We start from the raw sequence: 72,089 nt of genomic DNA, 5'->3' as shown, positions 1-72,089 counted from the left end.
AATCAGCACACGGTACGCTCTAGAGTGAGAAGCATAACCGAGAAAGACACAGTCAGAAGAGCGAGACTCAAACTTATCAAGATTTCCATCTTTCAGCACAAAGCACCGGCAACCGAAAACTCTGAGATGATCAACACGGGGCTGGCGTCCAAACCGCAACTCATAAGAAGTCCTGTGCATGAAAGCACGCAAGAAAATGCGGTTGGACACGTAACAAGCGGTGTTAACTGCCTCAGCCCAGTATTTGCGAGGAGTCCTATGCTCATCGAGCATCATCCTCGCCATCTCAACCAGCGTCCGATTCTTCCGCTCTACAACTCCATTCTGCTGTGGAGTGTAGGGAGAAGAATACTGGTGTTCGAGCCCTTGATCACTGCAAAAGGCGTCAAAACGAGCGTTTTTGAATTCTGTGCCATTGTCACTGCGGATCGCTCTCATGGCCTGGGGTAACTCGTTTTTCAACCTCAAGATCAAGTCTCGAACAAACTCGAAAGCCTCATCCTTGGTTCTCATGAAAAAGACCCAAGAATAGCGAGAAAAGTCATCCACAATCACAAGAACGTACCACTTCCCACCAATAGACATCACCCTAGAAGGACCAACTGTGTCCATGTGTAGCAACTCTCCAGGGTGAGCGGTCATCACCTGATTAACAGGCGGATGAGAAGCGGCAATCATCTTCCCGTGGCGACACGGATGGCAAACAAGGTCCTTTTCAAACTTCAATTTGGGCAATCCTCGGATCAGGCCAAGTGAGCTCAGTCTCGACAACAAATCGAAGCTCAAATGTCCTAGTCTCCTATGCCACTTCCACAAATCAGAAGAAGGACCAGCCATCAAGCAATGAGAAGGGCCAAAAGGAGTTCCAAAGAAGTCAACCAAGAAAACTCGATCGCGAGGTGTAATCCGGCAAACCAAATCTCCCCTGGAATCCAAAACACGCGAACAGCCCTCCTTAAAGCGAACCTCAAACCCCTCATCAAGAAGTTGCGAGACAGAGAGCAAATTAAAACCAAGATTCGAAACCAAAGCAACCTCTCTCAGGGTAAAGCGATCAGAAACACAAACAGCGCCAAGTCCACATACCTTTCCTCTTCCATTGTCCCCGAACACAATGTACTCCTTTGAGCGCATCGGGGTGAGGCTGGAGAACCATTTGTCATTTCCGGTCATGTGGCGCGAACAACCGGAGTCCATGATCCACCTGTTCTCCAAGCCTCCGACTTGCACATCAGTAGTGAGACAAAGGGTGAGCAAATGTCTCAACACTGGGGTTAGCAAAGTGAGAAGCAAACCAGTGTCGAGCCATTTGCTCTACAGAAGGGTTAGCAAAACCAGACAAAGCGTATCCCCCGTCCCGTCTACCGCGTGACTGACGAACACCACCGCGAGGAAAGCGTGGAGTCTCAAAACCTCCTCCAAAGCCTCGGTCCTGTGGTCCATAGCCGTACTGAAAACGACCAGGAGCACGGCCGGCAAAGCGACCACCCGCTGGAGCATGGTAACCACCACCGTCTCCCTGACCTCCACCTACACGGCGCGCCCTAGCATCTCGCCTATCACCACGCCGAGAAGGACCATGCACCCGAGCAGAGTACATGTCCGCGTTCTGTCTCTCCTGCTCTCTCCTCACAGCCCGCTTCCTCCTGAAGTAAAACTCCTCCAGGTGACCTTCCCTGTCACAGAACTCGTAGTGGTACCTCACCTCACGCTTGGGAGGTGGAGGCCTAGTCTGCGGACGGGGAGGAGCAGCCCTCTTCTTCTGGGCAACCTGGGCTGTGGCAGCAGGGAGCGTGTCGAGGGAATTCCTCAGCTCATTGGGCTTTGGAACCCAAACCTGCTTCTGCGGAGGTGCTTTTGGTGGTTCTTTAAGCACACCATCCGAGGGGTCAACAAGCGAAGGCTGTGTACTCGTGCTAGCAGTGTTTCCAGCAGCCTTGCCAATCTTACCATACAACCTGTCAAAGTCTGACTTCGTGTATGTGTAACCGACCCCAAACCCATCACCACGCTTGAACTGCTTAATCATCATGCCCAACTGCGGCTCACTGCTAGAAACCCAACTCAGAATCGCCCTAAGATAGGTATTCTCATTCTCCAAGTTGGCTTTCTCTACCGCAAGACTATCCATATCAGCAATCAAAACAGGGCAAACAGAGCAGTCAATAGGTGGGCTAGACTCTATGACCTTAGTCTTTCCAAAAGACTTGATCAAAGCGTTCTTCTCCTCTAGCTCCGACCTAAGTGTGGGACAAAGCTTACAAGCACCAAGCAAAACTGTCCTAGACTTCATCTCCTCTAGCTCGCACACAACAGTAGCAAACTTAGACTGCAACGAAGCTAGATCAGACTTAAAGATAGGACACTCCTCGCATTCAAGCACATCGCTAACAATAGGAGCATCCTTAACCAGTTCTAGTTCATGCTTGGCCTTAGCGAGCTCATGAGACACGTCAGCAAGCGAAGTCTTAGCAACATCTAAGTTCGCGACGTTCTCATCATGCTTGGCATGGAGAGCAACAAGATCGTTCATGTGAGATATGCAGCCAGCGCACTCATCCTCACTAGACTTCTCCCTAGCACAAGCCAGCTCAGCCCTAAGCTTTCTACGCTCTCTAGCTGCTTCCTTAAGCAGCCTCTTCTGGTTGTCGAGAGCGGCATACAACTCCCTAACCTCTGTATCAAGCAGGTCGATCGTGGAGTTTACCTCTGAATCGCTCTCGGATCCAGGAGAAGAGCCGGAGTGCGTCGGTGTAGCATGTCCACCCGAAGACGCACGAGCACCATCGGCTTCGCCCGCCATGGTGCAGAAGCTCTTGCGTCGACCGGTCGCCAAGCAAAGGCCGATGAAGCCGGTGGCTTCCTTGTCCTGCTTCTTCTTCTTCTTGTCATCGTCGTCGGAGGTCGGTGAAGAAGAGCGGTCGGTGTCGGAGCTCTTGTCAAGGTCGCTGAGCTGCGCCAGGAAGGCCTTCTCCCGCTTCTTGGCCTTGTACTGGAAGCGCTTCTTGAGCGACTCCTTGTCGAAGCGTCCTCCCCGGTCACGACTGCGGTGCTTGTGGCGCCGACTCTCCTTGTTGGAGCCTCCCTCGTCGCGGTCACGGTGGCGGTAGTAGTCGAAGGAGTTGTTCTGGCCACCGCCGGACTTCTTGGGGCAATCGGCGACGAAGTGGTTCAGATCGCCGCAGTTGTAGCACCCGGAGTTCTTCTTCCTCTGCCTGTTGTGGTAGACGCGCTGCAACTTGCTGATGAGGAGACACAAGTCGTCGTCGCCCAGTGTCTCCAGCTGCTCATCTGAAACAGAAGGCAAAGAGGCAAGAGAAAAGCCAAGAGCAGAGTTAGCGTTAGAGCTCGATCCACCTGGGCCAGTCACAACAGCGACGCTCTTGGAAGGAGGGGCACCATTGAGCTTGGCTCGTGTCTGGTTATCCACCTCCGTGGCCTTGAGCTTACTGAAAAGCTCGTTTACCGTCAGAGTCTCATAGCCAACAGACTCAATGATGGTGTTCACCTTGAGATCCCACATAGAGCGATCAAGTGCGTAAAGCAACTTAAGGGCCTTCTCGTGCTCTGTGTACTCAAGGGCACCAGCAGATCTATTCGCATTGACCTTGTTCACAATCGACTGAAAACGACTGAACATCAGGTCAATGCTCTCACCCGGCTCCTGTGTGAAGTTCTCGTACTCACACCGGTGAGTCTCGAACAATCTGGCCTTCACCTGAGGTGTACCCTCGTGGTAGTTCTCAAGACACGTCCAAATCTTGTGGGCTTCCTGAAAACCCTGGACGCGTGAGAACTCCGCACGAGAAACGCCAGCGAACAAGGCATTGACGGCCTTGGCGTTAGCCTCGTGCTGGGTCACCTGAAGAGGCGTGGTCCGAACAGCCAGCACCTCGTAGAGCTGGTTCGTGGTAATCTCCCAGACATCGGCTCCCATGCTCTGCAGGAAGGCTCTCATGCGAACCTTTCAGTAGGCATAGTCCTCGCCGGAAAACACCGGGATCTTACCAAGACTCGCCATGGTCGCCGAGTGATTTTCGAACCGGTTAAGGTATTGAAAACCTCAACCAAGCTCTGATACCAATTGTGGGACCGAAGCCGGCGACCAGAGGGGGGGGTGAATGGGAGCCGATCAAAATTTCTTCCGAAATTCAAACCGTCGGCCTATATCCCGAAAATCACCCAAGCCCTCAAGCGTTCTGGCCAAAGTTTGGAATAGCTATGGAAAAGCTAAACCAACACAAAAGACCTCGAACGAGCGAGCGAAACCACGAAGCAAATCGGAAGCGAATCGGGAAAACTGCAGAACTGATCTGCCTGGACCGATCTGACCGGTGCGCTGGACCGGTCTGACCGGTGCGCTGGACCGGTCTGACCGGTCGTGCCTACCGGTCTGACCGGTAGCACCCAGAAAACCCCCGAGAAATTGGATTCAAACGGTGAATCCCGAGCAAACGACCACTAAAACCGATGAAACTTGGGGGATTGCTTCGCCCCTACCCCGTGAACATATCCCCAAAAGATCTCGTCCCAAAGATCAACGAATCGTGAGAATTATGGGGGAGATCAAAAGGGATTGGGGTTTTCTCAAACACTCAAGAACTCGAATTCGAACACGCCAGTGATTCCAGAGGGTTTAGGTCAGGGTTGGGAGCACGGGAATCACAGCAAAGAACTCGTAGCCTCCTTTCAATCAAGTGTGCCAAAAACGAAATCGAAAATCCATTGCACAAGGCACAAAACCAGGGGATTGAATCAAATCAAAAGCCCAGAGGGCACGAGGAGGATAGGGCCTCCTTTCCCAATCAAATCCCTTACAAGGTTTCAACAATCCATGGACAAAATCAACTCAAACAAGAGGAACAGAGGGAGGGAGACGCAGGGGCGGCGGCCTGGAGAAACAGAGAGTCCACGAACAGATTACAAAAGCCGCAATTAACCTAATACAAGTGAAGAGGTATTTATACCCGCGGGACCGGTCAGACCGGTACACTGGACCGGCCTGACCGGTGGGTTAGACCGGTCAGACCAGTGCCAGGGACCAGTCAGACCGGTTGGCCTGTAGCACCCCCTGTATATGATCTCATCCGACGGCCGAGGTTCTTTCTTCGAAACGAAGTCTTCTCCGCGATGCCGCCATCTTGATGAAGATCCAGTCCGCGGTTTTGGAGGGTCCGCGAAACCCGGGTAGATGGCCGGTTTTGAGAAAACCATCAAAACCTCACGTGCGGGAAGATTCCCGCCTCCACGCCGTGGCCCTAGACGCCGTTCCCGCCTCGGCCTTCTGACGGCCCTAGACGCCGCCCGACGCCCGTCACCTCCTCGCCCGCAGCGAAGCCCTAGACGCCGTCGACGCCCGTCGCCTCCGTCAGTCCCGAGACCGACGCCCGTGCCTCCACGACTTGGTGTCTTCAACCGCCGTCCGCCTCCTTGGTTTTGTGGCGCAAACCAAGAAACCCGCCTTCCGTCGCCGCTTGCGCCCTCGATCCAGGAGTGGACGCCACAGCTACCGCCCGGTCTGAGCTCCGGTCCCGGCTGCCCTTCACCGCCGTCCACCGCACGGTCCATTGGCCACAGCAGCTCCACGGCAGCTCCCCGTCGACACTCGACGCCCGTGTACTTGCAATCCAAAGACCAAGCGCACGATTACACCGCACGGTTGACAATTCACTCATCACAAGCAGGATAGAGTACTCAACATTCCTCACATCTCCTCCCGATCTCCAAAGAGAAATCCGTCGTAAATGCCACCCAGCGCAAAACCAGCTCAACCTTACATTTTCTTTTATGAGACGCATCATAGTGACCTGGATCAAGACTTCGTCAGTCAACTTCTGTGAGAAGATATATGAGCTGTTACTTAGTAGTATGTGGCTTAGGTCATCTTTGTTTATTGCACGTTTGTATCATATTCAGAGATGAAAATCTGAACGTCCATTGAATGGAATTGGGCGGGTTTAAGCTGGAAAACTACTGCGGGTGGTTTCAGACTTCAGTATTCAGAGCACGCAGCGGTCACTTTTATATTAGAACGCGCCTTGTGCCAGTGAAATGAACAACTTTTTTTTTATTTTTGCGGTCACTCATGGAAAACAGGGCCGCACAGTTTAAAACTCCGTTTCTGTGAAGATGATATGTGTGAGCAATACGCTCCCGGAGGGCAAGGCAATCAACCACTGCTCACGTTTCCTGTCAGTGCAAATAATTGTAGGAACTTTTTGGTGGTCAAAACACCGATAAGAAAAGAGAAACGGGAAAGAATAAGAACTCCGAAAGAAAGCTTGTGGAGACGGTGCAGCAGTGTTCAAGGACGCCGAGCAGCAGTCGGTTAAGAAGGAGACGGTGCAGCTCTGGCTCAAGCGGCTCAAGGACGCCGCACTTGACATCTCCGACATGATGGATGACTACCAAGATCTGATAAATATGCAAAAGCAAAGGCGTGTGATTAAGCTCTTGATGCACAGCAATTCTTAATTTAATCTCTTGTAGTTGTTTGATAGGGGTCCTGTAGCTATTTTTGCTACGCATGAGTACTTGTAACACACAACCTCACTATCTATAATACATACTCCCTCCGTTTTTAATAATTGTTGTTGTAGGACAAGATTTCTAGTTAAAAAATGAAGTAAAGTTCTTGTCCTAACGACATTAATTCGAAAAGGGAGGAGTACAAGATAAGAGCATTTTAATGTTCTAAATATTTGTAAGTATTTAAAAAAACTATTTGCAATATATTCCAGGGGTAAGGCTTACCTCATATAATCCATCCTCAGACTCAGACCCCACCATGTGCGGGAGCTTACTTACTAGGTCTGTCCTTCGAAAACAAGTTGCAGGTAGTTAATCCATCCTCAGGATTTTCAAATCTCGCAGACTTGGACTCCAATTCGGTTTAGGTTTTTATATCTCGCAGACTTAGAGCACAAGTCACCAAAAAATAAAACAGCAAAAGGAAGTCACACCCCTGCAAGGCGAGGAGCCGGATTTTGGCAGACCATTCAAGCGGACGTCGTGCGCTCGCGTATTTCACCACGCCACGCCCCACCCCGCCCCGCCCGGCCCGGCCCGGCCCGGCGAGGAGAGTGAGTGCGCGCGTGTGGAGCTCACTTTCTCTTTCACACACATAGCTTGGAGAGGTGAGTATAGCCTCCGTCGTCTGTGGCATCGGCTACTGCACTCCATCAACAGGACCGTCTTCGTTCAGTCATCTCCGTTCGTCTTCCCAAAAGTCAAGGCTCAGTACATAAACTGTTTTTCCATCCGGTTCTTAATCATGTTCTCAGAGTTAATGATACTGTTGTGCCTTGCTACTAGTATGATAGAGTTGTTCATGCTAGATCTAGTTATGTTCATGATTTGTTTATTTCAGAATTTAATCATGCAATTGCCTAATATTTCAATAATCCAAAAACCTTATTATAGGCAATCTGTTGATTTTACTATGGCTGGTTTTGCTGATACACTGAGGCCAGACAAGTTTACTGGTGTGCATTTTAAGAGATGGCAAGTCAAGGTTTGTCTCTGGCTTACTGTGTTGCATGCATGTGAAGCAAGGCTTGGTATTACAGAAGGTGAACATTCTCCTGAGGAGAGGAGGAAGTTCACGGATGCCAACAACATCTTTGTGGGATGTGTGATAAGTGTTCTCGCTGATCGTCTGGTTGATGTGTACATGCATATAACAGATGCAAAAGAGTTGTGGGATGTATTGGTTGCTAAGTATGATGCAACAGATGCTGGTAGTGAACTGTACACCATGGAGAGCTTTCATAACATCAGGATGGTGAACAACCGTTCTATTGTAGAACAGGCTCATGAGGTACAAGTTCTTGTCAAAGAACTTGAACTCCTGAAGTGTCATTTACCTGACAAGTTTGTGGCTGGGCGCATAATTGCAAAGTTGATTTCCTCTTGGAGGAATTTCGCCACTGCTCTGAAACACAAGAGATAGGAAATATCAGTTGAAAACCTGATGGCATCTCTTGATGTTGAGGAGAAAGCTCGGGCTAAGGATGCTTCTGAGAAAGGAGGCGAGGGTACCTCTAGCGCCAACATAGCAAGAACAAGAAGGTTGCCCACAAGCCTGTCAAGACTACTACCTTCAAGAATAAGAAGACAAACGTCAAAGGAGATTGCTACACATGCAGTGATGGGGGACATTTCGCAAGAGACTTCCCAAATCGTGCAGACTGCAAGGCAAAGGCTAATCCAAGGACAGGATCCAAGGATGTCAACATGATGACACTAGGAATCACTGAGGATGGGTACGGTAATCTATCTACTATTCTTTCAGTATTTCAATCCATGAGTTGGTGGTTTGATACGTGTGCTAATGTTCATGTGTGTTCTCGCATCTCTTTGTTTTCTTCTTATCAGGCCATCCAAGGTTCAAGCCTGCTGATGGAAAACGGGTCACATGCTTCTGTTCGTGGTGTTGGTATAATAGATCTGAAGTTTGCTTCGGGGAAGATCGTGCAGCTGAAGAACGTGCAGCATATCCCAATTATCAACAAGAATCTAGTGAGCGGCTCCCTTCTGTACAAGGATGGATTTAAGGTAGTGTTAGAGTCCAATAAATTAGTCGTGTCGAAACATGGACAGTTCATTGGTAAAGGCTATAATTGCGGAGGCTTGTTCCGCCTTTCCCTTGTAGATTTTTGTAATAAGTCAGTGAACCATATTTGTGGCGTTGTTAATGATGATGCAAGTATTTGGCACTCTCGTTTATGTCATGTTAACTTTGGCTTAATGTCTCATTTATCCAGCATGAGTTTAATTATGAATTTCACTATTGTCAAAGGTTCGAAGTGCTATAGTTGTGTGCAATCGAAACAACCTCGAAAGCCTCACAAGGCAGCTGAGGAGAGAAACTTGGCACCTCTCGAACTCATACATTCCGATCTGTGCGAGATGAATGGTGTGTTGACAAAGGGTGAAAAGAGATATTTCATGACTTTGATTGATGATGCGTCTAGATTTTGCAATATTTATTTGCTGCAAACTAAGGATGAAGCGCTTGACTTTAAAATATATAAGACCGACTAGAGAGAAAGATCAAACGTTTAAGGTCAGATCATGGTGGTGAATATTTTCCCAAAAACTTTGATGAATTCTGTGAGGAACATGATATTATTCATGAGAAGACACCTCCCTACTCACCCGAGTCAAACGAGGTTGCTGAGAGAAAGAACCGCACATTGACTGACTTAGTTAATGCCTTGTTAGACACTACGAGTCATGTACTGAATAGAGTTCCAAACAGAAATAAAGATCAGACTCCATATGAGATATGGATTGGGAGAAAACCATCGCTTTCTTACTTGCGCACATGGGGATGCTTGGCGAAAGTCAATGTCCCAATCAATAAGAAGCGCAAGTTGGGAGCTAAAACAATGGATTGTGTCTTTCTAGTATATGCTCATAGGAGTATATCTTATAGATTTTTAGTAGTCAAATCTGTGATACTTTATGTGCATGTTGATAGTTTTATGGAATCTCGTGATACAATATTTTTTGAGAATATTTTTCCTATGAAAGATATGCATAGTATGTCTAGATTTTCTTCTGAGATAACTTCTGAACCTGTTGCTCCCATTATTACTGAGACTTCTGAACAACCAGTTGAGCGTGAGGAAATCCTTGAAAAGGATGACAGTGAAGCTCCTCGAAGGAGCAAGAGACAAAGAGTTGCAAAATCCATTGGTGATGACTTCAGTGTGTACCTTGTGGATGACAATCTCTAGATGCTGATGATTGGAAAGAAGTTGTCCAAAGTGAGATGGACTCGATTCTATCCAATGGTTACATGGTTACTCATTGAATGACCCTATGGTTGTAAATCTGTGGGTTGTAAATGGGTGTTCAAGAGCTAGATTCACTACTAAGGTTAGGCTTGTGGTCAAAGGTTACACACAAAAGGAAGGCGAAGACTTCTTTGACAGTACTCTCAAGTTGCTAGATTCACTACTAAGAATTGACCCTTAGAGCACCACTTTTTTTCGCAACACCACACATTTGGTTGCAATATTTGGTTTTATAGCAACCAATGTTATAATGGGTTGCGATAACTGGATCTTATGGCCACCAAAAATATGGGTTGCGTCTGTTGAAACATTCGTTGCAAGAGGTTAGTGTTAATGCCACGGTGAAAAAGGTGGTTGCCTTTATGGGTACCTATTGCCACAACTAGTTCTCCATTGCGATAGTATCGATTTAGTGTTACGATAGATGTGTGTTTGTTGCCACGAATATTTAATTGGATGCGAATAGGCATGCCTGTGGCCACCATAAAATAACGTTGTCTAAAACTTAACCTTTGTTGCGATAGCTTATGTGCCTGTTGCATCCAGAAAACAATTCGTTGCGATAGATGTGTGTTTGTTGCCACGAATATTTAGTTGGTTGCGAATAGGCATGCATGTGGCCACGATAAAATTTTGGTTGCGATAGCTTATGCTCGCACTATATTACATCCAAAAAAAAATTTTGTTGCAAGAACTTATGAATAAAACCATGATAAAATCTCGTTGTATGAAACTAAACCTTTGTTGTGATAGCTCGAACTATATTGCATCGAAAAAATATGGTTGCAAGAACCAATGATAAAGCCATGATAAAATCTCGTTGTATGAAACTAAACCTTTGTTGCGATAGCTCGCGCTATATTGCATCCAAAAAAATCATTGCAAAAAAATAATATTGACTTCAATATTATTGTTGCCTTTGACTATTTTGTAGCGTGTTACAGAATGCAACAACTTCCATTTTAGCCAAAAGGGCCTAGGGAAAGCGCGTCACATGGCAAATAACGTGGCAATAACAAATAGCCCATATAACATGCCATCTTTTTCATTGTTATTTCTTGGGACTGACTACACATCTCATAGAAGTTTTTTGGGTTGGTTATCTTCCACTTTTTCAACCAATCATAAAATGCCACATCACAAGGGGAAAAACACACAAAATAAATAAGGCACCTGTACATCACAATAATCTAGAAGATTATTATGGTAGGTATCTTCCACTTCCTCAAAAGTGATGTGGCCAAATCTCACCGAAATTAGACAGATATAATCACACTTGTGTGTTTATCTCAGTGTTCTACAATTAAAATGGATCAATCAGTGATTTACAAATCCATTACAATCTATACAACAGCTTTCCCTTGTATTCACTAGTATCTAATCAACTAGTTTAGACAGTCAATTTTACAACCGCTAATAACACAGCCAATGCCATAAAGGACTTCATCAGTCTGATGGTCTCTGAATCTTTTCCTCAATCCATAGTTGCTACCGTTTTAATCTTAGCTCACAGGTTCCATTTTTCTTCGTTAAACTAGTTGAGTGCCCATGCGTTGCTACGGTTTTAGAATTTTTTTCAAAATGCATTTTGGAGCGCTCAAAGCATAATACATTATAGAAATATCAGAATATTTTTTTTGACAGGCACAAGTACAAGATTGAGATACAAACTGTTAATCTATGAGCATCTTATTCAAATATTCATCAAGAAATCGTGGAAAGACAAGACCAATTAATCAGTTGCAACTAATGATCAATATTCTACTTCTTGCTTACTTTGCACTCATCAGTTACATACCCAGACTAAAGCTTGAGTGCTTGACTTTGCTGGTCGTTACAGATGTCAGATTTCTTCTGAAAATGCATGATTGCCTCATCATTTACACATTTGTGAGACTGACGATCTTGGCGCATGGAGATGCAGTACCACAGACCACAGCTTACCCTTGAGCCATGTGAGGACCCAAGGGCTGCAAGCACGTCCAGGACATGCGCCTGACTTGGGAAGCAGTGTTAGATAACTAAGCAATTTTCGGTATATTTTAATTCCAAATATTACTAACAATTTCATGGCATAAAAGAGTGATAATGTGTGAACAAAGAATGTGCTTGTGTTCATGTTATTCTCACTAATAAGCATGAACAAAATGTTAAACCAGAATAGGTTTAGAGTGTACCCCAATGCGGGACCAGTGCCGGAGGCACCGGTTGCGCCGTTACTAGCTGGAATAGACATTCTATTCGACTGGCCTTGCCTGAAGTAGCCGAACGACGTCGATGCAGGAAGAGGTTCGCAGTGCAGTCCCACGAACGGTCACCAGGAAGTAGACGAAGTAGTCGTTCGTTCACGCCGAGATGTAGACAAAGTAGTCATTCAGGGAGGGAGCAGTCGCGTCAAGACGCTCCCCAAAAACCTGATTGCCCGCGTCCCGTGCAGGACCTTCAGCGAGCAGAGGTTCCGGAGGCCTACTCTCGCTAGAACTGTGCGCGCAGCTCTAGCGATGGGAATGCAGAAAGCAGCAGAGGGAGAAGGTAGAGATCTCCTAAGCAGGAGTACCTAAAGCAAGAGTGCTTGTGTTATGAGGATGAGTGGAGGAGGACCTGGTTTATATAGGCGTGGAAGTGCGTCAGATTCAACGAACCTGGACGTCATAATGGGCTTTGATGAGGAGCAATTACTAGTGCAATTAAATCACAGGAATCTCATTAACCGCAAAGATTTTATTCGGTGTCATCATTCACCTGTTAATGCCAACGTTTTATTGTCATTGTTTTAATGCTTTCAATAGTTTTAATGCTTTCAACAGCAAAACGTTCTCTCATCTCAACATACATCACGTCGCACCGCACCGCACCGCACTTGCACGTCACGTCCGGCCGCGCCACGCACACGCACACGCACCGCCCGTCCGGCCGGCCGCACCGCGCCGCGCCGCGCCGCGCCGCGCCTCGCCACGCCACGCCCTCGCCCTCGCCCTCGGCCTCGCCCTCGGCCCGGCGTGCCGAGGCGAGCGAGCGCGCGTGTGGTTCACCGACCTCCTCTTACCGGCTTCACAAGTGGTGTACACGAGGTCCACCCTTTAAGTCGGTTGAGATCCTCCTCAAATCCCGCTACGGAATTAAGCAATTGATTCCCTAGCATTTAATAGTGGCTTTAAATTCTTTTATTGCATTGATTAGAATAAATGGGTCAAGCCCATAATTCCAACAATCCCCACCAAGAAATTCAAGCCATACTAGAAATGCTCTCAATCCCTCATTGATATACGAGTATTTGACAGAGACTGTTAAGTTGAACTTCCATCTAGGACAAAGGCTACATTTATTCACAACTGTACAATGGACTATGCCTTGAATTGCCAGTCTTGTGCAAACAAGTTTGACCAGAGCCCTCCACTGGTACTAGGCTGCATAAGCATCTCCAAGATTTGGAGCTTATAAGTCATACTCCAGGCCCTTCATGAGTTTTTAGAGAATACCCAGTTCTCATAGACCATGACCAGTAGTCAGACTCATATAGGTGTGTTCCTTTCAGATGTTCTGTAGGACAACATCTTTGTTTGAAGAAAACAACTCATTTGTTTTAAAGAAACCACTTGGAACACATTAAGGTATAGACCAACCTACCATACAGATTAGAAGAGAAATGCACCTTATACACGGAATGAGCCCTTTTCACAAAGGTTCTCTTCTCTCAGTCAGACTTTAGTTTGTTTCACCATCCTACTTCACGGGATCTCCGATCACATAGGATAGGTTTCCACTATAGAATGACTCACGTGGGTTTCAAGCCCAATTTCATAGATGCATTGTCTATCACATTCCGTGAAAGACCCTTTGTAAACTGATCTGCCAGATTTTTAGCCGTCTGAACATAGTCCAAGGCTATAACTCCGGAGTTTCTCAATTTTCTGACAAATTTCAACCGCCTTTTCACATGTCTTGATGAATTCATATTATCCTTTGAACTGTTCACCTTGACAATCACCGTTTGATTGTCACAGTTCATTAGAATTGCCGGTATCGGTTTTTCAACTATCGGCAAGTCCATAAGAAGCTCACGAAGCCAGTCAGCCTCAACAGTGGCGGTATCTAATACTGTGAGTTCTGCTTCCATAGTTGACCTCGTTAAGATAGTCTACTTGCAAGACTTTCAGGAAACAGCTCCACCACCAAGTGTAAACACATATCCACTTGTGGCCTTTATCTCATCAGCATCAGAAATCCAGTTTGAAACACTATACCCTTCTAGTACCCTTGGGTACCCGGTGTAATGAATTCCATAGTTCATTGTGCCCTTTAGATAGTGCATTACTCTTTCAAGAGCCTTACAATGATCATCTCCCAAGTTTGAAACAAACTGGCTCAATTTGCTTACAACAAACGAGATGTCAAGTCTTGTAGCACTAGCTAAATACATCAATGATCCAATGATCTGAATATAACTCAGCTGATCTCGCATTATCCTTTTGTTCTTCCTAAGAATTAAACTGGCATCATATGGTGTTGAGACAGGTTTATAGTCGTTATAACCAAAGCGAATTAACACCTTCTCCACATTGTGAGACTGTAAGAATCACCCCACCATTGCTCTCTTTTACCAGCTTTATATTAAGGATAACCTCAGCTTCTCCCAGATCCTTCATCTCAAAACTTTGAGATAAAAATTCTTTGACTTCCTTAATCAGATTAAGGCTTGTGCCAAAGATTAGTATGTCATCCACATACAAGTACAAAATCACTCCTTCAGCCCCACCATAGCGATAGTACACACATTTGTCAGCTTCGTTCACAACAAAGCCAGCAGATGTCAAAGTTCTGTCGAACTTTTCATGCCACTGCTTAGGCGCTTGCTTGAGACCATATAAAGATTTCAACAACTTACAAACCATTCCTTCTTGACCCTTTGATACAAACCCATCTGGCTGATCCATATAGATCTCCTCTTCTAACTCTCCATTGAGGAAAGCCGTCTTAACATCCATCTGATGAACGAGAAGACGATAAGAGACTGCCAGGGAAAGTAACACTCGAATTATGGTCAATCAGGGCAACTGGTGAGTAAGTGTCAAAGAAATCTTCTCCTTCTTTTTGGGTATAACCCTTGGCCACAAGCCTAGCCTTGTACTTTTCAATAGTACCATCTGGTCTAAGCTTTTTCTTGAAAACCCACTTGCATCCAACCAGTTTACATCCATAAGAACATTCAACGACCTCCCAGGTTCCATTAGACATAATAGAATCCATCTCACTCCTCACTGCTTCCTTCCAATAGTCAGCATCAGGAGATGAATATGCCTCTTCAATGGTTCTGGGTGTATCATCCATGAGGTATACAATGAAATCATCACCAAAAGACTTTACAGTCCTTTGTCTCTTGCTCTTTCTCGAAGCATCATTGTTGTCCTCCTCAGGATTTTCCACAAGTGTAGGTTCATTGTGTTCTATCGGCTCAGCAGAGCTATCATCCTCGATGAACTCTTGCCTAGATGAACTTGTTCCATCTCTCATGGGAAAAATGTTTTCAAAAAAATATAGCACCTCTGGACTCTATTATAGTACCAACATGCATGTCAGGTACTCCAGATTTCACTATTAAAAATCTATACCCAACGCTGTGAATAGCATAACCTAGAAAGACACAATCCACAGTTTTAGGTCCAAGCTTACGTTTCTTGGTTATTGGCACACTCATTTTTGCCAAACAACCCCATGTACGTGAGTATGAAAGTGTTGGCCTTTTCTTCTCTCATTCCTCGAATGGTGTTATCTCTTTATTCTTTGTAGGGACACGGTTTAGGACATGACATATAGTCAATATAGCCTCACCCCACCATTCCTTGAAAAGTCCCGCTGTATCTAACATGGTGTTAACCAAATCCGTTAGAGTGCGGTTTTTTCTTTCGGCAACCCCATTTGACTGAGGTGAATAGGGAGGCGTCCTCTCATGAATAATACCATGTTTCTTGCCGAATAAAGTGAATAAATTTGAGAAGTACTCGCCACCACGATCTAACCTAACTCTTTTGATCTCTCTCAAGTTGGTTTTCTACTTCAGCTTTATAGATTTTAAAGTAGTGTAAAGCTTCATCTTTTGACTTCAACTAATAGATGTAACAAAATCTAGTGCAGTCATCGATCAAAGTCATGAAATATCTTTTACCACCTTTTGTCAACACTCTATTCATTTCGCACAAATCGGAATGAATTAATTCTAAGGGTGCCAAGCTCCTCGCCTCAGCGGCCTTATGAGGCTTGCGAGTTTGTTTCGATTCAATACATACATGGCACTTAGAATTTTTGACAAAAGTAAACTTTGAAATTAAACTCAAATTAGCTAAGCGCATCATACAACCAAAATTAACGTGACAAAGCCTCGAATGCCAAACATTTGTTTCATCAAGGTTAATAATATTGTAAGCAACTTTATTACAAACATCTGTCAAAGAAAGACGGAACAAGCATCCGCTTTCATAACATTTTCCAACAAAAGTACCAAACTTAGACAAGATACATTTATTAGACTCAAAGACTAATTTAAAACCATCTCTACACAGTAGAGAGCCGCTGATTAGATTCTTCTTGATGGTGGGGACATGTTGCTCATGGTTCAGCTGCACGGTCTTCCCCGAAGTAAACTTTAGATTTACCGTACCAACACCAAGAACACGCGCATGCGATCCGTTCCCCATCAGCAAGGAGGAAGTCCCGCCGTCCTGGTAAGAAGAAAACAAAGAAGCATCAACACAAACATGAATATTAGCACCAGTGTCAACCCACCACTCGGGTGAACAAAAAACTGAAAGAACTATAGGTAATAAATTACCGTACCCCGATGTTTCTCCAAGCTCGCTAATTACCATGTTGGCGGAGTCGTTGCATTTGCGGTTCGGACACTTTGCAGCAAAGTGTTCCATACTAGCGCACACATAGCAAGCTCCCTTCTTCTTCTTCTTCTTCTTGAAGATGGTTGTCTGCTTAGTCTTTGGTTGGCTCTGCGGCGGCTTTTTCTTATTCTTGTGGGAGTTGTTCTTCTGAATAAGATTGGCACTAGAAGCACCAACAACTCATTTCCCACGTATTTCCTTTGCTCTCGCCTTCTCCTCAACATCAAGAGTCCCAATGAGTCCATCTATGGTGAACTCTTGTCTCTTGTGTTTTAGTGAAGTAGCAAAATCCCTCCACAAACTTATCGGGTAACACACATGGGGACTCTTTGCTGCAATTTTTGAGATCTTTTGCCAAAGTATGTTTCATGAGCCTGTTCCACTACAGAACGGTCTTCGACCATCCTATAGTCAAGGAACTGCTCCATCGCATACAACTCACTGCCGTCATCAGACACTCCATATTGAACCTCAAGAGCATCCCACGATTCTTTGCCAGTTGGCAGTAGGACATAAGAATCCACCAGGTTTTCAGCGAGAACACTAATGACGCAGCCTCGAAAGAGGGTATCAGCCTCATCGAACACACTCCCTTCCTCTGGAGTGAACTATTCAGGCTTACCCTCTTTTACATGCATCACTCTCAGCACTATCAACCATAGTATAAGCCGCTCTTGCCAACATTTGTAATTTGAACCATCAAAAGGTGGTGGTTTGATTGTTGCAGCAAAACTAGAAACCGAAAGCCTATTAACATGATCAAGTTTTTGGATTGTTAGATAACTAGGCAATTTTTAGTATATTTTAATTCCAAATATTACTAGCAATTTCATGGCATAAAAGTGTGAAATGTGTGAACAAAGAATGTGTTTGTGTTCATGTTATTCTCACTAATAAACATGAACAAAATGTTAAACCAGAATAGGTTTAGAGTGTACCCCAAGGCGGGACCAATGCCGGAGGCACCGATTGCGCCGTTACCAGCTGGAATAGACAAACTATTCGACTAGCCTTGCCTGAAGTAGCCGAACGACGTCGATGCAGGAAGAGGTTCGCAGTGCAGTCCCACGAACAGTCACCAAGAAATAGACGAAGTACTCATTCGTTCGCGCCGGGATGTAGATGAAGTAGTCGTTCAGGGAGCGAGCAGTCGCGTCAAGACACTCCCCAAAAACCTGATTGCCTGTGTCCCGTGCAGGACCTTCAGCGAGCAGAGGTTCCGAAGGCCTGCTCTCGCTAGAGTTTTGCGCGCAGCGCTAGCGATGGGTATGCAGAAAGCAGCAGAGAAAGAAGGGAGAGGTCTCCTAAGCAGTACCTGAAGCAAGAGTGCTTGTGTTGTGAGGATGAGTGGAGGACCTGGTTTATATAGGCGTTGAGGTGCGTCAGATTCAACGAACCTGGACGTCATAATGGGCTTTGATGAGCAGCAATTACTGATGCAATTGAATCACAGGAATCTCATTAACCGCAAAGGTTTTATTCTGTGTCATCATTCACCTGTTAATGCCAACGTTTTATTGTCTCTGTTTTAATACTTTCAACAGTTTTAATGCTTTCAACACGTCATACCGCACCTGCACGTCATGTCCGGCCGGCCGCGCCGCGCCGCGCCGCGCCGCGCCACGCCCACGCCCACGCCCTCGGCCTCGGCCCGTCGCGGCGAGCGAGCGCGTGTGGTTCACCGACCTCCTCTTACCGGCTTCACAAGTGATATACACGAGGTCCACCCTTTAAGTCGGTTGAGATCCTCCTCAAATCCCGGTACGGAATTAAGCAATTGATTTCCTAGCATTTAATAGTGGGCTTTAAATTCTTTTATTGCATTGATTAGAATAAATGGGCCAAGCCCATAATTCCAACAAGCAGTTTGAGATTGTCAGTGGAAAAAAGATCAGCACAATCTGGATAACTCGGCATCCGTAGATGACAATTCCATACATATAAATCAATAACTTGTACTCCCTCCGTCCCAAAAAACAAGTCATCCTAGAATTCAAAATTTGTCCCGAAAAGCAAGTCATCCTACCCTATTTAGAAAATGCATGTGCATGCAAGAATCAATTAGTGCCAAATATAGATAATATATAGAGACAAACATGGTCATTTTACCTTCTTGTTAAGTTGTCCTAGAATTCCTAGAATGACTTGTATTTTGGGACAGAGGGAGTATATGAGGAATAGAATGGGGACCACAGATATCAAATTGGTGCAAGGAGGCATGAGGAAATAGATTATACATTAGAGGTGCTACACCATAAGCTGGCAGCATAAAAAATGCCATGCCTAGCGAACTATGCATAATAACAGGCCTTACCTGCAGCACTTATACTTGGCTAACTTTGGTAAAAGGGAACAGTTATAAGGCTCTTTTTAGAATGATACAAAATAGCAAGTTCAGCTTTTAAATTCAATTTATTTTCCCATGCATGCATAATTTTATTATATTTTCTATGTTTGAGCGTAAAATGCAGCTAAAGTAGAAATAATACTTGTGCTTGCTCTAACTAATTTCCTGAATATTTTGGAGCATCGAAGTAGAAATTGAAAATCCAATCTTGCATTCCCAATTCAGTGATATTAACCACGTCAGAGCTGATGTAGCCCTACCCTGCATGTAAGGAATCACAAAACATGGTTACTAATCCAAAATTGTATGTTCATGCAGATTCTTTTTTTTCAAGACATCAATCTCAGCAACTATATACGTGTAAAATATAGTTCGTGTGATTTCAGCCATGAGATGAAAGAAGCGACAAAAAATTAAAACAGACAACAATATTTATTTCTGGGCATTTTGATAATTCCAGAGCTAGAAAAAAAATGAAATTTTGGCAACAAAACATTAAAGCACACCAATTCCGACTAAGCTATTGAAGAGGCTATGAATTAGGCTTTTGACTTGACGCAAGAAAGATCATGTGTTATTTCAATTTATGATTTATTTAGCAAATTTTACAGGAAACTATTTGTATCCTAATTCCTGGAACAACCAAACATAGAAGTACAACCAATAGATTAATCCACTATAGAAGGTTACAGGACCTGCAGGTAAAGAAAGCAAATTTGATTACCACAGAAGATATTCATTTCTTTTAGCTATTACCAAAGTCAGAGACTCAGCTTAACTGTCACCCTGCGCTGATATAACAAGCAAGTTTGAATTCCATTAACATAGTAACAACACTATGACTGATAATTGTCAGACTCAACCACTCAAGACAGTCAGACACATCACATGACACTACAATTTTAGAAGCAAGCAACAGGGTACTGCAAAGAAGCAAAGCAACAGGGTATTGCAATTCCTATTTCCATGTTGTGCCACACATAGAAAAGGTACTGAATTGAATAATTAGAATCTGAATGGGCACACCAAAAAAGCAGCAACCGTGCTAAACCAATGTGAAGGGCCCTGATCAATCAAGCTGCACCCAAAAAAATCGAAAAATTGTATGTCACTCATTAGCTAACCTGATACGAACACAATCTTGAATGAACAAGAGCCATCTCGGACGGCCAAAGCAAATATGAATAATTTAGTTCTGCACTCATTATCTTACCTCTTGGTGGGTTGGTTGGCTTCCGGTTCTTCTGCTTCTTTCCAGGAGCCATCTCGGACGTTGCGGTGGGGCGGACGGCCTAGTTCGGGGGCGAATCGGACGAGCGTCGACGTGCCGAGGACTCCTGCAACCGAGGGGGCGGTCCGCATCTGATGGGGGCGTGGAGCGGCGTCGGAGTGGAGGAGGGGCGAGCGGATGCCGGAAAGCAGGCGGAGCACGAGCGGTGCTGAGGGATTCCGCAGCCGAGGCCCGAGGTGGCCGCGGAGTAGCGTCGGAGGGAGGGTCGGCGTCAGAGGCCGGACGGCCATCGGAGCGAGTCCGGGCTTCTGTGGGAGGGAGGGGGTCACGGAGTTGTATGGAGTGGCGGCGTCATTATGTGGAAAATGGATTTGAACTAGAGTTTAACATGTTCGGCAGTGACAAATTATCAGACTACCCTTGGCCAAGTGAAGAGCTTCTAGAATATGTATGGACAAAAATATCATTTCACATCCAAAATTTGGTTGCAGCGGGAAGACGCCCGCCCAGGTTTTCGGTGCAGCGGGAGATGCACGCGCTCAGAGCGAATTTCATTTAGGCACTGTTTAGTTTCCTTCTCTCTTCCAAAATATTTCAAGATTTCCCGTCACATCAAATCTTTTACCGCATGCATAGAATATTAAATATAAATAAATAAAATAATTAATTGCACAGTTTGGTTGGTTTTTGCGAGACGAATCTTTTGAGCCTAGTTAAGTCATAGTAGAACAATAATTACCAAATACAAACGAAAAGTGCTACAATACCCTAACCCAAAATATTTCGTATCTAAACAAGGCCTTAGAGCTCCCACGACAACCTTACGTATAAGACCTTACTTATTTTAGTAAATTTAAATAATTTTTTTGTTTCTGGCTATACTACACTTGACCCCTTATACATGTTTATATATTTATATATGCCCTTATAGTCTTATTTAGATCATTCAAAAGTAGTATTCCATGGTAAAATAATGTCAAATGAAAAGGTTGTGAACTACTCACTCCGTTCCAAATTGTAATTTGTTTGACTTTTTCAACCATAAGTTTGACCACTCGTCTTATTCAAAAATTTGTGCAAAATGTCACTTCTTTTGTTGTGGCATTCTTCATTAACAAAAGGTCATTAAGAGTGACTTAAACTTGTTTATATTTGCACAAATTTTTTGAATAAGACGAATGGTCAAACTTAAAGTCAAAAAAGTCAAACGAACTACAATTTGGAACGGATGGAGTACATAGTTTTAGATCTCATCAAGATCTACATTTGTTATTTTGGTCAACTTTTCATTTGACAAAGTTTGAACGATTCGAATTTTGGATTTTCAAACCCTTGATGATCTCAAATAGAAAAGTAATGAATACAAGGTTGTTCAACTTATCAAGATCTACAATTGTTACATAGATTTTGTGACTAGTGTTTACTAACACCTTTTCAAATGGAAAAATGACCTATATAAAAATTGTAGATCTTGACGAGTTCTAACATCTTTGTATTCAAAACCTTTTCATTTGAGATCATTTATTGTTTCATTTGACCAAGTTTGACCAAGTCAAATTTTGAATTTAAAAGAAATGAGACCTTCACACCAGTATTTCAAACTCTAAATCTCAAGCTTGACCATATTTTAAATGAGACCTTCCCAAGTTTGACGATATTTTGGGTGTCAATGACTACCAAAAAAATCTCAAGCCATTTCGACAAAGTCGGAGTCCACGTGCCTCACAAAGGTATATGGAGTCTTTCATCGAACCATGTCTATACACCTAGGTTCTTATGGATCGTAAGTTCCAAGTATAGTGTTGGTCTCAAACTTTTACTCAAGTTTGCAAATGCCCTGTGTGAAGCAACCACCAAGCCATTGCAGGTGCCCTTAAGAGCTAGCTATATGGGTATTTGGAGGGTCTACTCACCGTGGGTTTTTCTCTAACAACTAGTTGGTAGGGGTTTGGGCTAATATCTAAGAGCAACTCCAGCAACGTCGGCGAATCTTTCTTCTCGTGTATCGGCACCAGTGGATCTCCCTCTTGCACAACTCCTCACTCCATCTGGTCCACGGCGCTGGTGCTCGAGCTCCTCCACGGAGGTGCGGTGGCACGGATCCGCCCTTCTCGTGTTCCTCGCGACGAAGCCGCTGGACCTCGAAGGTATGATGTGAGAAAAGGACATGACCGGTGGGCCCAATGTATAGTATGTTGGAAATAATTTGGGGGCGCTGTGTTTAGGGGTTACTGCTAGAGTTCACGTGAGAAAACAAGGCACCCAAAGTGAGAGGAGCACCCAAATAAAAAGTAGGGGCTACGTTTTTGGGGCTATTACTGGAGATACTCTAAGTGGGGTAAATAAGCATGTATTTAATATCCATAGTGTTACAAAACCTTGCTTGAACTTGTTATTTTTTGAAATTTAAAATTTTGCTTGTTTAAACTTTATCATATGAAATAATGACCTACATAAAGATTGTTGATCTCGTTGCATTACCATATCATCTATTGCCACCATATCTAATATGTTGCAAAATCACTTTAATGCAATGAACCACACTACGTGGTAATATGTCCATATGCCCACGTAGTTTTGGAGTGGCAATACTTTTCTATTACAATACATTCGTTCGTGGCAATCATGATATATTGCAGCCAAGTGTTTCGTCGCAATAGAACCCTAGGCAACCAGTCTAATCGTTGCATTATTTGTTCTTGCAACCACGTATTGGTTGCATTAGGCTTTTTTGTTCATTGCAATATTTGTTCTCGCAACCAAGTATTGGTTGCAGTAGCCTTTTTTGTTCATTGCAATAGCGCAATCTGTTGCAACGCCACATCTAAGTGGTTGCCTGAGGCTATTGCACCGTTCCAACTGCAACCATCTGTCGACCACCAAACTTAGATGCAATTGATTCCAGTTGCAACCAAAATAGCCATATTTCAACCAAATATAGGCGTTACGCAAGGCCTGCGTCCTCGTAGTGATTGACTACTATTCGAGCGCTCCTTTCCCTGGCTGCATCATATAGTCTTATCGTTCATCAGATGGACGTTAAGACAACTTTCCTGAAGAGTTGGATGAGGAGATTTATATGGATCAGCCTGATGGGTTTGTAGTGAAGGGTCAAGAGAGCAAGGTGTGCAAATTGTTGAAGTCTTTGTATGGTCTGAAACAAGCGCCTAAGCAATGGCATGAGAAGTTTGCCAGAACTTTAACTTCTGCGGGCTTTGTCATAAATGAGGATGATAGATGTGTGTACTATCACTATGGTGGGGGTGCAGAAGTCATATTATGCTTGTATGTGGATGACATACTGATTTTTGGTACGAACATTGATGTGATCAATGATGCCATGTCTTTTCAATCAAAGAGTTTTGATATAAAAGATCTGGGTGAAGCTGATGTTATTCTGAACATCAAGCTGATTAAGGATGAGAATGGGATTACTCTTTCGCAATCTCATTATGTGGAGAAGATATTGAGCCGCTTTAGCTATGTGAATAGCAAGCCTTCTCCGACTCCTTATGATCCCAGTGTGATATTTCGGAAGAACAAGAAAATTGCTAAAGATCAACTAAGATACTCTCAGATAATTGGTTCTGTACTTAGCTAGCACAACGAGACCTGATATATCATTTGCTGTGAGCAAATTGAGCAAATTGATCATTGACATGCACTTGAAAGGGCACATGTCGCGCTCTGATTCATCAAACGTTTGTACCTTGGATCATGGCCTGCCACTTAGCTTCAATTTTGGCTCAAATTCACCTGCAGACATTTTCAAACCAGCATCTGTGGAATTCATTAGTTTTTAATCCTATGCTACCTTATATTCCATCTCTATTCATGATTTTCATGCCAGGTTGACGGTCAAAACAGGTCAAATTAGGCCGACAAGAGAGAGAGATACACACACAGAGAGAGAGAGTAGACTAGTGGGACTTCATTAATTTATTGAATCTTGGAGCAAGTGGGAAGAACATGTGGCTGCCCGCGTCCACACTGGATCCATCCGATTTTTTAACTCCACCCGCTCTCTCCATTCAAACTTTGTAGGGGCGGGTGATGGGTGATCCGCCCCTAAAAATACTATTTTTACGGGCAGGTCATCCCATCATCCGCCCCTAAAAATGGTGTTCATTTTTAGGGGTGGGTGATGGCGTTACCCGCCTCTAAAAATATATTTTTAGAGGCATATCAACTGCAATAGTAACCTTGCTCCCTTTGTAGTTTTTGACCTTCACATAAAAAGAAAACGAGGTGTTCCTACAAATCATTTTTGTAGTAGTGTGATATGCTAACAGTCTTGGTGTCAAGGGCTAGGAGAAGTGACCAGATTAGAGGGATAATTCCGCACTTGGTTGAGGACGGTTTGTCAATTCTGCAATATGTAGATGACGCAATCCTCTTCCTTGAGGATGATCTTGCACAGGCTCAGAACTTGAAACTGATCCTTTGTGTTTTTTAGAAGATTTCTGGATTAAAGATAAATTTTCATAAAAGTGAGATTTTCTATTTGGGAGAGGCTAGCACCAAGACTTCAGTTTATACTCAGATGTTTGGCTGCAAGGAGGGATCTTTCTGTTATAAATATTTGGGTATACCAATGAGTCACCACAGAATTGCAAATAAGGATTGGGAGCCTGGAGGCAAGATTCCAAAAAAAAAACTGAGCAGCTGGAAGAGTAAGCTATTGTCAGCATGAGGAAGAGTGGTATTGATAAATTCCATCTCATCCAGTTTGCCAATGTTTATGCCATCCTTTTTTAGAATTCCTAAAGGAGTTCTTAAAAGGCTGGACTATTATAGATCCAGATTTTTTTTTGGCAGAATGAGGGACATAAAGAGAAATACAAACCGGCAAGGTGGAACATTTTGTGCTCACCTAAATGTGTTGGAGGAATGGGAATTACAGATTTAGATGTACAAAATGTATGTATTCTCAGTAAATGGCTATATAAACTCATTAACGAGGATGGGTTGGGGCAGCAATTGCTTAAGAAGAAGTATATGAAAAACAAAACATTATCACAGGTGGCTAAACAACCAGGAGATTCTCATTTCTGGTCAGGTTTAATGGAAGTAAAAGACCACTTCTTCCCTAGAGGAAAGTTTGTGGTAAACAATGGTAGACAGATAAGATTTTGGGAGGACTTGTGGGAAGGTGGAGTACCACTGATGAACCAATTTCCCGAGTTGTACAGAATTGCAAGGAAAAAACACCAAACAGTGGCAAGTGTGCTGAGTTCCTACCCATTGAACATCTCTTTCAGAAGAGCACTAGTGGGAAGGAAGGCTAGAAGGTGGTATGACCTAGTTGTTTAGGTGCTGGATGTGAATTTGGTGGACACAGAGGACAGATGGGAGATAATTTTTTATATGGAGCCCTTTTACAATGCTTGGAAATACTTTCCAATGCCTCCCAATACCTCCCAACGCCTACGCGAAATAGCTATTTTGTTTGATTTTATTTGTCCAAGGACAGTATGATCATTGCACATCCCGACCCCACGCAGTCACGTACCGCCGGTCACCCCACGCCAGCAGCACCGCCACCAGCCCTCACCCTCTGCCTCACACGCCGCCGTCGAGCGAGGACACCGGCGAGTGAGGATGCCGGCGAGTAAGGCTGTAGCCACGTGCCGGCCATCCTCGGTAAGCGCGCGAGTCAGGGAGAGCAGCAGCCAATGGCTGCGCGCCATCACACCGATAGTCGTTTTACACCCATACTGTGACCGAGCTTCGGTCGGTCGTGGCCACGCGCCGGCCGTCGAGGACGTTTCGTCCCCCTTCTCTGGCCATACGCAGTCGCCAACTCGTTCACGTCCTCATCCCGAACCCGAACACAGAGCTCTGGATTTCTCTCCCTCGCTCAGCTCTCTCTTCTTTCTTCGGCCGCCATTGCCAGAGCTTGACCAGCTCGCCGTCTCCGGCCAAATTCGCGAACTTCCCTCCATGGATTCCAAATCCACCGCACCCCAGGCTCCCTCACCTCCCTATCTCCCCCCCCAACCCCTCCAATCTTAGCCCCGACCATCACTTCGGCGGGAATCGAAGATTCCCCGGCCGCCATTACCAGAGCTGGAGCAGCTCGCCATCTCCGGCCAAATCCGCGAGCTTCCCTCCATGGATTCCAAATCCACTGCATCCCAGGCACCCTCACCTCCTTAGCTTCCTCCCAACCACTCCAATCTTAGCTCCGACCGTCACTTCACTGGGAATCGAAGATTTCCTGGCCCCCAGCCATTAGTGCGCCCGAGATCCACCCCGACGTCGAACTACCATTCTCCGGCCACCGTTTCCACTGTTCAGCGGCTCAAATCGACTGTAAGTGAACCGGTAATGCTCGTGCTTCCCTTGTTCTTCCATGTTCACGTTGTTTCCACGCGCGTTCCCGACCATGCTGCCATGGCCGCCGTAGGCCGCACGGAGCTGGTCATGCTCGGCTGGATTTCTTTGTGTGCGTCACCCATGATTCCGTGCACCTCGTCATCTAGATTGTGTAGTGCTAGCTCAGCTGCCATCCAGGCTTGCCGGCGGCGAGAGCGCGTGCCACGCCGCTGCACCATGACCACCACGCGCCGCCTCAAAAAGTTGAACGGTGAACGTCCGGCTAATAAGAATGATCATCTTTTCTTTTCTTTAAACCAAATATACATCTCATTATAATTGTGAATTTACTCTTTTACCCTTGATTAAAAAAATTACTATAGAAAAACAATTGTATGAATTTTTAATCCTCTTAACTTTGGAGGCACTACGAGGCGTTTGGAGACGTTTCGACACAAATGGGCCCACCTTCCATAGGCACCTCTAACGCCTCCCTGCGCTTCCTCGTTGATGCCTCTTAACGCCTCCCCCCATATTGGGCCCACGAATCATAGACATATGAAATGCCTCCCAATGCCTCCCCAAGCATTATAAAAAAGCTCTTTTTATATTAAGTCAATGTATAGAGATATTTTGCAAAAAGGCAAAATACTTGAAAAGGTTTTATGTGGAAACTAAGGGTACCACTAAAGGTTAAGATCTTTTTGTGGTACCTACAGAAGGGGGTAACTCCAACAAAAGATAATTTGCTAAAGAGGAATTGGAAGGGGGATAGTAATTGATGTTTCTGTAATTGCAATGAGACCATACAACACCACCTTTTTTTACTGTTATGTTGCAAATTCGTGTGGGATTCGGTAAGGATGGTTTTTGGGATACAACCTCCATACAGTGTGACTAACCTGCTAGGCTCTTAGCTCGACAGTTTCTCTATTAAGCTAAGAAAGCAACTGCTAGTGGGTGCGATGGCTCTTTGTTGGGCTATCCGGTTGTGCCGAAATAATGCAATTTTATGTCGAACATCTCCTAACTCATATTTGCAGGTCATCTTCAGGGGGACTTTCTGGGCAAAGAGATGGCCGCAGCTCTCTAAAGAGGAAGAGGAGAATTTTATAGCTAAAATCAGCAGCAATCTGGAAGGAGCAATGCTTGAACTTTTTGCCGGGAGTGGCTGGAACTTTCGAAGAAGAATCAAGGTTTAGCTTTCATTAGTGCTGGGTGGTCAGCCGAGCTTTTTATATGTTTGAGTTGGAACTCTGTTTAGTTTCAACTGTTGCTGGAGTTCGATCTGTTAGGCAGAGGCTCGCCAGGGTTGTTTCTCTTGTTAACTTTAAGCTTTATAAGCTTGGCAGTCTGCGTACTGCAGGTCTTGTTGGCTGTAGACATTCAACTGTGAATGTTCAAGGTCGGGATTTTCCCTAATTTTTAAAAAACTCCCACTTAGAATGGCCTAGACTACGACCTTTCCAACTTCAGATTAATTGTTACCTATGTCATCCTTACCAAATTTTTGGTTTGCCTATGCAATTTGGCAATTGTTTCGATCACTGCCCAACATCGTTGGCATGCCAAACTCATGCCAATGACTCCCGGTGAATTGCGGAAGACCAAACTGCTCGACAATGATTTGTCGGTGGAAGGCACCAGAGATACGTGGCCTGATATATATTAGAGGAGGCACGGTTCCTAATACAGATGGATTAATCATCTTTAACATACACCTAATATTTGCTAAACAGTCTAATTAATTTCAAATCAGATTGCATATATTTACTCCTCGCAATTAACTTTACAAAATGAGATCTAACTTAACCCTATTCTGACACAAAAAAGCGACACGTGGAGCCCTGCACATCATACTAACATATTGGCAAATTTCAGTTTGGTAACAAACTAACAATCCAAACACATGTTTCCACAATATTTGGCCTAGCCCACAGTTTAGTCATGACCAACATTTGATAGGGCAATTTGGAGCACAAACCAAACAACCCCTTAATCCCATTACCATGTCCTTTTTTTTGGTTCATTCTGTGAGTCTATTGCTTGCATGTTTGGCCGGTTACCCTCCGGGCTTGAGGCCCTCCTTTTACACATCTATTAGGTCATTCTTAATACAAGATTTCATTTCACGATTGCTTAGAGTGACACATCATCTAAGGTGGTTACTATGATGAATAACATCCCATCTTTCAAAGCCACATGGCACCGCCCTTCCGAGGGGCGTGCCCACGTACACAAAGCATCCTGCTTACACTTTCATCCTCATTTCATGTAAAATGATCAACCCAAGGGTGCTATGGTTGGAGGACAAGGCTTTATTAGTTGGTTCCACTCTTGCTCAACTAGCAATGTGGGACTAAACTAGTGCACAAACCGCACATATATGGGTCACTACTGGGCCATCTAAATTGGATCGGGTGTCACATACATCCCCGCAAGGAACCCGACATCCTTGTCAGTTCAATCCAACTCACCCATTACTGGGAAAATGTCCAGGAATGTTTCCTCAACCAGCAACTCTCGCTGCCGTGCCACCTGCCAACCCCTCCACCAGCCACCCTCGACCCTGTAATGCTCCTAGACTGTCAGCGAGATCTCCGGAACGTGGAAGAGAGGGGCGATGAGCCCCTGCCTCAACCTTGCTCGATTTGTTTTTCAGATTCTAAATAGTAGATGGTTTACAGACGCTAATGACCTGGCTTAGCCATTACAGACTTGGTCTCGGGCCCACACATCGAGTTCACGCACACGCTTACAAACTTGTGAAACGTAAACACGAAAAGGCGTCTTCACTCCCCGGTGACACTCTTCAGCTGGTTGCCGTCCATGACACACCCGCCCTCCCAAAACCCGAGCTCCTGCTCGCCCCCGCTGCTGCCGCCGGCCGGAGGGCCGACCCTACCCCACCGGCGATGCTAACCTCCTCCAGCACCAGCCTGATGCCACCTCGAGCCTCCACCGCCCGAAACCCCGGACCATAAGGCTGTCACCTCCACCGCCACCCCAGTCAGCGGCAACCTCACCGCCTGCCACTCCCCCACCTACCACCCCATCCTACCTCGAGTGCTGGCTTGATTATGTTTATTCTCTCAACTGCATCACTATTCTAGATGTTCACTTCACTTTGTTTCATTGTGTTGATGATAGGTTTTCTTTCTTAACAGCCTGCTAAGCATGCTGGTCAGTTCAAAGTCTGCCAATGTGGGAACTGGGGAGGGAGACACATTTGAAACTGGTGATAGTCTGCTAACTTCTTGACCTAATTGCCAGGTTTGTGAGATCTTCTTACATTTGTGCTGCAATAAAAAAAATAAAGAAGGAATGAAACAACCTTTTTCAATGTTGCACTTTATCCTACAATTATTGTGCTGCTCGACACGTTGCTAGGTATTTAGCTTTATCTGCTATTTATTATGCATTAGAAAAATTATACCAAGTATTTTAATAATACCAAATAGGCAGTCAATCAATATCGGTTACGCATTTCGGATGTCCAATACAAGTAGTTTCTCATGCACCGAATTTTTTGATGCATTGCATTTTTGCTGCCTGTGCCCTTGTACTGGGCCTTTGGTTTTTTATGCACTGAATTATGTTGCTTATGTCCCTATACTAGAGCAAGTTGTTCACATGGCACCGGAAAAAACTTGCAGATCCGTACATATATGACATAATGCAGTCCTGACAAATATTTTAATGATACTCAATAGGCATTTAAATAATATATGTTATAAGCTTATCCAACACCAATTGAGATGATTTGGACATGTTCAACAGAGACCTCCATGTGTAGTGGGATCCTAAGGCGTGATAGTAATGTGAGGAGAGGCAGAGGAAGGCTGAAGTTGACATGGTAAGAGGCACAGTAAAAGGAGATATGAAAGGATGTAATATAGACAAAGACTTAGCTCTGAACAGGAGTGCAACAAAAAAAGCTACATGCCAGAACCTTGATCACTGTTGAGTTTCAACTCTAGCCTACCCTAACTTGCTTGGGACTGACAGGCTATGTTGTTGTGGTTTTTGTTGTTGTATGTTATTTAAAAGCATTTCAGGTACCGGTGTCCATTACATGTAGTTTCTTATGCACTGAACTTTCGATGCTTATTCCCTTGCCAACTTAGTAATATGATGTCGGTGATAAGTATTACTTAATTTTATCACTTGCAACTCGGTAAAATCACTATTCTCACTTAAGCAAAGTACTGCTCTTAGATAGGTGAAGTATTAGTTTTAGTTAGGAAAACTATTGATCTTCAGTTTATTTAGGAGCAAAGTATTGTTCAAATATAACAACAGCTGCTTATTATGTTGTTTAGATTAACATAACCCCTTGATTGTTTTCAGAAGTAGCTAACATCATGAAGTTCTTAAGGATGGACGACTCCAATGTCATGCCTTGGTTGTGCTGAAAGGCAGCCTTTTATTGTCCTTACTCTCTTGTTTACTCAATCTGAACTTCAGTTTATTCTATATATGCTTATTATTATTTATTACTACAAGAAACTAGGCTATAAGAAAGGCTTGTACTGCTACACCATGTAAGATAAACTGTCTTGACTTAGTACAATATTATTGCCTACATTATATTACGAAATTGCAAGGGGTAACCAATAAATACTTACGTTTAAATGGAAAAATGCTAGTGGCATCAGACAAACAGCGTATCTCAAGGTTGTGCCACATGGACTGATACCATGTTGAACAAGATCTTTGGCATAAAAATTTACGGATATGTTTGGGTTTTGAGTTACATCTTATTTTTCATATGGGTGAACTTGACTTGATTTCTTATTTGCTTGCACATTTGTTCTAAGTTGTTTGTTAGTTGATTATAATGTGCCTATAACTTTTAACTAAGATGCTTACTACTAGATGAGATGTTTATTATATGGCAGAAGCTAGTTCTTGAGCTTATACAACCTTTGTTCCCTTAGTCTCCACTAAATGTTATTTTTGTAGATGATGGGAAAAGAAAACGTCCCGTCCTTGACCTCCAAGAGGCTACAGCCCAGTCATTACATTAGACTGCAGCACCTCCGTCTGCAAACACACTCATAATGTTTACAAAAGGAAATAGGAGACACCAACAAAGTTCACATGAGAATTTATTAAGAAGCAATTCTATTGCTAAAACTCCATCCATGATTGGCGAAAATTCGTATAACCGTTGTCTCCAGTGATTGGCATGCATCCTTTAACAAGTTGGTGTCTTCTTCACACTTTTGTAGCAGCGACCACATCCAAAGCCAATGTGTGGCCCTGAACAATACCTGCATATAAGTTTTCATCGGAGATTTGTCAAAAACAATATCATTTCTCTCAACCATAGAGCCCAGCAAAGCGCAGAAACTCCACATAATAATTGTGATTTAGATTTACAGTCAAAGTGAAGTAGCCAATCATTATAGAATTGAGCAACACTCGTCGGTGGTACAAAGCCAAACGTGAACTGTACCACTCTCCAAAGGAATTTTCCAAAATGACAATCAAAGAATAGGTGTTGGATAGTTTCATTATGTGAACAAAAGACACATTTCTTGCTACCATTCCAATTACGCCTATGTGAACAAAAGACACATTTCTTGCTACCATTCCAATTACGCCTAGCTAGATTGTCTTTAGTTAGCACAACTCCTCTATGCAAGTACCACATGAAAATCTTAATTTTAAGGGGGATCTTTGCCTTCCACAAAGTCCTATTCTGCCTTACATGACCATTGCAAATTAAAGCACTATACAATGAATGGACAGAGAAGATTCCACTTTGGTGTAAACCCCATTTAAAGACATCTTCCCTCTCATTCAATCTTACCTGAGCTATCCTAGCAACTAGGTTATACCAAGATACCAAATTATTCCCTACCAATCCCCGTCGGAAACAGATATTTAAAGGCATGGAGCTGAAAACCGTTGCGACAGAAATATGCTTCTTTCTTGCAATGTTATACAGAGAAGGAAACTATTGACTAAGAGTGAAATTGCCCAGCCATTTATCCTCCCAAAACCTAATGTTCTCACCATTGTTTAGCTGGAAGCTAGCAAAGTTAAGGAACTTGTCCTAACCTTCATTAAGCCCGACCAAAAATGTGAGTCACCTGGTCTTTTTTGAACTTGCCCAATTGGTTTATCCTTTATGTATTTCCTCTTTAGGAGTTTTTGCCAAAAACCATCCTCATTGATCAGTTTAAACAACCACTTGCTTAGCAAACATTGGTTTTGAATGTCTAAGTTTTTTATGCCCAAGCCCCCTTGGTCTTTCGGTTGACACAGAATGCTCCATTAAGCTAGTCTGTACTTCTTTTTGTGATTATCACTTTGCCAAAAGAAACGGGACCTGTAATACTCCAATTTCTCTAGGACTCCCCTTGGGACCTCAAAGAAAGGGAGCATAAATATCGCTAGGCTCGTTAAAACTGAGTTAATCAACACCAATCTGCCCCCACAGATAGGTGTTTCCCTTTCCAACTACTTAATTTCTTCTCAAACCGTTGCTCAATAACATTCCATTCCCCGTTGCTTAATTTCCTATGGTGCATTGGGATACCCAGGTATTTAAAAGGATAATTCCCTGATTGGCATCCAAACAACTGTGAGTATTGAGCTTCACATTGTTGTGCCTCTAAATGCTATATTGAACCTCTCTCTCTCTCTCTCTGCGCAAGAAATCGAATTTTCAAACTCGCAAATTTAAAATCTCGAGTTACTATTCACAGTACTATTCAAATTCAGCTGGCACTATTCAAATTCGTGGCACTATTCAAAATATCAGGTACTATTCAAATTCCGAATATGAATAGGAGAATCCCACTCACAAGGTGGATGAACCACTTCAGGGGGCTTCTCTTTATGCACTATTCTTAATAATAATTATGGAGTATTTAGCAACTCAGCGAGCAGAGTGTCACTTTCACGCTACTATTTGCAGCAGTATTCTGGCAAAATATATTGGCTAAGTATGCGCTTAACTCTTAATTAAGAAAATGAACAGTGCACGAGCACTCACCAGAGAGTGGCTCAGGCACCCAAGTTCTACACTATTCAACGATAGCGACTTGTGTGGGTGGTGGATACGAGTGCGTGATTATTATGTGCGCGATTAGTGAATATGCAGAGTATGGGTATGCGTGCTTCTCAGGATCTTGGCAGGTTGGTGAAACCAAAATTTCAGCCCGTGGAGTGTCTTATGCTTATGTAAATCCTACTCGGTACTCACCGCATGCATCGCTAGCTTGCTTCAGAACCAGGCCTACCCGGTCTTCTCCCGAACTAACCCCAGCCACGCGTACACAGGACTCAGGCTCTACCGTCTCCCCAGGCAGTTCCACCCGAAGGGAACACTTCTCTGCGGACACAGGCTCTCTCAGACGCCTCTCCATGGGCTAAACGAGAGCAACTCAACGCAGAGGTTTCTCCTCTAGGGTCCCTAGCGTAAAGACATCACCCCGTATGCACGAGCTCAAAGGAAAGCAGGGAAATTCACAGGAAAGCTTAATCCATTTCCACAGAGCAAACTAGATATGACATATATGGGTTTCTTTTCTATGTTGCTCGATAGATCTTTTGGCTGTATCTTCCCATTGATCATATGAAAATATTCAACTAAACTATTTAATATTGCAAGCATATAACCTCTATCATCTCTCTTATTATTATATTGGAACAAAAAATTATCTAAAACACATTCTTGTATTTCATCTAAGACAATATGGTCTTTAGGCTTAAATTTATAAGTATTTGGTGGAACTGAAAACAGATTGAGAATCTTTCCAGAGACGAGGTTATTAAAATTTGAATTTAAGGGAATTACAATACTCTGTCAAAATTGAAAAGCTACATTATTTGAATTTAGAGGTCAATACCGGAAAGACTGTTAGTACTAAAGAAAATATAAATATTAGGTGCAGAATAAATAGTTCTGAAGAGCATACTTGGCATACCTCTCACGGTCAGATAAATTTAATAGTTGATTTAATTCATAATTTTTACATAACTTGGGGTAAAAGACAAGACGATTTAGAATTAAAATTTGAAAGATTACAGAAAGAACATAAGCATCTAGAAGAGCAATATTTAGTAGCAAATAAAAAATTAGAATTAGCTTTGCAAGCATTGGAAGAAAGTAAAATATTTCTGGGAAAGATTAGTCAAAATAGTGATTATATTAAAAGGGATATATCTTATTTATTCAATAAACTAGAAAGTACTAATATTGCTGAGCATAGTAAAGAAATTGTGTTGTCATCATCTAGAATACTAGAGGTTACTAGATCATTAAATTCAGATAAATGGAAGTATCTGACAGCCTCACTAGAAGAGATCAGTGTCTCCAGGTAGTGCAAAAAGATACTAGGCCTTTAAGCCTAATGGATAAATTAAAAGGAGGATGTGATGATATTGAAACCTTAGAAGAAATGATAGATGTAGAAAGTGATCTTGAAAGATACCAGAAGGACACTTTAAGAAAAATAAGACCTCAACAATTATATCAAATGGGTTGGTTTGAGTATAAAAGTGGATTATATAGAATATCTAGAGAAGTTGAATTAAGTGTTTTAACAGAACCTGTTCAGTTAAGAATTGTTAGTAAGCAAATTGAGAAAAGATTGAAATATACTGGATATAAATACATACATCAAGGAATGTATATTATAGGAATTAAAGGAATGACAAGGAAGAAATTAGGAACAAAAGTTTTAATCACTCTATTAGATAAAAGATGGGAATCAGTACACAAAGCATCATTAGGATTCTTAGAAGGAGACATGAATGAAAATATGCTAATAACATATATAGCTCCAGATTTAATAATGCCAATAAAAGAATTTATAGATAAAATGGTATTTGCTTTTCAGACCAAAGGTTATGAAGACTTTAAAGGTACCAATTTATTAGTAAGCATAGAATTCATTGGAAGACTAACCAATAGGAGTGGAACTCGATATAAAGTAAATGTGAATAATGTAATAGAAAGTATGCAATCCAAAGGAATAAATTTTAGGAGTCCTCTTAAAATCAGCTCTAAAGAAAGAGCAGGAGAAGAATGGAATATTGCTGCTTTAATAGAACCAAAGATTTTAGAACACCCTGAAGATTACATAAGCTATGAAAATAGAAAGGGGCAAACTTGTATTAGGTTTGTAGATTATAAAGAAAAAAGTCTGGATGATTTAGAAGCATCTAGTTCTGAATCAAATATAGAAGAAAATAGAAGACATAGTGTATGTGAATTTATGGAAAAATTAGACATTGATAATGAAATAAAACATTATGAGCAAAAGCTAAGTAAAATTCCTGATGAATATAATACTTCTATGCTATGTGAATGGTCTGCTATAAGAGAAAAGGAAATTTACTTTAGACGAGAAATTTATAGGCTTAACAAAATTAAAAAGGAAAGAGAATTAAATAGTAGAAAGGCTTATACACCAATAAAACAAAATAAAAATGAGCTGAAACTACAAGATAATTTAGATAATAAAGAAGTAAAGTTGCAAAAGGAAAATGAAGTAAAGATAGAGGATACAGAAGAAGATATTATTAGTGAAGAGGAACCATGGGAAATTAATAATAAGTATTTATTAGAAAGTTATGAGGAAAAGGATGAAGATATAAATGAGTCATATAGCAAAGATTTAGAAATACATATGTCTTTACAAGACAAAGATAATGCTATAGAAGCAATGGACCTTGACTCTAGTTCATCTAAAAGAAGACGAGGTCCAGAAATAAAAACTGAAGAAGAAAAAGAAAGACCTTCTAGAATGTCAGGAACTTGGCCACCAGAAAAGGAAGAACCTACATATAGCTATATACCTAGACAATATAAATATATGGATTCAAAAGGAAGACAATTTGAAAAGACAGTTCAATTTCAAAATTATAGAAGTGATGGTGCTATATTAAACTTAGCAGCACATGACCTTATAGATTGGCCGAATATAATCAGTATATGGAAAGGATTGATAGTGTAAAAATACATACAAAATCAGCATAATATTGGAAATAGAGTAGAAGATATGCTTACATATTTAGAAACATTTTTAGGAGAATCAGCTAAGGTTTTATGGGAACAATGGATAGAAGCCTTTCCTAATTACTATGAAGAGTTAAAAGAGCCGGTAGTAATCCATATAATTTTGCAAATATTATTTCAAGCATTGTTATAGGAGAAGATCCTGAATTAGGATATACTATCCTTGCAGAATGAAAGATTAAAAGAAATAGAAAAGTTAACTTTAACAAACTGGAAAGGAATAAAAGAATTCTCTCAGCACTATTTGTATAATGCTACAACTGCTAAGCAAGGATATAATAAAGGAATCGTCGAAAGATACTTTAATAAGTTGCCAGACCCTTTAGGGTCCATGATATTCGAAGAATATAAAAAGGAATGCAAAGAATATAATATTTCTCAAGCTATAACATTTGTTTTTAAGCAGCTTAGAAAGATATGCACAAATATACAAGCCCAAAGGTCAATGAAACAATCAGATTATAATTTTTGCAACAAGATAGTTCAAATACCATTGACATATGGAGAAGAGAGATCTAGAAATAAAAGATATTCAAAGAATTACAAGAAGGGAAATGTAAAAACAAAGAAGAGATATTTTCTGAGGAGATCAGATAATAGAGCTCCTTTCCTTCATAAAAGAAATGTACGAAGATATAATCCTAGAAAGAATTATGATAGCACATGTAGATGTTTTATATGTAACTCACCAGATCATTTAAGTAAAACTTGCCCTAATAAAGATAAGAAAAGGTATTCTAGTAAGCAAGAAGAACAAGAAAAGGTGTTAATAATAGATAGTGTGAATGAGAATATCTTAGTCTGTGATGATGATATAATGGATGATGAGTCAATATATTCTATAATAGAGACAGATGAAGTAGAATATGATGAAGAAAACGAATCAAGTGAGGAAGAATTAGATTTAATTGATGAATTAGCTGGTCTAAAAATAGAAATGATGGATCAAGTAATTTGCAATCATAAATGTGATTGTAAAGAAGGTAAGTCTAGCATAAAATGTGTATATTGCATATATTATCAAGACCCAGGAGAAAGAGCAACATGTAGTCTTTGTTTAAGACAAGCCTGTATGGCATGTCTAGAACAGAAAAATAATGAGAAAGTAGAAAATAAGTTAGAATTAGTAGAAGAAGTTAATTTATAGAAAGATAAGAAGGAGAATAAATATTTAGGCAATACTCCACAAGAGTTTTTAGTTCTTAGAATAAGTTTTAAGACTGAGCAAGTCCTGTCATGTTTCACGCAGGATATTATAGATCTAATATGGAGCAAATATGCTGAAAGTCAATACAAAACCTTTCTTGATATACAAAATTATTTTATAAAATTATATCAAGGAAAAGAAAGGCAATTAGGAATAATTGCCAAAGCAAATATCTTTCCTTTACTCCATATTGATGATAAATTAATTGTCAAGCCTCGTCATAAATTTATAATATTCAAGACTGATATAAATTTAAAATACTTCAGAAGTATACAAAGAAATACTGGTAATGATATCTCTTTACAAACTATTATAGACCATGGTTTAGCTCATGATATATATGGAACACTTGGAGAAATATGTTGATCAGACCTTGGAATTGCTATTAAAGAAGCAGCTAAAAAATTAGCTTGTGTCCAAGGAAGATATAGAATTAGATTCTGCTCTAATCCACCAAAATTTACACAACCTATAAGACCAGCAAGCCATGATATTTATATTACAAAAGGATCATATAAATTTCCTACTACTTGGTCTTCTGATATATGGCATATTATGAAGAGTTATTCGCCAATAATGCAAATCATGACAAGTGGAGGATATTTACTGAAGCAAGAGAAATAGAAGGAAATACAAAATTTGATCCTGAATATTATATGATGTATCAAAATAAGATAATAAAAATATTCCTACGAGAATATTATGGCCAAAAATAGTATCATACAAAGAAAAGTGGGAAGACTGATAAAGCCTAATTATGGTACAGAATGTGAACTAAGAAAAGAATATCGAGAATTGTTGGCATGGTATGAAATATGGCAGCCAGAAGATGCTGATACTGAAGTGGAAGAAATATTACAAGAAGAATATCAGCAACATTAATATTAATGTTTCTAGAATATTGATAAGGTGTTATCAACAAATCCGCCGTGGCATAAACATGCCAGAGTGTTTGCTTGATGTCTGCGACATCAATCATTCGGGCGTGGAAGACTATACACACCGAATATATTCTCGAATATATCCAGAGAATATCACGTGAAGGAAGTGGACAAGGCAAAAGGAATAAATAGTAATTTCAACAGTGAGTCCTACTATAGGCAGGACAATTATTGAAGCCAGCACCGCCATCCAGAACAGTGAGTTCTACTTTAGCCAGGACAATTATTGAAGCCAGCGTTATCGTCCAGCTGTCCAGGCAACAATAAAGGAGGATAATTGAAGACGTCGGGTGTCCAGCGCTTCCTTAAGCCTGAAGGCTCCTCCCGTCTATAAAAGGAGAAGCCAGACGCATGCATTTAACACCACCAAGACGACGAGCCGGACGAAGAAGAGGAGAGAAGACACCGAGCCTAATACTCAGAGCACATCCACCACCACTCCACCTAATTAGTAGCCATCTCACTCCCATTGTAATATAGAAATAAGGGAGAAGCTGTAATCGCCCTTCGCCTGTAAGGTAATCCAAGGTTGTGTAATTGCTTGGGGTTTCCTGAAATGGAAAGCCGTATGTAAGTTTGCTCTGTGGAAATGGATTAAGCTTTCCTGTGAATTTCTGTAACATCCCAAAAATCTAACAAAGTTAAATCGTGCGCTAAGTTTCTCGTCATTGAGCTCGATCTCCCCTTAAAACCCTAACCCCAGCTTTTCGGGAACTTCCCTGTTCCGCCAGATCTTCCGATTTCCCCAAAGACCCGACACCCGTATCCAGAACCCTGTTTTTCCCCTCAACCCGTGCATCACGCCTGGCAGCGGCCCGCGGCCGCGACAGCCGCGCGTGCCCGACCGGCGTCTCTGTCGCCACCGGCGGGATCACCGCAAGTCTCTCCCTCTCTCCTTTTTCCCTTTCTCTCCCCTCCTTTTTCTTTTCTTTTCTTTTTCCCATTTTCTTTCTCTTTTCTTTTCTTTTCTCTCTCCTTTCCCCTCTCTCTCTCCTTCCTTTCTTCTCTGCCGCGCGCGCTTGGGCCGCGCCTTTCCCTTCGCCCTCTGCTCCGCCCGACCGTGCCCAATCGAGCACGTCTCCCCCGGACACGCCGCCCTTGGACCCTGCTCCGGTCGCGCAGCACGCCCGGCCCGGCCGGTCCTCCTCCCCGACGCGCGCCCCTGGCCGTGCTCCGCCTGCCCAGCCCGCATATCCCGACCCGCCATGCCGAGCCGCTCCAACGCCGCCGCGACGTCGCGCGCACGCGCGCGACTCGCCACCGGCCCGTGCGCCACCCCGCCGCACACGCTCCTCGCTTGCCCTGCACCACCCTGCCCCGCTCGCCTCTGCCCGCGAAGCGTCACTTCGCCGGCCGCAGCACTGACCTGCGCGCGCACGCCGTTGCCCCGGCGCACAGCGCCGGCGACCATAGTGCAGTGCCGCCTGCAGTGGTCGCCGCCTCACGTCACCTCGCCCCCCCTGGCGCCATTGACGAAGCACAGCGCCGCTCGTCGAGCCGTCGCTTCACCAGCTCGCCGTGCGTTAACGCCCGCACAGAACCAAGTCAGCCCCACCGCCATTAACCCGGTCGCCGGCCTCCGCAGCGTCCCGGCGAACCCCAACCGCCTTAGCTCGCCTATAAAAGGGCGCCCAGCATCGCCCCTTCGCCCCCACGACCACCACCGCCACCCCAGTCCTCCTCCTCTAGCTTGCAGCGCCGCCGCTTGCCTTTGCCACCGCCGGCCACCGCGGAGCCCCCTCCCCACTGCCCCTCGACCCGAATCGAGGTAGGTTTGGGCACCTCTGAGGCCCAATGGTGCTCCTCCCGCTCCTCTTGACCGCCGCCGCCCCTCTGGATTACCGATCCAGGGCCGCCACCACCCGCCGCCGCCGGCCGCTGTGGCCGAGCCACCCCAGGCCGCCACGGGCTGAGCCGCGGCCGGGAATCAACCCCGCGAGCCTCCCTGGCCCTTTTCCCCTTACCCCGGAGCCGCCTCGAGCCTTTGGCCGCCGGGTTTGGCAACACCGGCGAGCCGCCGGCCCCTCCCCTGTTTCCCAGCGCAAGGAGGAAGAAGGCAGGGCAATTTTGCCCAAAGGCCCCTGGCCTTCTTTCCTTTTATCTAAGAGTCCTTCCACCCTTTGTACCCTTTGCAAAAGAGACCCCCCCTCTTTATTATATTTCAAGGATAGACCTTTCCACTATAAAATTTAATTATATTTAGATCCCTGACTTTTTCCTAATATAACCCAGAAGTTTCTAAAATATAAACCAAGCCCCTGCCTACTTAATCTTAATTACAATTAGGTCCCTGAACCCCTGTTTAGGCCTTAAACCCTCCTTTGACCTATCATTTCATGCGCCAAATGACCCCGGATTAACCTAAAATTTTACCACGCCTCTCTTAACTCAGTTTTGGCCATACCATTCAGAAACCATCCAAAAAAAATAATACTCTATGCTCTGTATTTCATGTGTTCCCATTTCGAGCTCGACGACAAATCTTTATTTTCTGTGTTTTGATTGTGTGCCTGTTGTGTGCGTTGTAGACCACGGAGTGAACGAAGGAGAACCCGTTGACGAGCAGTGCTGTGAGCAGGTGAACGAGGACCCGTTCCGCGACCCCGAGCCCGAAGGACAGGACATCCCCGAAGGCTTTGAAGACGGCAAGTTCAATCCCATCCTTTGATGCATGTTTCTGTCCTAGTTTTTATGAACACAACCCAATGGCCTGTTTTATAAAGTTGCATATGTTTTACTTGCATGAAAACACGGTTGGATAGCCACCCCTTGATTTGTGATGACCATTCCTTGACCACCTAGATTAATGTCTGATTTTGCTTGGACGTTAATCGATATTAGAATGCTTAGGACTTTACTCATAATACGATTTATTTGATAAAGAACATGTGTGTGCGTGTGGGAAGGGATAAAATGTGGATTTTCGAAAGATGAGTATGGACGAGATGGACGGCACTTCTGTGTGAATTGCCGATTGGTGTGCTTATGCCTGTGTGGCAGGGCAAAGAAGGGAGATATCCATCTTGTCGTGTCTAAGGACCGAGTTGGTGTGTCATCTCACCTAACTCCACTAATGTGCAAACCACTCGACCGTTGAATGGGCAACGGCGTAGCATAAATCCCACTAGTTGGTGTGATAGCCATCAGGAGAGCTGAGAGCAACGGGTGACTAAGGAAAAGGGATAAGCCCCGAGTGACTTATGCCCGATTATACCTAAGTGAACGGTCAATGACCCCTTGGTGCATCCCGTGATGGCTAGTCAGGCTTAGCTATGGTGGGTAATGGCTATGTTGGGATCTACACCGACACGACGGTGTTCGAGTTGTGGTATCCTACTTGTGGGTAAAGTTGCACACCTCTGCAGAGTTAAGAATCTATTCGAATAGTCCGTGCCCACGGTATTGGGCGAGTTACGGTGTGGTCACATAACTAGTGTTTCATTGGGATGGGTTGGTGTGAGTTGTTTTGGATTTGGTTCCGGCAGTTGTGCCGTGTGCTACGACGGACGGGGAGTCCGGTAGCAGTTTTAAAACCTGAACTCTGTGTTACTGCAAAAACTGATTTCTAAAAGGTTTTCCGTAAAATAAACCCCTGCATAAAATGTCGTTTTTCTGCAAATTAAACCGTAACCTTATCCTTGATTTACCTATGCATATTATTCTGTTATAACCCCCCTCCGTGGGTGTGGTTGGACTTGCTGAGTACGTTTGTACTCACCCCATTCTTACTTTTTACAGAAGAAGACCCAGACTTCGTGCCAGACGACGCTGAGTAGGGTTATCGTTCTACACCCAACCTTGCCTGTGGAACCGGCCCTGTTGAGATGCCTCCGCTGTCGCAGTACTCTGAGCCCGTAGTAGACCCTATGTGGTTCGCGGTCTGGTGTTATGTCGTAGCCTGGTTAATTATTATTATCATCTGTATCGAGTGTCCTCCAAGGTTTGTACGGTTTTGAACCATCTGATGTAATAAATGTGGCATCAGCCTCCTGGGACTGGTGCTTTGTATCACATTTAAGTCTTCTCTTATGAGGGGACGCTTCAATTTCCCTGCTTTCCTTTGAGCTCGTGCATACGGGGTGATGTCTCTACGCTAGGGACCCTAGAGGAGAAACCTCTGCGTTGAGTTGCTCTCGTTTAGCCCATGGAGAGGCGTCTGAGAGAGCCTGTGTCCGCAGAGAAGTGTTCCCTTCGGGTGGAACTGCCTGGGGAGGCGGTAGAGCCTGAGTCCTGTGTACGCGTGGCTGGGGTTAGTTCGGGAGAAGACCGGGTAGGCCTGGTTCTGAAGGAAGCTAGCGATGCATGCGGTGAGTACCGAGTAGGATTTACACAAGCATAAGACACTCCACCGGCTGAATTTTTGGTTTCGCCAACCTGCCAAGATCCTGAGAAGCACGGATTACCCATACTCTGCATAATCACTAATCACGCGCAAATAATCACGCACTCGTCCACCATCCACAAGAGGTCGCTGTCGTTCAATAGTCGGTGCCTGAATATTAGCTGTGAAATATTACTCTGTTAATTACCCGCATAACAATCACGCACTCATATCCACTACCCACGCAAGTCGCTATCGTAGAATAGTGTAGAACTTGGGTGCCTAAGCCACTCTCTGGTGAGTGCTCGTGCGCTATTCATATTCCGAATTTGAATAGTACCTGATATTTTGAATAGTGCCACGAATTTGAATAGTAACTGCTGAATTTGAATAGTGTCGTGAATAGTAACTCATGATTTTGAATTTGAATTTCGAGTCCCCGGTTCCTTTGTTGGGTACGGGGGAAATAACTGGCATCTGCGCAAGAAATCGAATTTTCAAACTCGCAAATTTAAAATCTCGAGTTACTATTCATAGCACTATTCAAATTCAGCTGGTACTATTCAAATTCGTGGCACTATTCAAAATATCAGGTACTATTCAAATTCCGAATATGAATAGGAGAATCCCACTCACAAGGTGGATGAACCACTTCAGGGGGCTTCTCTTTATGCACTATTCTTAATAATAATTAGGGAGTATTTAGCAACTCAGCGAGCAGAGTGTCGCTTTCACGCTACTATTTGCAGCAGTATTCTGGCAAAATATATTGGCTAAGTATGCGCTTAACTCTTAATTAAGAAAATGAACAGTGCACGAGCACTCACCAGAGGGTGGCTCAGGCACCCAAACTTCCTACTATTCAAGGCACTAACTATTGAATGAAAGCGACTTGCGTGGGTAGTGGATATGAGTGCGTGATTGTTATGTGGGTAATTAGCAAAGTAATATTTCATAGCTAAAATTCAGGCACCGACTATTGGACGACAGCGACCTCTTGTGGATGGTGGACGAGTGCGTGATTATTTGTGCGTGATTAGTGATTATGCAGAGTATGGGTAATGCGTGCTTCTCAGGATCTTGGCAGGTTGGCGAAACCAAAAATTCAGCCGGTGGGGTGTCTTATGCTTGTGTAAATCCTACTCGGTACTTACCGCATGCATCGCTAGCTTCCTTCAGAACCAGGCCTACCCGGTCTTCTCCCGAACTAATCCCGGCCACGCGTACACAGGACTCAGACTCTACAGTCTCCCCAGGCAGTTCCACCCGAAGGGAACACTTCTCTGCGGACACAGGCTCTCTCAGACGCCTCTCCATGGGCTAAACAAGAGCAACTCAATGCAGAGGTTTATCCTCTAGGGTCCCTAGCGTAAAGGCATCACCCCGTATGCACGAGCTCAAAGGAAAGTAGGGAAATTCACAGGAAAGCTTAATCCATTTCCACAGAGCTAACTTACATACGGCTTTCCCTTTCGGGAAACCCCAAGAACTTACACAACCTTGGATTACCTTACAGGCGAAGGGCGATTACAGCTTCTCCCTTATTTCTATATTACAATGGGAGTGAGATGGCTACTAATTAGGTAGAGTGGTGGTGGATACGCTCTGAGTATTATGCTCGGTGTCTTCTTTCCTCTTCTTCGTCCGGCTCCGTCTCTGTCAAATGCGTTCGTCTGGCTTCTCCTTTTATAGACGGGAGGAGCCTTCAGGCTTAAGGAAGCGCTGGACACCCGGTGTCATCAATTATCCTCCTTTACTGTTGCCTAGACAGCTGGACGATAACGCTGGCTTCAATAATTGTCCTGGCTACAGTAGAACTCACTATTCTGGATGGCGGTGCTGGCTTCAATAATTGTCCTGCCTACAGTAGGACTCACTGTTGAAATTACTATTTATTCCTTTTGCCTTGTCCACTTCCTTCACGTGATATTCTCTGGATATATTCGAGAATATATTCGGTGTGTATAGTCTTCCACGCCCGAATGATTGATGTCGCAGACATCAAGCAAAAACTCTGGCATGTTATATATATAATTTAATGTCTAATCATGATCTAATTAGGCTCACTAGATTCGTCTTGTAATTTATAAGCAAACTATATAATTAGTTTTTTATTTCGTCTAGATTTAATACTCCATGCATGTAAGATTCCCATTCGATATGATAGTTTTGGAATTTTTAATTTTGCATCTAAACAAGGGCTTAAATAAAATTTGCAATTCTGAAGCAAGAGACAAGTTAGGTTTGTAGGCATCCTAATTCGCCAACAATTCTCCAATAAACTCTTGCCAATGCGCCATTTAACAGGCCACAAACTCTTCCTTTTGCAATGGAAGGGTGGTGTGTACAATTGTTGTGCGTGTGGACAGAGAAAGACCAAGAGGGCCAGCCCCCCTGAACTGAACTACAGTTGCGCGTCCCCAGCACCAGGCGCACAAACCATCTCCCCACACCACCCGTGGCGATGGCGGCTGCAGGTCCCAGCCTGCCTCGTCATCGCTCTTGCCTTGCTGGCGTTCTCTGCGTGCTCGCTGTCGCTGACCAGCGACCAGCGGGACGCCGACAGGGTGGTGCGCCTCTGTTTGCTCACGCTTTGTCTCAGCTCAGACGCTTTTGTTGCTCCTCGATTGGCTATCAGAGTTGTCAGACATGGAGCAGAGCTGAAGTTCAATGAATACGCCTGGAACTAAGGTTGTCTGGTTGCATGCGTGCTTCCTGAATTTCTTGTTCTTTTCATGCTCAAGGTTAGTCACATTTGTTTGAAGCGCAATGCTAAGTTTTTTTTTGTGCTTTTCAGGGGCTAACCTGCTATTCTTGGAGTCTCCTGTCGGGCTTGGCTTCTCCTACACTAACACATCATCTGACCTTGACAGTCTTAATGATGACATTGTTGGTAAATTGATCAAAAAGACGTTTTGCCTTACCCTCTATTCCTTCGAAAAGATGCCCCTAAAAAACCCCATTTCTTCTAAAGATTAAAGTTTGCCGTGCGATTGAGTTTCAGTTGTTATGTGGTTGCTAACTAACAGATTAGAATTTTTTGTAATCCTTTTCTCTTTTGTTTTTTAGCTGAAGATGCTTATAGCTTCCTAGTGAACTGGCTTGAGCAATCTCCGCAGTACAAGGACAGAGAGTTTTACATCTGAGAGAGCTATGCAGGTACTTTTTTACTAGAAGCAATGAAAGGTATTAAGCAATGAAACTACTTCACCAATGTAGACGGTGTGCCAGAACAGAAAATCTGGTTCCAAGCATGTGAGTGTAGCTTTACATGCCTCCGTTTCAAAAAAAAAAAAAAACTCGACCGGTGGGGGAAAGACCGTCCCCACGGTATTTTCACGAAAGATAGACGACATTTCTCACACAGGTCGAGAAAACCCCTAAAAGCCCACCCCATCCGTACACAGTGCTCGCATCCCGTGAGAATGGGCGATCCACGCTCATGGGTGAACCAGCGACCAGGGGCGAACCCAACTGTGCTTTGGATATGGGGTGGGCGAGGAGGTTTTTTTTTTCAAATGCAAGGGATCGAACCTTGGTCGGTTGGCGGGACCAGCTCCTGCTCAACCACTGCGCTATCGCCCAGCTTGCATGCCTCCGTTTCCACATTCCAAATGGACGGCAACAACCCAGACTTTTGCGAACCTTCTATTCTTGATTGGATTTCTCAATATGCCAAGTATCCCAGGTGTGTTTAGTTGGTAAAATGAAAATTTTTGGGTGTCACATCGAATGTTTGACCAGATGTCGAGATGGATTTTCGGACACTAATTAAAAAAATAGTTTCAGAACACACCTGGAAACCGCGAGATGAATCTTTTGAGGCCTTTGACTGCATTATTAGCACATGCGGGTTACTGTAGCACTTATGACTAATTATGCACTAAGTAGGCTCAAAATATTCATCTCGTCGTGTACATCCAAACTGTGCAATTAGTTTTTTTAGTTACATTTAATGCCCCGTGCATGTGTTCATTGGGGAGACCAAAATTTTTGGTAACCATCTTATCTGAAACCAGAACTTCCACTGAAAACACTACTACAATTCTAGATTTTACGAGGCACTTAAAAAAGACCTCTGAGGCGTACACAAAAAATAAACGCCTCTATTAATGTCTAGCATTAACTGAGGCGGACTTATCTTATTAACTGAGACATTTACGAAAACCGCCTCCGTAAATCCATTAACAGAGACGGTCATATTTAAACTGTCCGCCTCTGTTAATAGGAGCATTTTTAGAGGCGTTCATATGTAACATGACCGCCTTAGTCAATGGGTCGAGCCCGTTCAAGCACACATGAGCCCGGTTGCCCATAGAAAAATAAAACCCTAATCCACCCCACTCTCTCTGCCTCTCTCCTCTCACATGCGAAGGCGGCGGCCCCGAGACTCCTCCCCACTCTCCTCTCTCCTCCCTAGCTCCTCCCCCACCGGCGGCGCGTGGCCCCGAGTCCGCGGCGGCCGGCCGGCGGCCGCGCGGCCTTGGCGGCGCGGTGCGGCACCGAGCGCCTCCGGCACCAAGGCGGAGGAGCGGACTGGCGGCGTGGGCGCAGCGTCGTCGCGGGACCCGGCGGGTGCGGCAGACCGGCGGCTCACCTCCTGCAGCCACGGAGCTTGCGGATCCAGCGAGCTCGGCGGTGGTCGTGGCGGTGGAGGCGCACACCTCGTCTCCGGCGGCGGGTTCGGCGGGCGGCCACGTACGGCCGCAGGTTCGGCGCTGCGGCTGCGCCCGGAGCCGATCGACCCGCGGCGGCCGACGGCCCCGAGCGGGACGGACCTTGGCGAGCGGCGCACGTGCCCGAGCCGCGCGGCCCCGACCGGCCATGGCGGAGGAGCGGACGAGCGGCACGGCGGACCGACGAACAGGGCTCGCGGGGCGACGGCGGGTGCGGAGGCCTCGGCCGGCGGTCGCGCGGCAGGCCTCGGAGCGGCGAGCGGCGGCTGGGGCGGCGGGAAGCTGTCGGGCTCAGATGGGCTTTGGCGGGCTCGATAGGCTTTGGCGGGTTTTTCATTTTTTTATTTGATTAACAGAGGCGTGCACACAAACGCCTATGAAAATCCTGATTTTCAATGACCCTAGCTCAGAGGGGTTTCTGAAAATTATATATGCACGCCTCAGAAAAAATGTTTTGTAGTAGTGAAAATCACAGGCTACTTTCTAGAGCGGGTTGACATATTGGCTTTCCACTGGGTTGGCGATTAAGACAGCACATTGTTCACCGTCCCTGAGTGAATAATAGATCATACAAACTGGAGAAAATGTCATAATGGACAATGGGCTGTCATAATCTTCCTGCTGAATGCATTGAGTAGGAAAAATACACTTTGTAGGAATCTAGGCATCATTTTCAGCTTTCCCTTTCACGATGCGCAATATGGTGACTCTCATCCAAAAAGCCCGACTTAAGAAGATATATTTTTGCTTGGTTTTTTTTTTAATTTGAGAACTCATATGGTACTTATATGAGTTATTTTGTCTACTTTTCTTGAAAATACATTTAATTGTATATGCATATAGTTTAGTTTTTTTAGTGGTTCATTGGATCTCCAAACCTACATCCGTAAAAGGAATGGTCAAAGAGCTAGTGTGGTAGGTTCATGGATCACATACTCACATTGGCTTAGTTGACAGCAACTTGTGTAGAGAAATGCCTTCAAAACTTTGCCTTCTGTACATCACTGAAGAAGATATCTGAACTTCCCTATGCTGCAGGTCATTATGTGCCATAACTTGCTGAGCTTGTTTATGAGAGGAACAACAAGAAGGGAAAATCATATATCAACCTCAAGGGTTTCATTGTAAGGATTTCAATTAGTTTTTCTGATGAACGAATTTTCCTATTAACTAAGTTGTTTCATGACCAAAATGATACAGAAGTTGAATATGTTGTTTTCTGGTTTCCTGAATGTTTATACTGCATAATATTTTAGAAATATGATGGGAATTAAAACATTTAGTGGAACAGAAATGCACGTGCACACACACTTTAAATTCCTTTTTAGGACACTACATAAGGTTCCTACTGAATGCAGACACATATTTTCAGAAATTAAAATTGGCACATGATTGAACCATAAAAGTCTAGAAGCAGGATCTAGAATCAGGTGTTGGGCTTAAGAAATCATTTCATGGAGCAATATAACATTCAGAATGGACTTTATGCAGGTTGGCAACCCTACCACTAACGATTACTATGACTCAAAAGGTCTAGCTGTGCATTGCTTGGAGCCAGAGAACGGGCCTCTGGTCCAGTGGTAGGACTCGAAGCTGCGATCCTACCGATCGGGAGTTCGACTCCCGGTTCTCACAAAACAATCCCCTTGAGTTCGACTCCCGGTTCTCAAAAAAAAAAAATCCTCTCGCTGTGTCTCCCTTCGGGGATGCCCTGGCCTGTGGTAACGGTGCGGCCCAGCCCTGATAGTGATCGCCGGCCGTAGGTTACGGTTACCGTGTAGGGTTTCGGGGGTTTTCTTGACCTGGTGTCGAGAGTTCTTCTCTAAATGATGACACTGTTGGGGCGGTCATTCCCCAGCCGGCCGAGTTTTTTTTTATGCTTGGAGCCATGCCCATTGTACCGTATGAAGTATACAGCCGCATCAAAAAATACTGTGACTTCAAGAACTCGAACTGGTCTGATAATTGCAATGCTGTCATGGACATCGTCTATAGTCAGTACCAAGAGATCGACATATACAACATATACTCCCCCAAGTGCCTTTTAAATCAGACTTCAGCATCTTCTGAAGCTCAAGCACTCTTTCGAGCATGATCAGGTAAGAAACTGACATTAATTCAGGCACTTCCATGTCAGAGATCTTCTGAAAGTGATGCTCATGATCTGTGGAATGCCAGGATCAGTTCAGGAGAAGGATACGAATATTCTCTCGCTATGATCCTTGCTACTCATCCTATGCTGAGGGCTACTTCAACAAGAAAGAACTGCAGAGAGGATTCCATGCAAATCTCAGTTGGTTGCTTCCAGGGAAATGGCATGTCTGCAAGTAGGTACCCTTAAAGCTGTGCGGGATTCTTCCACGCAAAAAATAACATGGGCTCGTTTCTCATGCAGTGACTCTATCCTGAATTCCTACAATTTCTTGGTATTTTCGGTCCTACCAATATACTCGAAACTCATTAAAGCAGGTCTCAGAGTTTGGCTTTACAGGTGTGAATGTGTAATTCCCTTTGGGCTCTCATACAGCAGAATTGTGTGCCTCCTCTGAAAGTCTGCAATCGTATAGCAAGTGCTTATGTACATGCTTAACATCCATCCATCACACTCGACCCTCGAAGTCTAAATCTTTGTATTTATCATGCAGTGGTGACGCAGATGGTAGGGTTCCTGTGATTGGCTCCCGGTACTGTGTGGAAGCACTCGACCTGCCGATCAAGACCCAGTGGCAACCCTGGTACCTCGACAAACAGGTATGAACAGAAAGGGAGACAGCTAGTTCCTTGCATCTTGCTCGGCTTTCCTTGCATCTTGTTCAGCCTCCCTTGTGTCTTGTTCAGCCTTCCTTGCGGTTAGTTCCCTGAACCTCTGATATCACCCAAAATTGTAGCTGAGTGAATAAGGGAGACAGCTAGCGACGAATTGCAAAGAGAGTAAATGGTAAATACAGAAAGTAAACACTAATTGGAAATTGAATGACTCTTTGGGAAGATGGGCAAGATGGGCACCATTTGGGAATGATGCATTAGCCTTGTCAGCTGCCATGGCATTCTCCTTAAATACTTTATACCTCCTAGCCTTCTCTTCCTCACTCGGGTAGGTCTTGTCACACTCCTTCATCCAGTCCTCAAACCTTACCTTCATCACTTCGTCGTCGATGTTCACACCCTCCTCATGCTTCTGGATCTTCAGTTTATCCTGCTTTACACCTTCATCCTCATCAGACACAGTATATCTTCTTTTAAGCATCTTATCCAGGACCTCTGGATCAGTTACTTCAGGATGTCTTCTTCGAAGTTAATGTAATCAATGTACTCGAGCCAGGCGAAGTTGCCGTCTTTGTCCATGAACGTTGCCCTGATTGTTTCATCAAGGATGATGTCCCCCTTCCTGTCGGTCACCTCTCGAGCAAGGAACAGATATGTGGTGTTTCATGACTAGTCACAGGGAATAGATCGAACAACTATAATAGGAATCTAAAGGCGTGTCAACTCATACCTAATTCATCTTCCTGGAAGTACAGAATTCCGACCAACGCAGCGAACCCCAACCCACCGGCGGCTAATGCACCAAGAGCCCCAACGCCAGCGTCGAGATCTCTCTGTATCGGGAGGATCGGAGAAACATGAGCCGGTGCGAGTGAAGAAATTTTCGATCTGAGATTAGGGAGATACGGCGACTCACCAGGGTATGGAGAGAACGTGGTGGCCTTCCCGACGCCGACCCTAGGATCTGCGCCGGCGCCTGCGCGCAGCGGATCCCGCGCGGAGATGATCTCCGGATGAGGAGGGAACCAAGAGCCCGGAGGGACATGATCTCGAAAGTCGCCGCCGCCGCCCCGCCCCTAGTCCTTCGGCTTCGCCGCGATTGTAGGGTTTGACGGACGAGACATCCTATGTAGTCCCGTCAAATTGCAAGCGGGACGGGACGGGTTACGGATGCCCGTCGCGTGTCCGCATGAGCCGCAAGCTTCCTTGCGAGCGTTGCGGCAGCCCGCGTCCTCCCGCGCTGAGCCGCTGCACTAGCTAGTTCGCAAGGTGCACGCTGCTGCGCCGTCTATCGCAATGCCTCTCCGCATGAAACTCGGATTGAAATCAAGTGACATTACAAGGTGATATTCCCCGTGACATTGAGTCACTGATGTGTAGGACTCATTACGCGAGTCCCATATATCTTTGACTCAATATCACGTCCATGGAACTCGGGCCTTCTACCTTCATATTGTCAAGCCTCAAGCAGTGAAGCTGTATTATGCGTGCGAGCTTATTGGCTTCTCAGGTTAGATTGTTTGCTGTTCTTGCATATAGCTACGGTCCGGCGATTATATATGGTGGCCGGAGTCCACCTCTTCGATTTCCATGCATGTTTCTGTCATGATACAATGTGCACCAAGGTGGAGAGAACATCTCTTTTCCTCCTAACTCAAGATGCAAGTGGGATGGCTTTGGATCAACCAGTGCTCAACCCACTCAACCCAATGAAAATCTTCAGCGTAATGGGTTGACCCAAAAAATTAAACACCGGGTTACCCGAAACCCATTGGATTACCCAAAACTTTGCGTATCCTGCATTCCCCTGTTTTTCAGGCATCGCCCTCTCCCTCCCCAGCTCCTGCCAACAGCAATAGGCAATAGCAGAGAAGAAGCTCGAGGCTGAGTTCGCAAATGTGGAGACTAAGATCCACCGGTTCCCGCACGGCCTTCGGGGGATCGGCGGCGGCGGCGAGCGATGGCAGCCACTACAGCGCACCGGACGTGGTGGCCATCCGTGTGCCATGCCTGCAGGTGGAGGAGATCAAGCTCGCGACGGCGTACTACAGCTCCGTGCGCTCTACGGTAGAGGTGTAAGAGAGGGTGCGAAGGCAAAGACGACACCGCGCCGGTGCTGCGGATCCGGATGACGCTGTCCATGGGGCCCAGCATCCAGAAGGACATCAAATCCCCTGGCTGGTGCTCGAGACCCTCGCGGAGTTCATGTGAGCCGGTTCGTCCACGATATGGGACTCCGCCGAGGGGTCGTGGCCACCGCCGCCGCCGAGCTTGAGGGCACGGGCGTAGCCGCGGCCGAAAATGGATCTCGTGCGAACAGGGGGAGCAGTAGCTGCACCGGCGCGGAGGTGTGTAGCTCCGGCTTGTGCGCGGCTGTCGCGCGCCCCAATCCTAACTAGACGAGAGAGCATGGACAGGGGCACGCCGAAAAAAGCTATGGTCGATGGTGGTGCTGCTAGCTAGCAATGCGAGCAGTGGAATTGATTAGAGGAGCACAGGACGTGTGTCGGGGAGAGGAAAGAGGCTTACGTTTCTCTTGTGTTTTGGGTAACCCGATAACCCATTTTGTAAATCAGTTATTGCATCATATTACTTTTGGGTTAACTCTATAGGGTTTTTACCCAACTAATTATGAATTGGGTTTTGAGTCACTGGGTTGACCCAAGAAATCCTGCATCCTGACTCCTAGCTAAAAGAACACTACTTAATGTTACTTGCTGGACCTATATGTAAAAAATAGGTAAAAATCTGAAAAATAATAAAAATATGAAAAAGGACATTTCGGTTACAATTCTGTATATTTTTCACTACAGTAACTTAAATTATATTAAATTAACTAAGGGTGTTAATTAGTGATCCTTAGGTGCACATCCAATCCTCTTTAATTCAAAATTTTGCACTACTTCTTCAAAATCAGATGATAACTTGAAAAATCAGTACAAAATTTTAAACTAAAGAGAGTTTTGCACCTAAGGATTATCAATTTGCACCCTTAAAATTGACTACAAACAGAGTTTGTCTTCTGGCTAGTAGCCAAAGGGTGCTTAGCCTAGCGGTTCAGACACTCGAGCGGCACTCCACAGGTCCTGAGTTCGAATCCCCGTGGGAGCGAATTTCAGGCTGTGGTCAAAAAATCCTCTCGCCGGTCCCGTGTGCCAAAGCACTGGTTAAGAGCCGGCCCAGATCGGCCTGAGGACCGTGTATGGCCCAGGCAATTCCCAGGGGTTACGGTTCCCAGTGTCAGGGCGGGGCTGGGGTTCGGGGATTTTCTCGGTCGGGGAAGCCGAGGCTTCTTCTTAGCTTAATACCGGTGGGGCGGTCTTTCCCCACCCGGCCGAGTTTTTTTCTTCTTCTGGCTAGTAAATCAGCAATCCTAAAGTGCCGTATGAAATCTTAAGCAACAGTTGACCAAGACCACAGTAAGATGATAAGCTCCTAGCTAGGGCCCTCTTAAGTGACATATATCTATGTGCAGTGTCAGAAAAAAGGGGGAAGTATCATTCACAAAAGTAGCTCCGTAAGCTTTCTTATATATTGCAACTGAATATGAAAAAAGAATTAATGCTCGTCATCTTGATCTAGTATTTAAGCGAAGAAGATGGGGTCGTGCAAGGTTAGAGCTTATCCTCCCTCACCTCCTCCGGTCGCGCCGCCCTCTTTGCCGCCTCCTCGTTGCGCCACCCTACGCCCGCCCGCCGGTGCCGATCCGCCGCCCGCAGGCAAGGAGGAGAGCTGGGCACGCCGTCGCGCCTCCTCGTCGATGTAGGATCAAGAACACCGACTAGAGGGGGTGAATAGGCGGTTTAAAACTAAAACCACAAACACTAGATAAATCTAATTAGTAAAACAAGAGAGCCCTAAGTCATGCTAGTATTATCTCTAGTTTCGGTTTGCAACCTAGAATGACAAGATACAATTCAATCTCTAGTAAAGTAATTTGCTCAAAGTAAATAAAATAATTAAATAGAGCAAGAGGGATAACCGACCTTGACACAAGAAATTTTTCCTGTGGTGTCGATAACTTGCCAATCATCCATAATCCACGTTGAGATGGATTTCAAGAATCAACTGCTCCTCTATCAAGAAACCTCTTGATCTTGAACCGGCTTGAATCAAAGAACCGCTCCAAACCTCGATTCCACTAGAGTTGCTCTTCACCACTCCAGTGAGGTAAGCACAAGACCTCTCACAATCAATTTCGGGGCTCCCCAACAATCTTCTTGGAGGTGTTCCACGAAATCCACTCCTCCAAGCCATTTAGGAAGAGACAACTCCCAAGAGTAACAAGTCGATGACGCTTGCTTGAAGTTTTCCTAGTGCCACAAAGCTCAAACTCTTGATGCAATGCGCTAGGATGCTCTCACACTCTCAAGAATGCAATCTCTAAGCAAGGGATGTGTGAGAGAAGAGAAGACCAGCTCTAATGTGTCAAGTATGCTTTCCAAATGGCCAAGAGAGCCCTCAAATGCCCGTCCAATGGGTATATATAGAGATCGCCTAAAAAACTAGCCGTTACACTCTTTTCTGCGTAATCGCGGACCGTCCGCGGTTCAAAAACCGGACCGTCCGTCGTTATAAACTAGTGAGTCAGAGTGCAATGACTGTGTGTCAGAACTAGCCGTTACAGTCCTAGCGGACCGTCCGCGCCCTAGGGGCGGACCGTCCGCGCCCTAGGGGCGGACCGTCCGCAGTTCAATGTTCCAACCCACCAGAGACGAAAACGTCTCTGGACGATTTCCTCAAATGACCGGCAGGCCGTCTGCTCCCTAGGGGACCGTCCGCCATTCAGCCATCGAGCCCAACCAGACTTGCAGCCTCTCTAGACAAAAACTTCAAGATACCTGCGGACCGTCTGCAACCTAGGACCGGACCGTCCGCACCCTAGGACCGGACCGTCCGCAGTCAAAACTTAAGCGCACACAGAGGCACAAGATGTCCCTGGACAAATCAGTTTTATAGGGGCGGACCGTCCGCCCTACACTTTTTTTCCCACTTGAGACAGCCATGTCTCTGGACGTTTTTTAGCACAAGTGGTGGACCGTCCGCAATAGGTAGTCAGCTTACAACCTTTGAAACTAAGTTTCCATTTTCTCAACATTGTTAATCCTCATGCATGCAACAAGTATTTTTGAGCAAAATGGCACTAGAGACCCGTCAAGCACGAGTGCAAAGACCCCTCTTGATAGCACGACTATCTATCCTATAAACCCGATCATTTTTCATCCGCTGAACATCTTATGACCGGTAAAATGCAAAAAGCCCTACATTTTGCCTTTGCCTTGAGCCCAAGCTTTGTATATCAACTCCAAACATTTCAAGATCACACATAACACCTCATTCATACATGGACCAACCTATGCTCATCATCTCAAATGAAAATTGTTAGTCCACAATTGTTGTCATTAATTACCAAAACTCGAATTAGGGGCCTAGATGCTTTCAATATCCCCCTTTTGGGTAATTGATGACAACACTAAATTTGGAGTGATAAAATGAATTCAAGTCAACTTTATACATAAAGCATAAGGTGGACTTGGGTTTGAACTTTGGAAGAACTTGCTCATTTTTTCTTGAAAATTTCAGAAAATGATATGAATAAATTCACCTAAGTTCGATGGGTAGAGAGAACTCCCCCTTGATATGTGCATATAATTTTGAATGAAATCTAGGAGCACATATTTATGAATTTGAAAATTTTGATGGAGTTTTCCTTACAAGTAGAAATCGAGGCATATAACATACAAGATATATATGATATGAACTTAAAATGGGTTAGCACAATCTCAACAAACCACAAAGATAGTAAGTTTCACAACCCAACATAGTTCATTACAAATTACAAACCAAGTTCAACCACAAATCTCAAAGTTCATGCAAGACGACATGATAAACATGCAATGCAACATAATAGAGTTCATCACAACTAAATCAAGAGTAGCAAATGAAAGCAAAGCGAATAAAAACTCCATGTGATCCATGAGCTCCCCCTAGATACATGCATGTAGCACTCCAAGCTGTCTTCTCCCCCTTTGGCATTAATTGCCAAGAAGCTCAATCATCCATCGGCGGCGGTGGCGGTGGCGGTGGGTAGAATGGCTGATGTGGATAGAACTCTGGAGGAGGCACATGAGCTCCTACTGTGCTGTGCTGCTCCAGGTGGCATAGCATGTTGTGCTGCAGCTCATGTGCCATGTGACCACCATCACCCTCATTATCATCTTCATGTTCATGATCATGTCCTTCCTCATCCATACCATCACCTGGAAAGGGAGTCAAAGGCCTCTAGAGAAAAGCAATGTCATTCTTGAATGGCCTGAATGGAGTATGCTTGCATTCACAAATTCCTCTGAAACTGGTCTTGGCCTTGATGATAGACATGATGTAAGGAGCAAAGTTGAGGTTCATCTCAAGATTGACCCTCAGCTCTGCAAGCTAATCCATGATAAGAGCAATGACATTGATGCAATTTCCATTCATGACATGAGAAATCACATTCCAATAGAGACCTCTAACTCAAGATGGCAATGGGTACCCGAAACCCGAATACCCGACAGGTTTTACCCGATAAGAAGATGGGTATGGAATGATTTTTGTACCCGTGGGTATGTTATCGGGTAAAATTCTGTACCCATCGGGTATATCGGGTATGGGTATGGATGTATACTACCCATACCCGCTTACCCGTGGGTAAAAAAATACCCGTAGACAAAAACAAACCAGCCCAAATACCTATCTCATTTCAGCCCATATAGTCCATGAATTTGGCCCAAATGCTCCTGGTATATATAACTCCTGAAACCCTATCCCTAATCCCCACTCCACTCCCCTCCCACCCAAACCTAGCCGCCGGCCGCCGCAAAGGCTTGTGTCGCGGCCTCGTAGGCTCGCAGCGCGGGGCACGGACTCACGGGCGTGGGCGCGCGGCCTTGCGCGGTCGAGCGGGCGCTCGCCGCTCGCCCAGTCTCGGTGCTCGCCTCAAGCTTGCTTGACGCTTGCCCAGTCCTCGCCGCATGCCCAGCGAGCGCTCGCGGTCATGGCGAGCGATTCCCTGGTCCCTGCCGTCCCGAATCCTGTTCGCTTCCGTGGTCGCGCGTCGACTCGAGCTCCAGCAGCTCCTGCCTGTCCTAGCCACAAGAGGTCGCACCACCCTTTTGGTCACAGGAACAAGTCAATTGATGCAAGAATTGGATGGAGTGCATGTGCATATGATTTCTTTGATGTCTTATCTGTTCATTGCATTTGTGAACTTGTAACCTGTATGGTCTCTCTTTAAATCATGATGGATCAGTGAAAGACAATGTCTCATAATTATATGTGACTGTCGGGTATGTTCTCGGGTGTGGGTTACCCTTCGGGTACAAATTACCCGCCGGGTAAAGTATTTCGCTACCCGTGTGCGGGTATGGGTAACCCGACGGGTAAGATTTAGTCCCAACGGGTACGGGTGAGGGTGGCTACTACCCGTCGGGTATGTACCCGTTGCCATCTTGACCTCTAATCTTGTCCTTCTTTCCACTCTTAGGCATAAAAGTGACTCTTCTAATTTTATTAATGACTGCAGGATGATGCCTAACACCTTGGGTGCCTCCAAACACTCTAGGAATCCCCACATTAGCAGGCTCATAATAAGCAGGATAATCATTTTCATCTAGAGGATTTTCCATCACAATATTCACACTTTGCTCATCCTTAAGAAATCATAATCTAACTCATTAGCTTGAGCAAACTGAGTAAATGTAGCATAATATATCCTCTTTCCTGTTTTCCACCATAACTTTTCTTCTTCCATGCTAATCTCTAAGGTGGCATAGAACTGACGAATGACAGTCTTATTCCAATCACATCTATGTTGAAGAAAGTTTGCTAGCCCCATGTTCTCAAATCTATCAACTAGCTCAGTCAGCACAAGATGAGATCTTATATAGGCTAAGTCTATGGTTTGATGCTTGTAAATAATTTTCTTAACCATATGACCAAAAAATGCATCCTGCTGTACCTGAGTGGTGAAGTAGAGGATGTTGGTGTCACAAGGTTGATGAAACTGATTCACTGATCTTGCATTAGAGTAGGACTCTGCGGTCCACTGTCTGCTAGGAAGATCTAGCCCAAGAAGGTCATAACTTCATCCTCATCACTCTCAACATCTTCCTCAGATGAATCCCCAACACCACCAACAGAAGATGCAGTAGCCATGTACTAGGATTAGGAGCATAATCCTCATCATCTGAGTCATCTCCGTCCCTCTGCCTCTTGGAAACACTAACTTTCTTTATCTTGGAAGTAGTAGCCTTTAGAATCTTTCCTTGGTGGCCTGAGATCAAGAATCAATCATTTAAGTGTAGGAGCCTAGACACAATTAATTATCACAAACTTGGCAGGATTAAGTCATTCTGTGTACTGGCGGACCATCCGCAAGAAAGCCGCAGACCGTCCGCGTCTAATTTTCTGATTCTGCATAACTGTGGACTGTCCGCCGAAGAGGGGCAGACCATCCGCGACCCATCTGTTCATGCACAGTAACAAAAAATCGCCCCCAAGATTGATTCCATGAAAATTTGAGTTCTAGTCCGAATCTTCCAACCAAAATTTAACAGTAACCTCTCCTCAGCACTAGCAACAAGATCCCCCGATTGGTTTCATGAATCCATGGCCCAAAAATAGATCAGAGCCCCCAAACCCTAGACTCTTTCATGATGAAATCCAAGAACATGAGACTGAGATTCAATGAAATACCAGGAAGACATGATGGAGGATGCCGCGGAGTGTCCGGGAATCACGCCAAACAACCTTGACCTTGATGTCTCCTCCACGTGCTTGGAAGAGAAAGAGAGAGGCCTTTTGGGGTATTTGTGGTCGGTTTGTTAGGGAGGAGAAAGAGACATGTCCATATAAATCAAGGCCTGATCAACCCCACACTTCTGCGCACGGGCGGACCGTCCGCGGTCCTTTGGTGGACCGCCCGTCAGTGCCCAGCACCCCATCCTTTTTACTGCATCGGTGTAACCGAAGGAGGATGGTGTAACCGATGTCTTGCGGACTGTCCGCTGTCCATGGGCGGACAATCCGCTGGCCAATTTTTACTTAGATTCAGCACTAAAACTGTCTTTGTAAAGATCCCATTTGTCTATGGCGGACCGTCCGTGGACCATTTGCGGACTGTTCGCGCCACAACTTTTTGCTGATTTGAGTCTCTGGTGAAAAATCTTTCAAATAGCAGACCGTCCTCCTCTTACCCGCGGATCGTCCGCGACCCACTTTTGAGACAGACCAGATTTCAGTGAACTTTCTCAAACTTGAACTTCATAATGGGATGATTGCTCATAAAAAATTCCAAAAATTGCAAAATTATCATGAACACCATCCAATGACTCATGTGAGTGTGTAAGAATGAAAAATCAAAATAAATCAAGTAAAATTAAAGAGAACTTATAAATAGCCAAAAAATGCCTTAAAAATCAGAAAATTGAAACAAAGGATGCATAGAAGAACCACATGCTTTATGTACTTGTTTTCAAGCCACGTTTGAGAAGTCAATGATGTTTAGCTCATTCCTCAACTTGCAAAACCGAGATTAATCCAATGGCTTGGTTAATATATCGGCTAATTGATCATCCGTGCCAATTCCATCAATCTTGATATCACCCTTGTTCACATGATCTCTAAGAAAATAATGACGGATATCAATATGCTTGGTTCTTGAATTTTGCACCGGATTAGTTGCAATTTTCACAGCACTTTCATTTTCACACAATAAGAGTATTTCATCAAATTTCACACAAAAATCAAGAAGAGTTTGCTTCATCCATAATAATTGTGCACAACAACTTCCGACTGAAATATATTCCGCTTCGGCGGTTGAAAGAGCCACTGAATTTTGCTTCTTTGAAGATCAAGATACAAGAGATCTTCCAAAAAATGGAGAACCGACGGAATTGCTTTTCCTATCAACTTTGCACCCGGCATAATCCGTATCCGAAAATCCAACTAGATCAAAATGAGCAACCTTGGGATACCATACACCAATATTTGGAGTTAATTTCAAGTATCTCAAGTTACGTTTGATGGCGGTCAAATGATATTCTCTAGGTGCGGCTTGAAATCGTGCACACATGCAAACACTAAACATGATGTCGGCCCTAGATGCGGTCAAATAAAGCAAACTACCAATCATAGAACGATAAATCTTTTGATCAACCGGGTTACCTCCCTCATCTAGATCGAGATGCCCATTGGTAGCCATAGGAGTCTTGATTGGTTTTGCATCTTCCATACCAAATTTCTTCAAGATATTTTTCACATATTAGATTGACACACAAAGGTGACTTCCTTGAGTTGCTTGATTTAAAGTCCAAGAAAGAAACACAATTCACCAATCATGGACATCTTAAATTCTCTAGACATCATTTCACCAAATTTCTCACAAAAACTTGGGTTAGTTGAACCAAAAATAATATCATCAACATAAATTTGGTAAACAAACAAGTCTTTACCAATTGCTTTAGTGAACAAAGTAGTGTCAACCTTACCGATTTTGAAGCCCTTAGAAATAATAAAATCTCTTAGCCTCTCATACCACGCCCGAGGAGCTTGCTTAAGACCATAAAGAGATTTTGAGAGCTTATATACATGATTTGGCTTCTTAGGATCTTCAAAACCGGGGGTTGCTGAACATACACAAGTTCACTAATCTTGTCATTTAAGAAAACACTTTTCATATCCATTTGATAAAGTTTTATGTTGTGAGAGCATGCATAAGCTAATAAAATTCTAATTGCTACGGGAGCAAAAGTTTCACCAAAATTCAAACCTTCGACTTGAGTGAAGCCTTGAGCTACCAATCTTGCCTTGTTTCTCACAACAATTCCATCTTCCTTTTGCTTGTTTCGAAAGACCCATTTAGTGCCAATGACATTATAGTTCTTGGGCCTCTCTGCTAGATCCCAAAGTTGATTCTGGGTGAAAAATTTTAATTCTTCATGCATAGCATTCACCCAATCTGGATCTCTCAAAGCTTCATCTACACGGCTAGGTTCAAAAAAAGATACAAAGGAATAGTGTTCACAAAATGAAGCAATGCGAGATCGAGTTTGAACACCCTTACTAATATCACCCATGATTTGATCCACAGGGTGATTCTTTGCAAGAACATGATGAATTCTTTTAGGAGCAATGGGCTCCTTAGTTGATGTAGAAGATGAAGTAGTTGGGCCTACTTGATCTTATACTTGAGAATCATCATTACTTGAATCTTGTACAATTAGTTGGGCTTGATCACTTGAGATAGAGGTTGAAGAATTTACTCTAATAGAGATAGATGGACCACTTTCATTCTCATCTTCTTCTCTTGGTCTAATATCACCAATTGACATATTCTTGATTGCATTTCTCAAGCCATCACTTCTCACATCATCAAGATTTTTTTGTTTATCATGAGACCCATTTGTTTCACCAAACTCCACATCATATGCTTCTGTTGACGGTCCTTAAGTACTAAAATTGACCGTCAACTCTTGTAAAGAACAGTGCCAAAACAAACACCAAACTAGAATTAGGACTTTCATACTAATCATTTTCACAAGTTTTGGTATATTGGTGTTTATAGGAAGTCATGTCTACATATGGTGGAATACCGTGCTCAAACAAAAGGAAAAGTATACATCAGAGCATTCTACGCGAGCACGAGAATTAGAGGGTCCACATCCTGAAGCAAATCAGCTCAAGCTCAAGACACCTATGACAAAAACAGACACAGGTACATGGATCCAAGGGCCCAAATGACAAGTTAAATCAAGCTATCATCAGACATGCACCACGAAACCAACATAAGGAGCCCACAAGGAACGCGTCAACCAAAGATGGGCCAAAACAGCCTCAACAAGGGTGTGGCCGACCCCCTGGCCCGGTCGACCCCCCACTGGGCCTAAATAGGCCCAACTTTCTCCTGCAGTCTCCCACGGCTCCCCTACATCTATTCCGGCGTGCATAATACCACCCTGCGAGTCTAACCGCGGATCCACCCTTGGAGAAGCTTATAAGGAGGAGGAGAGCCACCCCCAACAACATACAACACACAACACAAGATACACTTTGGGGGAGGAGATGTAGGGTTAGGATAGGGAGTGTGTGAGGAGTGTGGAGGAATGCCGGGCTTGTCGGCATTCTTCTTCATCTTGTACCTCGTCAGGTATGAAACATTTGAGTAAGTACCTGAGTTTATTTATGTGGTAATGTTCTTAGATAAGTTATTCTATGTTGTTATTTGTTTGCGGAATCATCGTCCGTTCTTGTAGCGGATGCTCTAGTGAGAGGGCCCCTGATAAAGATGGGTAACCATGTACGCCACTAGAGTAGTAATCGAAGGATTAGACGTTATGTCTAGGCTCTAGATTACCTTTGTTTGCTCTGAGCTCCACAGTGTGAAAGGGGTAGACGGCATGAGGTGACAACCATGTCCGTCCGGCGTAACAACAGTTGTTGCATTTAGCGAAGTCCCCGATGTTCGGGTTCAGCAGTAGTGCAATAGCCGGAGGTCCGACCAGGGTCAGACCGGTGCCCAATGTAAGCAAGTAGTAGCAGAGTATAGCTTTCCTAGGTCCTTACCCTTAGATAAACCATGCTACCTAGACTATCCTATCTCTTTTTCTCCTAGGTAAAATAGCTAGAAGACCGTTACACCTCTGTTCCCTGTGAATAATACGATACCCAGAATACTCACGGGTGAAATGCTACATCGGTATATCCGTGCGCTTGCGGATTCGTCTGTAATCGTTAAGACATACCACCGGCAATTCTTGGCGGCGTTGCTATGGACTAACAATCCTAGTGACGACGTTAAGAAATGGCAACAACTTCTTCAATAATACCATGAGTTTTGTTGTAGACCCGATAAGCCTTGCTACAAGATGAATACCCAAGAAGAAAACCTTCATCACATTTGTTTTGGAACTTTGACAACCTAGTTCCCTTCTTGAGAATATAGCATTTGCAACCAAACATTCGAAAATATGAGATATTTGGCTTCCTTCCAATAAGCAATTCATATGGGGTCTTGTTATGAAATCTATGACAATATAACTTATTGGAAGCATGACAAGTCGTGTTGATTGCTTCGGCCAAAAAACTATCCGAAACATTATACTCGGAGAGCATTGATCTTGCCATATCAATCAAAGTCCTATTTTTTCTTTCAACAAGACTATTTTGTTCCGCAGTGTACTTGGTTGAGAACTCATGCTTGATTCACTTTTCATCACACAATTCTTCAACTCATGTGTTTCTAAACTCACTTTCATTTTCCCTTCTTACTTTCTTCACTTTGAGATCAAATTCATTCTCGGCCCTTGTTATGAATTTCTTGAATATATCATATGTATCAGCCTTGTCATGAAGAAAGAAAACCCATGTATATCTTGAATAATCATCCACTACCACTACACAATAACAATTTCCTCCAATGCTTCTATATGTGGTAGAACCAAATAAATCCATATGCAACAATTTCAAAGGTCTTTTGGTTGACATAACACTCTTGGAGGGATGAGAATTTGCAACTTGCTTTTCGGCTTAACATGCACTACATAACTTATCTTTTTCAATTCCACATCTTTCAAGCCAAAAACTAAATCATGTTTCAAGAGCCAGTTGAGTTGTTTCATACCACCATGACCAAGTCTTCTATGCAATAACCAACCCAAAGATGATTTAGAGAACAAGCAAGTAGACAAATTTGCCTCTCTAGTAGCAAAATCCACAATACATCCTCATGTCTAAATCCCGTGAAGATATGATCATTTCCATCCATACTTGTCACTACAACATCATCCTTAGTGAAACTACACTTATAACCAAAATCACAAAGTTGAGTGACCGACAAAAGATTCAACTTAAGAGAGTCAGCTAGCAAAACTTTTGAAAGAGAATGATCATTTGAAATAGCAATTGTACCAACTCCTTTAACCTTGCCTCGGCTATTATCACCAAAGATAATATCACTATAGCCAACAACATTTTCATCAAAAGAGGAAAACATCTTTGAATATCCGGTCATATGTTGAGTGCATCTGATGAGGACATGCCCCTAGAGGCTACTCAAGTCACACATAAACATGTTTATGATGGACCAATTACACGCAACCGTGCAAAAATACTCCAAAAAGAGGTGAACCCACTCCTATCTGAAACAGACTTTAATATACATGAGAATGTTATACTGCCTAAATGTTCTACTTTGATTCTACTTAGGCATGTACATAAAGAAGATTGGAATGCCAAGAAATCAGAGAACCAGTTCACATCAACCAGTTTGGACCAGTCCGAACCAGTTCGGATCGCCAGATTGGACCAACCAGATCGGACCAGCTAGTTCGGACCACCAAAAGAAACACCCATAACTCTTGATTCCCGAAAGATCTGAAGGCCCATGAGTACCCATTGGAAAGCTTATGAAGTCTACTTTCCAACCAAATAAACTTCACGTCATTTAGACTTCCAATAAGGATTTATGATAGAATCATTGAAGACTGCTCAGAATGTCAAGAGTCTGCCCGAGGATTTATCTTGCTCAAACTTCCCGTGCAAGACTGTACCATTCTACAACGTTTCATGGTTCATTCCACACATGCTTGGAAAGCTTATCAAGTCTAGTTTCACACCCAACAAACGTCTTATCGTTTCGACTTCCGAGTAGGGAGAGATGGTCATTTTACTGAAGACTGCGCAGAAGCCCAGGAGATGCGCGGGAATTGAAGATGATCTTGTGAATGCTTCGCTTGTTGGCCTTCCATCTTCTAACATAGAGACTTCAGTTCATACCTATCTAGGAGGGTTGTTCCTAGTATAAATATCCCCTATGTGTACTCAGAAAACAACTTTTGATCATTTGATAAATCGATATGGTATTCCAGCTGATTTGCTGATGAGTGTCTTACACCTTTGTTCTTGCAAGTTCTTCTCGGACTTGTGAGGAAGATCTCTCTGAGGTCTCCTACTTTGTGCTCAATGGTTTCCAGTTCGGCTGCGCCGTTTTGTGTGGATTAGTCCTGATTTGTGGTTCTGCGATCGTTCGGAGATCGAGTCGAAGTCCTCAAGGTTTCGGTGCCTCTCTTCCCGTCACTTGGTCGCATCCAACCTTGGCATGTATAAAGCTATTTACCCGCTGTTCGCAGCAAAGTTATCCTTGTTCTTGAACCTACTGTCGTGAAGATCGGGCCAACCTTGTGCTGGTTTATATCGGCACCTATGATGTGGTAATCAGAGCTATCGTTGTCACGGTAGGTTTGTTTATCATCCACTTATCTATCATTTGTTTACCATCTATTACTGTTTTCGTCCATCACATATATTTGTTTTGCCATATGGTTTTACTTTGTTTTGCCATTATGGTTTTACTTTGTTTATCATCCACTTATCTATCAAATTTTGTGACCCATTATGGTTTTACTTTGTTTACGCATTTGATTTAAGGTTTTATGCCCAGATGAACCTCGTGCTCCTTAAATACTGTCTGACAATAGCATTCAAAAGAGAGGGAGAGAGAGAGAGAGAGAGAGAGAGAGAGATGAAAAGATGGCATGCCAAAGAAGCATGACCCAAAAGAGAGAGGGAGAGAGAGAGAAAAGTTGCCAAGCCAAAGAAGCATGACCCAGCAAATAAAGTTAGACATGAAAAGGAGCATGTATTTATCTGTGCACTAACCCAATCAGTCGTAAATAAGAGTGTAAACCTATGGATCCAATCTTTGATCTTGCAACAGATTTGAGCCAGGGAGAGGACATTCTACCTCATCCACCGAAACATCGGTGAGGTAAAATAGGGATAAATGCTGGTAAGAAGCTATGAGAGACTCTGAGAGACCCATGGAAGAGAGTAAGACCATGAACATTTTTTTTCTGAAAAAAAAATTTCTTTTCAAAATCCCCAAAGTCTGGCAACATGACAGGATGACACTTAAAGCCAAGATCATTCCTTTCTTCAACAACTTAAGATATCATGATAGACACATTCAAGTTCACAAGCAAGAGTAAGGTATGGAATAACTTTTGTGCAGGATATTCTATCAGGAAGCTACCGCTTTACCTCAGTCCTGACCTTTACTCGGGATGAGCAAAGGGCCAAGTGTGGGGGATCTTGTTGACGGTCACTAACGATCAATTTTGACCGTCAACTCCTGCACAAAAAGGAACTGAAATGTGGAATAAATGCTAGGATAGATTTATTTACTAACAGATTCCACAGATGATGTTCTAGAATGTGTGCAGGTGATTTTGAGCTAATTTTGTAGCATAATGGTGTGGTTTAATCCAAGACACAATGTTCCGGCAAATCAGGACACGACATGTGTCAGAATATGGAGTATAGGGCCCACCAGAGCAAGGAACCAACATGATAAAAGATAAACCTCATGCCATTGACAAGTGGGCCCAGGAAGCGACTCACAGGCCAAAATGCAAGGTCGGTGGGCCCACTGGGAGGCCAGACCGACCAAGCAGGCCGGCCGACCTACCCGTGGGCCCCACCGCCTTCAGGTTCCACATGGAGGTCTCTTACTGGCTGGTGATGGCGGTTTGATGAGGCTTGGCTGCAGCTCACCCCGTGGCTCCCTCCTATAAATACAAGGGGGGGGGGTAGAGGAATGAACACACACACATCTCACCCTCTCAACTCACCCTTCCTCCCTTGGAGCTTGAGGCCTTCATCCTAGATGCTTAGGTAGACTAGGAGGTGTAGAAGAAGAGGAGAAGAGTGAGGAGGAGTTGGGGGAAGTGCCGGGTTTGTCGGCACTCTTCTCCACTTGTACCTCGACGGATGCTTATTCGGTTGTAAGTGTTCGAGGCTTTCTCTATTTGTTTATCTGGAATTAGAGTTTAGATCGCAAGTTATCATCTCTGCCTTATATTAGTTGATGTGTATGCTAGCAAGTAGCATTTGATCTTAGCATAAGACCTCGGATAGAAAAGGGTAGTCTTGTCCAGGGCTAAGGTTAGTAGGGAAAGGCGTAGACGTGGTGTCTAGGCTAGACTATACCACTCAGTTGTCTAGGCTAGACTATACCACTCAGTTGTCTGATAGTCCCACAGTTTGTAGAGGTAGCCGGCAGGTGGTGATAGCCCTGTTCGAGACTTTTAGTAATCTTCCACGTTCGGATATTGGATAGAGCATCATTTAGGAGCTATCGGCTTGTATAAGCCGGTCGACACCTTTAGCTCGAAGTATAACGGCGACGTGATCTCTTCTTCTAGGCATAGATTCTAGATATAGAAAGTCCTCTCTTCTGTCTTCTGCACACCGGCGTGTGTGTACTTGGATGAGCCTGAACCCGTAGATAGCGTACTCACATTCCTCAGTGGATACGATACCCTGGATTACTGTTTGGTGAAAGCTACAGCGGTATCCGTGTGCTTGCGGATTTTATTCGTGACGTTGCAAAATACCAACAAGCTTTCTGGCGCCGTTGCCGGGAACGGTAGCTACATTATCTACGGACTCAGTCGTCCTCGTACTTTCTTTTTTTTCTTTTTCCTTGATTCTACCTCAACCCCCGTTACCCATGGAGCAGCTATCCCTTTTATAGCTCTCTTCACCCAAGAGCGAGTTCTATGAGCTAGCATCCTCTGCTGACCCAATTCTTTCTACTAGCTATGAACTCGACTCAGGCTACATAGCCTTTGTTCAGGAAAATTCCTTCTCAGGAAGGGATTGTGAAAATCCCTACCATCATCTGCGCGAGTTCGAGCAAGTGTGTTCATGCAAAAAAATTTCGGGCATGACACACGAAACTCTTAAATGGAAATTGTTTCCCTTTTCCCTTTTGGGAGAAGCGAAGCAATGGTACATTCGTATCGTAGGCTGTGTGATTGGAAGTTGGATTGAACTTCGGGACAGATTCTGTTCTGCATTCTTCCTGCTTTCACGAATATGTGCCTTATGAACTGTCACACTCGGTTTCGAAAAGAACACCAGATGTATCACATATGTGCGCTAGGATCAAGTTTCACACATATGGAAGACGTCATCAGTGAATATATCAAAGACAATGTTCAACAACGTAAACAAAAGGAAATAAGTACTTTATTACACACTCCGATAGATAGACACGAAGGTCTTAATGTTTCACCGATAACCTATACGATATCTCCAGAATATCTTCATGAACTCCCACAGGAACTTTGACTGGTGAACGCTCCTCGAATTCCTCAAAGTCACTGAAGTAGTCCACTTCATTGTTCTCTTCTGAACAACAATTAGGCAAGGGTGAGTACACTTATGGTTGGTACTCAGCAAGTGGGGGGGAAATGCAAGGCTATCAAGGAAAGGCTGAGGTTTATAGCAATTAGCATTTTAGTTGGTCAAATTTTATTAGCAAGCACCTACTAGGTATAAGTTTATACCAACCCACTTAAACATAAAGATCATAAAGGATCCAACACATACCAAGAACCACAGTTTAATTATTCTTCAAGTTCAATTATCATGTGAGGGTCCAGGCCGCTCTTGACCGTGAGCACGGCTGATATATCAGTTTTAAACACTCTGCAGAGGTTGTACACTTTACCCACAAGTCGCGTAAAAGTTCAAAAGAACTTTTGACCCAACCACGCTGTGCTGATCAGGAACAATACCACACTTCTGAGGTGTGATTGCATAGGGACGCTACGAGGCCTTTATAAAGATTCCCTAACAAGTGACAACCCGCTAAGGTATCAAGTCAAAGCAGAGCGTAACCCTCCCTAATGGTCAGCACCTTAGCAAAGGCTGCTACCCCAAGAGGACCGGGCTATACCCCATCGATGCTTCCCCTCTTGCCCTTTCGCTAAGACTATCACAAGCTAGAGTTTCTAATTAATCAGCCAAGACCAGAGCCATGTGGTCCTTGTGGTTGTACTGTTTTCCTAGGTGGTTCCCCATGTTCCAATTAAAATCATATGATCTTGTAATTAACCACATCATAACAATATAAATCATGATTAATATTTCTCAAAGATTATTATATAACCATTCCCAAAGTTAAGCAACTAAGCATTTCTACCCAACAGATATATTAAACCCAGTGTTCAAGGTTTTGGGGTAAAAGACTAGGTAAAGTCCTTAATAGGAGTCCCGTCAAGTTTACGCAACTCAACAATAAAGTAAAGTGAATTATCATGCTATTATTGGGACAAAACAGAATATGCAGGGGGAGAAGTCCACTTGCCTTCCTTGCCAAACTGATGATTCTCTTCCTCGTATTGCTGCTCTTGATTTCCCTTGAACGACGTGTCGTCTACATGATCACACAAGCAAAACATACAATAAAATAAGAAACAAGACATAAAATAGTTAAAACAAAGAGAGATATGGTGATAAAGATGTTGTCCGCGTTGCAAGGATTGCGTGAGCGCAAGAATCGCTGAAATCGGAGTTGAAACGAGGAAGCTATGGATAAAACAAGGTTTCAGAGGGCTTATTTGCGAAGAAACAGAACTTCCAGGGGTTAGATCCGAAGAAACCAGGGACTGGAGCACAAATAAACATTAGATACAGGGACTAGGTTGCAGAAGAATAGGTCCTGGACGGCGAGTACAAATTTTACAAAGTTCAGGGGCTAAAACAGAAAAGAAAGGACCTTTTTGGAATTATTATTGAACTGAGGTGGAGTGCGGGTTGATTACCAGAAAGTGCAGGGGCTCTTTTGCAAAAAGACCAAGGTCGACCGGTATTGACTTGTGTTAGATTGATTTTGGATCGATGGATCTCGATCCAACGACACAAATCGGGTTTGGCCGGCTCGGGCGCGGCTCAGCTCGGCTTGCGGAGCAACGGCTTGGCCGCACGGCTCTGCTGCTGGCGGCTCAGGCGGGCGGCGCTGTTGGTCGTCGGCGGTGAGTGATCTGCAGCAGCGGGTCGCCGGAATCGGCCGGAATCAGAACTCCGAGGCTCAGTTTCATGCGCGAAGATGCCTAGGTGGGAGAGGAGAGGACGGGGAAGACAATGGAGGGGTCGGGGAGGTGCTGTAGTGGTCGGAGAGGGCGCACAGCGGCGAGGGCAGATGTGTTTCTTTGGCGAGCAATCCTCAGCGCAGGAGAGGGAGAACGAGAGGGAAACGAGGTGGCTACCTTGCTCACCTCAAGGCGGAGCTCCGGCTGCGCTTGGTTAGCGAGGAAAGGCGGTGGAGAGGGAGATCGACGGTGCGGTGCTGGTGCTCCGAGCACGGCGGCGGCGCTGCGCGCGCGCGCGCGAGAGAGAGCAAGGGCGATGAGTGGGGAAGGGGAGAGCACGCGGGCTAGGCTTGCCCTTTATAGGCCGAGGGAGGGAGAGGAGAGGTCGGCAGGGAGGGAAAGGGGCGGCGAAGCTCGACGGCCGGCCATTAAAGGCCTCGGTGGTGGAAGCCATTTCAAAAGAGGAAGGAGGGGGGAGGCGAAGGGGTGGTGGCGGCAATTAAGGCACGCCGAAGTGGAGCGGGAGGGGAGGGAGGCGTGCGGCCATGGGGCTTGGACGGCCGACGGCGCTTGCACTGCGGGGAGGTGAGGCGGCGGGAGGTAGGAGATGGATTTGACAGGTGGGGCCCGGCTGGCAGTGACAAAGAGGGAGAGGTGGTTTAGGCTGGATGGGCCTGTTGGGCTGCGCAGAAAAGGAAGAAAGGAGGGAGAGAGGAGTGGGCTGGGCTGGAAGGGGAAGAAGAGAAAGAGATGTTTTTTTTACAAAAGCAAAGATCTTTTTGAAATAAAAACATTTCAAATTTGAACAAATTTTTTATCTTCTATTTCAAACAAATTTTAAATCCGGGTGTTACAAACTCTACCGCCCCTTAAAGAGAATCTCATCCTCGAGATTCGAAAAGATTAGAGAACAACTGAGAGAATTCTGCAATAAGCTCACTTTCTCTTTCTCAAGTAACTTCATCTTCATAAATCTAAAGCAGGTGCAGAATTAACGAGAAACATACCGAGCACAACCTCAGGAGCTTCTTGAGTTATATCAGTTGTCACATGGTTCACTCGACCATGCATGTAGTTCTGTTGACCCTTGTTGCCTTGAGAGTTGGGATTCCCATTGCATACTTGTGTCCATTGTTGTCCAATTCTCTGACCATTATTCTTCTGAATCTGAGGAGTCTGCATGTTGCGGGTTGGGCAGATGTTGGCATAATTCCCCAATTCACTACATCTGAAACAACCATTGGGATGAACTAGCGTAATTGGATTGTTAGGCCGTACTGGTGCTCCAATTGTATTACCTGAACGATTCTGCTGCTGGTTCGGGGTGTGTTGCGTTTGCTGGTTGGAGTACTGGGACTGTTGAGGTGTATGGGGAGATTGCTGATTCTGTTGATAGCCTTCACTTTGTCCTCTGGAATGAGACTGAATTCTTTGCGACGAGTTGTAACGGGGACGAGTATTGCTACTGGACTGTCCTTGAGATTGGAACTTTCTCTTTTGTTCACCAAGTTTTTACGCTTGCTTTCCAAGCCTATAGCCTTGTCCAACAGTGCCTGGAAATTCGGGAATGTGTGACTCTGCAGTTGATAGTTGAGTGGACCTATCAGACTGTCCAGAAAACGATCTTGTCTCTTTGCATC

At 44.3% G+C, this 72,089-nt stretch overlaps 2 protein-coding genes and 1 pseudogene across 3 annotated transcripts; 1 reads left to right on the top strand and 2 right to left on the bottom strand.

Moving 5' to 3' along the window:
- Positions 1 to 18,592: 18,592 nt before the first annotated feature.
- On the bottom strand, positions 18,593 to 20,618 carry LOC120655477. 2 transcript variants are annotated; one of them, XM_039933313.1, is made up of 2 exons: positions 20,251 to 20,618; positions 18,593 to 19,298 (listed from the first exon to the last, which is right to left on the bottom strand). In XM_039933313.1, the coding sequence occupies exons 1-2, from the start codon at positions 20,556 to 20,558 to the stop codon at positions 19,277 to 19,279; spliced, it is 330 nt and encodes a 109-aa protein (XP_039789247.1). In that variant the 5' UTR covers positions 20,559 to 20,618; the 3' UTR covers positions 18,593 to 19,276. The 2 variants fall into 2 exon arrangements, with proteins under 2 accessions (XP_039789247.1, XP_039789246.1); XM_039933312.1 differs by lacking the exon at positions 18,593 to 19,298 and adding an exon at positions 19,360 to 20,115.
- A 2,729-nt stretch (positions 20,619 to 23,347) lies between these two features.
- On the top strand, positions 23,348 to 50,753 carry LOC120653405 (annotated as a pseudogene).
- Positions 50,255 to 51,049, bottom strand: LOC120655476 (senescence-specific cysteine protease SAG39-like). The gene is made up of 2 exons (XM_039933311.1): positions 50,777 to 51,049; positions 50,255 to 50,636 (listed from the first exon to the last, which is right to left on the bottom strand). Exons 1-2 carry the CDS (start codon positions 51,015 to 51,017, stop codon positions 50,605 to 50,607), a joined length of 273 nt encoding a protein of 90 aa, XP_039789245.1. The 5' UTR covers positions 51,018 to 51,049; the 3' UTR covers positions 50,255 to 50,604.
- Positions 51,050 to 72,089: the final 21,040 nt, after the last annotated feature.

This window comes from Panicum virgatum, chromosome 1N (assembly GCF_016808335.1).
Source record: "Panicum virgatum strain AP13 chromosome 1N, P.virgatum_v5, whole genome shotgun sequence".
NCBI lineage: Eukaryota > Viridiplantae > Streptophyta > Magnoliopsida > Poales > Poaceae > Panicum > Panicum virgatum.
The sequence above is the reverse complement of the archived record's forward strand: the minus strand, read 5'-3'. Positions and strand labels throughout refer to the sequence as shown.

Coding starts and splice junctions, on each gene's coding strand:
- LOC120655477 (XM_039933312.1), bottom strand. CDS start 20,558: ATGGCCGTCCGGCCTCTGACGCCGACCCTCCCTCCGACGCTACTCCGC. Junction 20,116..20,250: donor GCCAACCAACCCACCAAGAG/GTAAGATAATGA, acceptor TTTTGGGTGCAG/CTTGATTGATCAGGGCCCTT.
- LOC120655476 (XM_039933311.1), bottom strand. CDS start 51,017: ATGCTTAAAAGAAGATATACTGTGTCTGATGAGGATGAAGGTGTAAAG. Junction 50,637..50,776: donor TAATGCATCATTCCCAAATG/GTGCCCATCTTG, acceptor GGGTGATATCAG/AGGTTCAGGGAACTAACCGC.